General features: G+C 40.1%; 4 protein-coding genes across 8 annotated transcripts in view; all 4 read right to left on the bottom strand.

The window, feature by feature from the left end:
* The window catches only part of cttnbp2 (cortactin binding protein 2), a 129,505-nt gene extending 101,007 nt beyond the window's left edge, over positions 1–28,498 (bottom strand). The window contains exon 1 of one of the 4 annotated variants that reach the window (XR_009825400.1): positions 28,210–28,497. Coding sequence is in view for 3 of the 4 variants with exons in the window: in XM_062043008.1 (XP_061898992.1) it covers positions 28,210–28,275 (66 nt within the window). In the remaining variant the exon portion in view is untranslated. Of the gene's footprint in view, positions 1–28,209 lie in introns of all 4 variants that reach the window. The other 3 variants (XM_062043008.1, XM_062043007.1, XM_062043006.1) reach the window with 3 other exon arrangements.
* A 5,360-nt stretch (positions 28,499–33,858) lies between these two features.
* On the bottom strand, positions 33,859–50,955 carry LOC133645827 (high choriolytic enzyme 1-like). 2 transcript variants are annotated; one of them, XM_062040721.1, is made up of 8 exons: positions 50,887–50,955; positions 44,904–44,949; positions 44,663–44,818; positions 43,404–43,521; positions 41,755–41,933; positions 34,661–34,742; positions 34,232–34,358; positions 33,859–34,103 (listed from the first exon to the last, which is right to left on the bottom strand). In XM_062040721.1, the coding sequence occupies exons 1-7, from the start codon at positions 50,953–50,955 to the stop codon at positions 34,232–34,234; spliced, it is 777 nt and encodes a 258-aa protein (XP_061896705.1). In that variant the 3' UTR covers positions 33,859–34,103. The 2 variants fall into 2 exon arrangements, with proteins under 2 accessions (XP_061896705.1, XP_061896706.1); XM_062040722.1 differs by having other exon boundaries at positions 34,088–34,106; positions 34,227–34,358.
* Positions 50,956–53,805: 2,850 nt separating this feature from the next.
* Positions 53,806–60,799, bottom strand: LOC133645826 (uncharacterized). The gene is made up of 4 exons (XM_062040720.1): positions 60,518–60,799; positions 56,990–57,143; positions 54,406–54,552; positions 53,806–54,185 (listed from the first exon to the last, which is right to left on the bottom strand). The coding sequence occupies exons 1-4, from the start codon at positions 60,649–60,651 to the stop codon at positions 53,916–53,918; spliced, it is 705 nt and encodes a 234-aa protein (XP_061896704.1). The 5' UTR covers positions 60,652–60,799; the 3' UTR covers positions 53,806–53,915.
* Positions 60,800–63,154: 2,355 nt separating this feature from the next.
* Positions 63,155–72,089, bottom strand: part of gtse1 (G-2 and S-phase expressed 1) — a 10,597-nt gene continuing 1,662 nt past the window's right edge. Inside the window, exons 4-12 of the mRNA XM_062040719.1 lie at positions 69,401–69,956; positions 69,176–69,337; positions 66,378–66,501; positions 65,965–66,306; positions 65,839–65,884; positions 65,589–65,768; positions 65,334–65,514; positions 65,149–65,265; positions 63,155–63,418 (exon numbers count right to left, since the gene is read on the bottom strand). Of these exons, the coding sequence (XP_061896703.1) occupies positions 63,332–63,418; positions 65,149–65,265; positions 65,334–65,514; positions 65,589–65,768; positions 65,839–65,884; positions 65,965–66,306; positions 66,378–66,501; positions 69,176–69,337; positions 69,401–69,956 (1,795 nt within the window). The 3' untranslated portion in view covers positions 63,155–63,331. The remainder of the gene's footprint in view (positions 63,419–65,148; positions 65,266–65,333; positions 65,515–65,588; positions 65,769–65,838; positions 65,885–65,964; positions 66,307–66,377; positions 66,502–69,175; positions 69,338–69,400; positions 69,957–72,089) is intronic.

The raw sequence follows: 72,089 nt of genomic DNA, 5'->3' as shown, positions 1-72,089 counted from the left end.
AGGAAGGTCAGTTTTGTAGCTTCTGTAACGAGCTAAACTGTTGTCAGATGTGTGAACATGATTGCACAAGGGTTTTCTTATCATCAAATAGCCTTCTGAGCCAATGAGCAAACACATTGTACCATTAGAACACTGGAGTGATAGTTGCTGGAAATGGGCCTCTATTCACCTATGTAGATATTGCACCAAAAACCAGACATTTGCAGCTAGAATAGTCATTTACCACATTAGCAATGTATAGAGTGTATTTCTTTAAAGTTAAGACTAGTTTAAAGTTATCTTCATTGAAAAGTACAGTGCTTTTCCTTCAAAAATAAGGACATTTCAATGTGACCCCAAACTTTTGAACGGTGGTGTAGTTGTTTTGCTGAAATAAGCAGGGGCGTCCATGATAACGTTGCTTGGATGGCAACATATGTTGCTCCAAAACCTGTATGTACCTTCACAGATGTGTAAGTTACCCATGTCTTGGGCACAAACACACCCCCATACCATCACAGATGCTGACTTTTGAACTTTGCGCCTAGAACAATCCGGATGTTTTTTTTCCTCTTTGTTCTGGAGGACACGACGTCCAGTTTCCAAAAACAATTTAAAATGTCCACTCGTCAAACCACAGAACACTTTTCCACATTGCATCAGTCCATCTTAGACGAGCTCGGGCCCAGCGAAGCCGGCGGCGTTTCTGGGTGTTGTTGATAAATGGCTTTCGCTTTGCATAGTAAAGAGTTTTAACTTGCACTTACAGATGTAGCGACGAACTGGAGTTACTGACAGTGGTTTTCTGAAGTGTTCCTGAGCACATGTGGTGATATCCTTTACACACTGATGTCGCTTTTTTATGCAGTACAGCCTGAAAGATCCAAGGTCAAGACCATCCTTGTTTGTGAATGAATGAGGATTTATACCCAATCATGGCATTCACCTGTTCCCAATTAGCCTGTTCACCTGTGGGATGTTCCAAAGTGTTTGATGAGCATTCCTCAACTTTCTCAGTCTTTTGTGCCACTCGTGGCAGCTTTTTTGAAACGTGTGGCAGGCATCAAATTCCAAATGAGCTAATATTTGCAAAAAAAATAACAACGTTTTCCAGTTCGAACGCTAAGTATCTTGTCTTTGCAGTCTATTCAATTGAATATAGGTTGAAAAGGATTTGCAAAATATTGTATTTTGTTTTTATTTACCATTTACACAACGTGCCAACTTCACTGGTTTTGGGGTTTGTATTACATCAATGTGCACAATTCTAAATGAATGTAAAGGCAAATAATTGTTCACATCCTGTGTACGACTCCACATGTAGTTGCGCCCCCTAGGCTCCAACGGACTGAGAATCATTCTGATCAGGTCCAATTAGCTTTCCAAGCAAACACTGCAGCTGAAGGCAAGAATACTGCCTGACCTACAATCACAAGATAGCAGTACAAGTGTTACATAAGCAACTCGCCATCCATAAATCATCACATTTCCACTTTTATTACCATCCTCACTTTTTTTGTTGTTATTTTCCCTTTCCACTCTTCCACTCCAGCGTGGCACACAAGTGACGACTCTGTCAACACGCGTTAAGCTCGACCCTTCATTTGGCTTGCCGTACTAACAAGAATGCGGAGAAGTCGGAACGGTGCCGGTCTAAGACACTTTCCAATGAAATCTCCTAAAATGGCGAACCGAACTGTGCCATTCATCTTGCTGTAAACAAGTATTTAGAGAAAGACATTCCACTGCGGAACTATTTCAGCTAGCAAAGCACTAACCTGCAGCTTCATTTTTTACTCTTAAAGGGGAACTGCATTTTTTTTATTTTGCCTATCATTCACAATCCTTACATAAGACAAGAGCTCTTTCTCTTTTTAATGCATTCTAATTAGTAAAATATGGCAAGTACGAGGTGGCCAACAATAGGACTACACTATAAAGCAGGGGTCCCAAAACTACGGCCCGCCAGCGTCCAAAATAAGGCCCGAGGGAAGTCCCAAGTATAAAAAAAATAAATAAATAAAAATAAATTTTAAAAAAATATTTTTTTTTCCTGTCTTTTCTTATCCACTTTGTACCGCTTGCTACTCACGGTGTCTCCTAGCCGCTCAGGCAAATCATATTGTCTAAAAATGCATTTTGTCATCGATAACGTGACATCATCGCGCATGCGGAAAGTGCGCTATATATTATATATATATATATATATAATATATATCTTACTGACAGGATGCAGTGCGTCTCCCATAACAATGTGACCTCGGACTATGTCAAGGTAACGTGCGGAGTTCCCCAGGGTTCGGTTCTTGGCCCTGCACTCTTTAGTATTTACATGCTGCCGCTGGGTGACATCATACGCAAGTACGGTGTTAGCTTTCACTGTTATGCTGATGACACTCAACTCTACATGCCCCTAAAGCTGACCAACACGCCGGACTGTAGTCAGCTGGAGGCGTGTCTTAATTAAATTAAACAATGGATGTCCGCTAACTTTTTGCAACTCAACGCTAAGAAAACGGAAATGCTGATTATCGGTCCTGCTAGACACCAACATCTATTTAATAATACCACCTTAACATTTGACAACCAAACAATTAAACAAGGAGACTCGGTAAAGAATCTGGGTATTATCTTCGACCCAACTCTCTCGTTTGAGTCACACATTAAGAGTGTTACTAAAACGGCCTTCTTTCATCTCCGTAATATCGCTAAAATTCGTTCCATCTTGTCCACTAGCGACGCTGAGATCATTATTCATGCGTTCGTTACGTCTCGTCTCGATTACTGTAACGTATTATTTTCGGGCCTCCCTATGTCTAGCATTAAAAGATTACAGTTGGTACAAAATGCGGCTGCAAGGCTTTTGACAAAAACAAGAAAGTTTGATCATATTACGCCTATACTGGCTCACTTGCACTGGCTTCCTGTGCACTTAAAGGGAAACTTCGGTTTTTTTCAACCTGGGCCCTGTTTTCATAATTTTTTCTGTATATGTGAGTGCTGGATAAAACATTTTTTGAGGTCGCGCCAGTATTGAGCAGGGCAGGCAGCCTCCAGCCCAGCTAACGCTCGTACACAGGGCAACTGGCTCTCGTCAAAATTCGGCCTATAAACATGCATTTTTTTCACACTGACAGGCTCAGATAGTTACAATGAGTGTCCGACAACATACTAGAAAGGAGAAATTAACGTATGTCTCTACCTTTAGCTGGAGATCGCTGTTTGTTGTGAGCTGTGTCCAAATCTCACCACGCTACAAATCTCGTTCCGAAATCTCGCGATAACTCGCGACAAAACACCGGTGGAAAAACAGTTACCTGACTGAGGTGAAGAGAGATGACTGAAGTGATTTTGTATTGGACTAAGTTACCGAAGACTGTTAGTTTAGTTTTATAGAAAAGGATAAAAGTAAAACAATGGTTCGTGAGTGCGCATTTCCAAACTGTTTTTCCACCGGTGTTTTGTCGCGAGTTATCGCGAGATTTCGGAACGAGATTTGTAGCGTGGTGAGATTTGGACACAGCTCACAACAAACAGCGATCTCCAGCTAAAGGTAGAGACATACGTTAATTTCTCCTTTCTAGTATGTTGTCGGACACTCATTGTAACTATCTGAGCCTGTCAGTGTGAAAAAAATGCATGTTTATAGGCCGAATTTTGACGAGAGCCAGTTGCCCTGTGTACGAGCGTTAGCTGGGCTGGAGGCTGCCTGCCCTGCTCAATACTGGCGCGACCTCAAAAAATGTTTTATCCAGCACTCACATATACAGAAAAAATTATGAAAACAGGGCCCAGGTTGAAAAAAACCGAAGTTTCCCTTTAAGATGCGACTTTAAGGTTTTACTACTTACGTATAAAATATTACACGGTTTAGCTCCAGCCTATCTCGCCGATTGTATTGTACCATATGTCCCGACAAGAAATCTGCGTTCAAAGAACTCCGGCTTATTAGTGATTCCCAGAGCCAAAAAAAAGTCTGCGGGCTATAGAGCGTTTTCTATTCGGGCTCCAGTACTCTGGAATGCCCTCCCGGTAACAGTTAGAGATGCTACCTCAGTAGAAGCATTTAAGTCTCATCTTAAAACTCATTTGTATAATCTAGCCTTTAAATAGACCCCCCCTTTTTTAGACCAGTTGATCTGCCGTTTCTTTTCTTCTCTCCTCTTCTCCCCTGTCCCTTGCGAGGGGGAGTTGCATAGGTCCGGTGGCCATGGATGAAGTGCTGGCTGTCCAGAGCCGGGACCCCGGGTGGACCACTAGCCTGTGCATCGGTTGGGGACATCTCTGCGCTGCTGACCCGTCTCCGCTCGGGATGGTTTCCTGTTGGCCCCGCTGTGGACTGGACTCCCGCTGATGTGTTGGATCCACTGTGGACTGGACTTTCACAATGTTATGTCAGACCCACTCGACATCCGTTGCTTTCGGTCTCCCCTAGAGGGGGGGGGTTACCCACATATGCGGTCCTCTCCAAGGTTTCTCATAGTCATTCACCGACGTCCCACTGGGGTGAGTTTTTCCTTGCCCGTATGTGGGCTCTGTACCGAGGATGTCGTTGTGGCTTGTACAGCCCTTTGAGACACTTGTGATTTAGGGCTATATAAATAAACATTGATTGATTGATATATATATATATATAATACATATATATATATATATATATATATATATATATATATATATATATATATATATATATATATATATATATATATGTATATTAGGGCTGCAACTAACGATTAATTTGATAATCGATTAATCTGTCGATTGTTACTTCAATTAATCGATTAATAATCGGATAAAAGAGACAAACTACATTTCTATCCTTTCTGAGTATTTTATTGAAAAAACCCAGCATAATGGCACCATGTTGTGGACATTGGGGGTGCAGCATACACCAACAATAACACAGAAATGTAACTCATCAGAACTGAATCAGATATTGTACACGTTTCTGTTGTGAATAATAAAGGATTCATTTCAGGCTGCCTCTGAATAATAGCATGAAATATTCCAGCACTTTCATAACGTTTAGTTATACTAAAGCGTCACTCAAATCTAAATATATTTATATAGCTTTATCGGCCCGGCTATATTGATCCATTATGAAACCAACCTGAGATATTTCTGTCCGTTACGTTTATTTCGAAATTGGTAACCGTGCGTTTTCTCTCTCAAAACGGAGTCAAATGTGCCGGAGACACATTATCAGCCCCGCGTTGCAACAAAGGCATAACTTTAAAGTTACTCACAAAAAAGCTGAACTCATGAATGCTTGTTGCCACTATGGACTTAAAAAGTTACGTACTGTGAGTTCCTCCCTTCATCCATGGCTCCAACATGTTTCTTCTTCAGGCGCTCCTGAAGCAATGTTGTACTTCCGTGCCATTTTGCAGGAAACGGTCTTCTTTGAAGTCTTTAAAGTGAAGTGTTCCCACACTTTTGACGACTTAGGTCGTACACTTTTCTCCATTGAAGCAATAACCTCAAGATGTTTCTCCGCTAAACTATCGGTAGTGTTTTCCTGCGCCATTTTTCGAATTTTTCCAGCAAAGGAGACGCCGTCGTCACGTGAGCTGTACATGACACATCATTGGCTAGTTTACACCACCTCATGAGACGTAGCCTGTTTTGTACTGTTTTTGATTATTGTTTCTCAGCTGTTTGTAAATGTTGCAGTTTATAAATAAAGGTTTTTAAAACAAAAAAAAACAACAACAAAAAAATAACCAAAAAAAAAAAAAAAAAAGCCTCCGCGCATGCGCATAGCATTGTTCCAACGAATCGATGACTAAATTAATCGCCAACTATTTTGGTAATCGATTTTAATCGATTTAATCGATTAGTTGTTGCAGCCCTAATGTATATATATATATACATATATATATATATATATATATATATATATATATATATATATATATATATATATATATATATATATATATATATATATATATTAGGGCTGCAACTAACGATTAATTTGATAATCGATTAATCTGTCGATTATTACTTCGATTAATCGATTAATAATCGGGTGAAAGAGACAAACTACATTTCTATCCTTTCCAGTATTTTATTGAAAAAAAAACAGCATACTTGCACCATACTTATTTTGATTATTGTTTCTCAGCTGTTTGTACATGTTGCAGTTTATAAATAAAGGTTTATTTAAATAAAAATAAAAAAATTAAAAAGCCTCTGCGCATGCGCATAGCATAGATCCAACGAATCGATGACTAAATTAATCGGCAACTATTTTTATAATCGATTTTAATCGATTAGTTGTTGCAGCCCTAATATATATATATATATATATATATATATATATATATATATATATATATATATATATATATATATATATATATATATATATATATATATATATATATATGCATATATATATATAAAAGCTCCAACAATACTCCATTTACATGTCGTGACCTGAATAATAACATTATTGTTATTTTAAGTGCTAATGCCGAGGAACTACTTTTAGCAGCGCCGTGATCACAGCAGCTTATGCTGCTATATTGACATATTGAGCTGCTGCATCGCTTCTGAGGTGGTGAAAGTTAATTCAAGATTATAAATCATGCCTCTCACCTGGATAGTAGAAGGTTGTGGACATAAACCCACAAGTTGGTCAACAAGTGGCCTTGTGGTTGGAGTGTTCGCCCTAAGATTGGTAGGTCGTGAGTTCAAACCCCGGCCCAGTCATACCAAAGACTATAAAAAAGGGGGCCTGTTACCTCCCTGCTTGGCATTCAGCATCAAGGGTTGGAATTGGGGGTCGAATCACCAAAAATGATTACCGAGCGCGGCCACCGCTGCTGCTCACTGCTCCCCTCACCTCCCAGGGGGTGAACAAGGGGATGGGTCGAATGCAGAGGACGAGTTTCACCACTCCTAGTGTGTGTGTGACAATCATTGGTACTTTAACTTTTAACTTTGACATCCGACTTCGACCCGGAGATGGCGGAAAAGACACGAAAAGACGCTCGTTTGTGCCCACCTTTTTTTTTTTTTTTTAAACCTGCGTGAGGATGATGATTAATTCTTCATCTCAACAGGAAGATATAAACATCCCATCAGTCAGCATACTAGTGAGGGCAGACATTGTACAGTAAGTGATTGTTTTATTACTTCTTGTTTGCTGGATCTGCTTATCAGTCAGATTCTAAAACTTGTAGATCATCCTCGGTATATTCAGGCTCAAAAATAGAAGTTTCTGGATTATCATTTGGCCCAAAGTAGTCTCTCATCATGTCTGCCATGATTAGTAGTGTTGTTGTTGTTGTTAAAGGGAAAGGGAACGCTGTGATGCGTCTGTGAAATTAATATGCAGCTGTATGCTTAAAATGATTAAAAAATTTAAATATTACATGTTATTATGAATGTTACTACATTATATTAGGGCTGCAACAACTAATCGATTAAATCGATTAAAAAAATAGTTGCCGATTAATTTAGTCATCGATTCGTTGGATCTATGCTACGCGCATGCGCAGAGGCTTTTTTTTATTTTTTAAATAAACCTTTATTTATAAACTGCAACATTTACAAACAGCTGAGAAACAATATGTAAAATAAGTATGGTGCCAGTATGCTGTTTTTTTTCAATAAAATACTGGAAGAGATACAAATGTAGTTTGTCTCTTTTATCCGATTATTAATCGATTAATCGAAGTAATAATCGACAGATTAATCAATTATCAAATAAATCGTTAGTTGCAGCCCTACATTATATATTTATACTTACAGTGTGTATATAAACAGTAGTTAGAGGTTTTTTCATGTTAGGAGCACTTTACCCGACCTGGGGTGATAGAGCCTTCTCCATTGCTGCTCCCACCCTCTGGAACACTTCCCAAACCCATCCGTGACTGCTCAGACCTTCCCACCTTCAAAAGCCTTCTCAAAACACACCTATTCAGATCTGCTTTTAACCAGTGATTAGTGTTCTGTGTCCTGTAATGTGCCGTCTTGTAATTGTCCTGTAGTATTATGTATTTTACAATGTACTGCTTTTATATTTCCTGTATTTTATATTACTACTTTGAACTGTTTTATAATTTAATTTTTTTATCCTGTAAAGCGTCTTTGACTACTCTGAAAAACGCTATACCAAATAAAATGCATTATTATTATTATTATTACTTTATAGGCGCAATACAGCAAACCCTATTACCTCCATTGTTAGCTGACTTTTGCTAGCATTTCTGTACGAGTTAGTACGATTGATTGATTGATTGAAACTTTTATTAGTAGATTGCACAGTTCAGTACATATTCCGTACAATTGACCACTAAATGGTAACACCCGAATAAGTTTTTCAACTCGGGGTCCACATAAATCAATTCATGGTAAGTGAAGGTAGTGAGGGTAGTGCCACAATAAGATTGTGAATTATTGGGGGAAAAAATGTGCAGATTCCCTTTAAAGGCCTACTGAAATGAAATGTTCTTATTTAAACGGGGATAGCAGATCCATTCTATGTGTCATACTTGATAATTTCGCGATATTGCCATATTTTTGCTGATAGGATTTAGTAGAGAACATCGACGATAAAGTTCACAACTTTTGGTTGCTGATAAAAAAAAGCCTTGCCTGTACTGGAAGTAGCGTGACGTCGCAGGTTGAAGGGCTCCTCACATTTCCCCATTGTTTACACCAGCAGCGAGAGCGATTCGGACCGAGAAAGCGACGATTACCCCATTAATTTGAGCGAGGATGAAAGATTTGTGGATGAGGAACGTGAGAGTGAAGGACTAGCGTGCAGTGCAGGACGTATCTTTTTTCGCTCTGACCGTAACTTAGTGTGGAATCTAATGAGCCCTTGTACCTTTCTCCTTTTTCTATTGTGGATCACGGATTTGTATTTTAAACCACCTCGGATACTATATCCTCTTGAAAATAAGAGTCGAGAACGTGAAATGGACATTCACATTTACTTTTATCTCCACGACAATACTTCGGTGAAGCACTTTAGCTACGGAGCTAACGTGATAGCATCGTGCTTAAATGCAGATAGAAACAAAACAAATAAGCCCCTGACTGGAAGGATAGACAGAAGTTTAACAATACTACTATCAGGAGACACCGAACCAAACACTGGACCTGTAACTACACGGTTAATGCTGTGCCGCCTGTCGAAGACTAGCAATGCTGTTGCTAACGACGCCATTGAAGCTAACTTAGCCACGGGACCTCGTCAGAGCTATGCTAAAAACATTAGCTATCCACCTACGCCAGCTCTCATCTGCTCATCAACACCCGTGCTCACCTGCGTTCCAGTGATCGACGGCGCGACGAAGGACTTCACCCGATCATCGATGCGGTCGGCGGCTAGCGTCGGATAGCGCGTCTGCTATCCGACTCAAAGTCCTCCTGGTTGTGTTGCTGCAGCCGGCCGCTAATACACCGATCCCACCTACAGCTTTCTTCTTTGCAGTCTCCATTGTTCATTAAACAAATTGCAAAAGATTCACCAACACAGATGTCCAGAATACTGTGGAATTTTGCGATGAAAACAGAGCTGTTTGTATTGGGATACAATGTGTCCGAATACTTCCGCTTCAACCATTGACGTCACGCGCAAACGTCATCATATCTAGACGTTTTCAACCGGAAGTTTCCCGGGAAATTTAAAATTGCACTTTATAAGTTAACCCGGCCGTATTGGCATGTGTTGCAATGTTAAGATTTCATCATTGATATATAAACTATCAGACTGCGTGGTCGGTAGTAGTGGCTTTCAGTAGGCCTTTAAAGGGACTACCCTTTGTAAAAGTAACATGGCGACACCATAAACTCATTAGGATGTTGTTTACCAAGACCGTCAAGTCACAAAAGTACAAAGACCATTTTCTGCCAGAAAATGTCGCGTTAGCTTGTTGAATGTAGCGAGTGGAAACCAAACACTAAACAGTCCTTTTTTTTGCAAAGAAATGATGTCATGTTGAGACAGGGACTAAAACCATCCCTGGCAATGTTGCACGTGACACAACTTGGAATGAGCCGACGACAATCGGCACAACCTTTTCCCCGCACTACGTCCTCATTAAACGCAGCCTTCTAATTAGGCAAGCGATCCCGTCCTACCTCACAGCTAATTACATTTAGCCAGGTCATTAAGCACCGAGTGGGTCAGCGGCCGCGGGGCAGCGGGTGAAGATGATCGTAATCCGGGCTGACCACTCCGCTCCTTGCGACAATTAAAAGCTTTTTCCGGTCCACTTACAAAAGGCCAATAGTCGGCGTTGTTTCTGACACGCCGGTCCGCAGGACGTCTGCTCGGTTTGTAGAAACGCAGTGGTCTGACTTGGCCGCCGACAAGGGAATTCCTAATTGCGACTTGTTTCCATTCCCCGGGACTATGAGTGTCGTTGAGCAGCGCTCGACAAAAACCAAAGAAGGCAAGGGAGGGCGACTGAGTCTCAGGTCCTGCTGCATATCAAGCAAAGTGCAAGCTAAACACTGTGCTGACGTCCTGATGTCAGGCAGCCATTTAGCCAGGATTTACACGTCTACTGTACGGGGGGCCGCCTCAGCGAAGGTAATTCCATTTCATCAAGGCTGGCGTCTCACTGGCTCTCTCATGGGGTTTGTGCTTTTTAACTATTTGACAAAAGATTGCTTAGAAAGCCAAGTTTCATCACGATTAGAAGTTGGAAGTCGGGAGACAAATATATTGTACATACAAATACACATACAGTATATACTATATATTATTCATACATATATACATACATACGCGCACACATACATACACAAATACAGTACATACCTACACACTCAAAGACCGCACGCACATTCCCTGTACAAACATACAGTATATATACACGTACTGTACATACACATTCACTGTACAAACATACATACATAATGTACATACACATTCACTGTACAAACATACATCTACACATACTGTACATACACACTCACTGTACAAACATACATATACACATACTGTACATATACATTCACTGTACAAACATACATCTACACACACTGTACATATACATTCCCTGTACAAATATACATATACACTTACTGCACATACACATTCACTGTACAAACATACAGTACATATACACGTACTGTACATACACATTCACTGTACAAACATACATACATAATGTACATACACATTCACTGTAGAAACATACATCTACACATACTGTACATACACATTCACTGTACAAACATACATCTACACACACTGTACATATACATTCCCTGTACAAATATACATATACACTTACTGCACATACACATTCACTGTACAAACATACATACATAATGTACATACGCATTCACTGTACAAACATACATCTACACATACTGTACATACACATTCACTGTACAAACATACATATACACATACTGTACATATACATTCACTGTACAAACATACATCTACACACACTGTACATATACATTCCCTGTACAAATATACATATACACTTACTGCACATACACATTCACTGTACAAACATACATACATAATGTACATACGCATTCACTGTACAAACATACATATACACATACTGTACATACACATTCACTGTACAAACATACATATACCGACATATACATTCACTGTACAAACATACATATACACATACTGTACATACACATTCACTGTACAAACATACATATACACATACTGTACATATACATTCTCTGTACAAACATACATATACACATACTGTACATATACAGTCCCTGTACACATATACATATACACATCCTGTACATTCACATTCACTGTAAAAAAATACATCTACACATACTGTACATATACATTCCCTGTACAAACATACATACATAATGTACATACCCATTCACTGTACAAACATACATATACACATACTGTACATATACATTCCCTGTACAAACATACATATACACATACTGCACATATACATTCCCTGTACAAATATACATATACACATACTGTACATACACATTCACTGTACAAACATACATATACACATTCTGTACATATACAGTCCCTGTACAAACATACATATACTGTACATACACATTCACTGTACAAACATACATATACACATACTGTACTTATACATTCCCTGTACAAATATACATATACACATTCTGTACATACACATTCACTGTACAAACATACATATACACATTCTGTACATATACAGTCCCTGTACAAACATACATATACACATACTGTACATACACATTCACTGTACAAACATACATATACACATACTGTACATATACATTCCCTGTACAAATATACATATACACATTCACTGTACAAACATACATATAGACATACTGTACATATACATTCCCTGTACAAATATACATATACACATTCACTGTACAAACATACATATACACATACTGTACATATACATTCCCTGTACAAATATACATATACCCATACTGTACATTAACTGTACAAACATACATACATAATGTACATACACATTCACTGTACAAATATACATGCATACTGTACATATACATTCCCTGTGCAAACATACATATACACATACTGTACATACACATTCACTGTACAAACATACATATACACATACTGTACATATACATGTTACTACTTCAACATTTCTCGGCCGATTTGAAAAATTTCAACACAAACCATTTCAACTCATTCAGACCATTCAAGTTTTTTACCGGTTTCCAAAAAATTCCCGCTTTTCCCGAAATTCCCAATTTTTTCTGAAATTCCCATTGAAATCAATGGGACATTCTTCAAAATTCCACAATTCCCACATTTTTCATCTGATTCAAACCGTTCCAACTTCAAAATATTCAGCCTGTTCAGGAATTGTGTGCTCTACTTCAACAATTTAAAAAAAAATCCCAGATTTCCCATAATTCCTTTTTTTTGGTGCATTTTCTCCATTCAAAATGAATTGGCCATTTTTCATCCATCCATCCATAAATTTTCTACCGCTTGTCCCTTTCGGGGTCGCGGGGGGTGCTGGAGCCCATCTCAGCTGCATTCGGGCGGAAGGCTGGGTGTACATTCCACCTTCAACACATTCAATTCATTCTGGACATTCAAACTACCATTTTCCGACGTGCAACAAATTTCCAGGAACATTTTTCATCCCATTTCAACTGTTCCACCATCAAAACATTCCTCTTAGTCAGGACAAGAAAACAAGTTAGTTAGGAACTGGGAACCCGTTTTAACAAAATTCCAGGAATTCCATCATACCATTTCGCAAATTAAAAAAACGTTACTACTTCAACATTTCTTGACCGATTTAAACAATTACAATACCAACCAATTCAGCTCATTCTGTGACGACCGGGTCGCATGGTGATGCGGGGTTTGTTCTCCCAGGATGCAGACGGACTTCGGACACAGCGTGCAGGTAGGAAATTATTTATTTAAGAAATAAATCAGACGGGAACAAACAAAAACGTGTTTAAAGCACGGAAGGCAAAAACCAAAGGGGCTAGCATGGAAGCTAGCAACAAACAGAGCCTAGCGTGGAAGCTAGTATACAGGTAGCAGGAATCAAAAGTCCTCAACTGTTGCGTGTAGCAAATTAGGAAGCCAGACTGACTGACCGGAAAAGGAAGTATTAAATAGTGCTACTGATTAGTGCTGGGGAAACAGGTGAGCTTCCTGAAAACACCAATCAGAGACAGGTGGAAACAATAAGCACCCATGGAAACAGAAAACAAACCCAGGGGTGCACAAAAACGGGAACTGAGGGAGTCCAAAAAACAAACTGAACATGATCCCAGCAGCGGATCATAACACATTTTAAGACATTCATGCTCCTAATCATTTTTTAAAAAATCACGCTTTTCCCAAAATTCCAGGAAGTTCCAATTGAAATGTATGGGACATTTTTCCAAGTTGCACAATTCCCACATTTTTTGAGCCATTTAAACCATACCAACATCCACACTAGGGCTGCAACAACTAATCGATTAAATCGATTAAAATCGATTATAAAAAATAGTTGGCGATTAATTTAGTCATCGATTCGTTGGATACATGCTATGCGCATGCGCAGAGGCAAATTTTTTTTTTTTAATTTACATTTTTTTTTTTATTTTTTTTTTTTATAAACCTTTATTCATAAACTGCAACATGTACAAACAGCTGAGAAACAATAATAAAAATAAGTATTGTGCCAGTATGCTTGTTTTTTTCCCAATAAAATACTGGAAAGGATAGAAATGTAGTTTGTCTCTTTTATCCGATTATTACTCGATTAATCGAAGTATTAATCGACAGATTAATCGATTATCAAATGAATCGTTAGTTGCAGCCCTAATCCACACATTCCACTCATCCTGGACATTCAAACTAACACGTTCCCAAGTTCCAAACCAAATTCCAATTTTCCTGAAAATTCAAACTCTTCATCAATCAAACCATTCCAACATTCAAACCATTCCAGCGTTTAAACGATTTCAACATTCAAACCATTCCAACATACAAACTATTCTTACATTCATACTACATTCTGTCAGCATTTCACTTCAACTTCAGCATTGGAGCATTCACACGCAATTCCTCCAGGATTTGCTTCATCTAGTTAAGTTTATTATTGTAGCTGTATGGTTGTTGAAGTTACGGGTGTTGTTATTTTGTATGTGAGAGGACACCATAGTGACTTCAGTGTGCGCACATGTTGGCAGCAGCTGGTTGTTGTTGTTTTGTCTTGTTAATTAATAGAAAGTTGATCCGTCATCCCCTTGTTATGTTTGTTTGATATATAGTAAACGGTCCCACCCCAAACGTTGCCTTGTTCCCAGTCCCTCCATGTGTAGTATTAATCTAAAGATCATGTTGTTGCAGATCTCATAGCGCTCAAATAGTCAATTATATATAAGTATTTGCTGTATATAAAGAACCTGACAAAAACTAATCCCGTAAATTTCAAGATTTCGTCGACAAAATCCCACAGATTTGATAGTCTCTGGGAGTATTTCATTATTTTGTCCTTCGGAAACCTTTTCACCGGCTGCAGAATTATGGCACTGCTGCCCTGTCACGAGGCCCGAGGCCAAGGGAGAAGGAGAGGAGATCATTTTCCCTCCTCTGGCATTTCTGCACATTGAGCAGGTGAAGAAGGCAAACTGTAATTTGTCCGGGCGAGCGCGGCTGGCCTTCGGTGCGGCGCTTTAATGAGGCCAACGTGGTATCACTGAAGATACCAAGAACAATTTGAAGCGCTTCCTTTCTGCTGTGTTAAGGGAAGCCAGCTGGCTTCTCGGCGACATGAAAATGCCAGCACTCCCATTGTTTGACGGGACAACCTGTGAAGACGATTAACAAGAAACATGCTGCAAAAACAACAGAACCATTCATTTTCCTGTTCTGGTCAAGTCCTGGAGTCTAGCCAGGCTGACCTGAGACAAAATGTGAACTGGCATCCTGGTACTTAGCATCCTTGGTACCTAACCTAGACTGCGATCGCTCCTCACGCCACTTATGCAGAGCTCAATAGAAATATAACTCAAAGTACTTTAGACCAGACACTTGGCTCTCCAGGTACCACCGTCATAATACAGTAGCGCAGTAGGCCCAAGTATTCATTCAAAGCAAGGCAGAGGTTTCATTTAACAAGTACATATTTAACAGTATCACTGTGTTTGAATACAGGAAAATGTGTGTACTTAAATAATCAATCAAATAAAATTAGCTTCACATAAAACTTTAATTAAATATAAAGTAAATTCCAAACTATAAGCTGCTACTTTTTCCTACACTTCGAACCCTGCGGCTTATAAAAAAAAACAAGCAAATACACTGCAGGTTCTGCAGTATCCTTCCATTTACCGGTAGCGCTTTCAACAGGAAGTAGAGTGATGTTCAGTCTTCCAGCCGTCCATAGCGGTTCAGTGTTTCCCATAAACTGCCAAGATACCTGTGGCGGTGGGGGCGTGGCTATGGGCGTGGTCACCATGACATAATCGAGTAATTTGCATAATTTACTACAATGATATGATTTTCTCTAAAAAGGCTAAAAAAATGTATACTTACTAATTAATAATAACAGTTTTGTTTTAAACGTCCATCCATCCATCCATTTTACAATATAATTACAACACTTTATGTACATATTTATATACAGATTTGAACAATAAGTTATTCACTGAAATATATTTATTAATTGTGGTTCTTACAAAAAATATATCTTATAAAATATAAAAGCTAAAATGTCTCTTAAAGCTCTGACCTTTAATTAGTGCATACTAAATAATTTAACTTTAGCCTACTACTACAACCATATTATTTACCAGCAACATAAAGTGAAACAGAGGGAGAGGTGTCCTGCCACAGTCAGTAACAAATAAACAGAAAACAGTAGTGGTCAAATACAAATAAGGCAACAAGAGAAGTATCCTACACTTCTCTTTTGTAAAGTAAATCTGAACAGCCTATATGGGCATCTACATCAACTATATGATTTGCCTGAGAAGCTGGACAGGACAAAAAAAAAAAAAAAAAAAAAAAAAAAAAGCCGAAAAATCTATTTGTGGAGGACGTAATTCTTTCGTGGCGGGCCGCCACAAATAAATGAATGTGTGGGAAACACTGCGGTTCTACTAGTAAGGATTCTTCATTCATCACTCCAAGAAACATTTGTAAGTTTTACAATAGAACTAAAACAATTCTTACTTTCTAAAACCGTCCCATGTGTGATGTCTGTAGGAGTGTTTTCATGCATATTTGTACGTGCTACCGTAATGTAATGAAGCTGGCGTCGTTAGCATTAGCTGATATGCTAACACATTTACGAGTGTCTGTGTTAGTATTATCAACTTACAATGGCATTGTTTTTGTATTGTTTCAGTTTCACAAATTCCTCAGCAAATTCGCCAAAACGTCACCGTGGAGTTATTGAGTCGGTTTAGCTGATTGGAGAGCTAGCTTGCGCAGCTAGTGGGTCCATGATGATGACTTCTGTTTTGTTTGATCCGCCGTTTTACTGCCGTGTTAGACACTGTTTGGAAACAATGTAGGCATGTAAATAGACTTTCAGTGTAAATAGCTCATTTCACAACGTATAGATCTGCGGCTCATGGTCCGGTGCGGCTAATATATAGATTTATAATTTTTTTCTCAAATGTAATGGGTGCGGCTTATATAACGGTGCGCTCTATAGTCCAGAAAATACAGTAATGACTTTTAATGCTTTTCCACGACCAGAGGAAACTCTGGTGTAAGTAATTTAACACAGCCAACATTACCGCTAATATTGATAACTGTGATCATTTCGGTCACCGTAAAATGAAATGTTCCCATCGTTACATCCTAAGGCTGTATGCTAGTAAAATAAGAGGAGCGGACCAGCGTTGACCCCTAACCCTCTGTGGACCCACCTTCAGCCAGTCTAACGGGGCTGTGTTTAACCACAGCAAGCGGGGTCGCTTGCACAGGGGGATGGGTTCACTCGGGCGAGCGGAAACCCCCTTGTTGTCGGGTCGGAGGAGCGGAGGAGGAATAGACCGGCACGTCGCGGTGCACCTGTTCGCCTGGCCGCCAAACGAAAGTGGCCCGGAGCGCGCTCAGGAGGAGTGAGGGGCGGGGGGGTTGTTGGCTGACATGGTACTCCCAGCTATGCCAGCTGAGTCACTGAAATTAAGACCAATTTAGAAAGGTGTCTGGTGAACACCATCACCCGCCTTCCTCCTCCAGGCGCTACTTAACACTTTCAAATCTAGTCCGCCTCCTCGCTGCATTTTTACATGTGTACGCTCTGGCGGCGTAGTGGAGGAAGTCCTGGCCCTCCCTGAAGACCAGGACGGATCTCACGTAGGTGCGTGTAAACGCAGGCCGCGACAGAAGCTTGTCACGCCAAACTGAAGAAATAGCTTATCTGGTGGAAGGAACCCCAGCTTCAACACTAAACTATCACGTGCATTTTGGCAAAATCTAAGTCAAATCAAATAATAATCAAGTCTAACAGATTACTCTTCATTCACAATTGAAGTTAAAAAGTGGCTATGGAGCAATCAAAGCTGCTCACACGGTCACTAAGGTGGACACTATGTTTGACACATCAACTTAATGTGAATTATATTTATCCATGAGAGCATTTTTGTTGTATATTGTGAGGTGTCTGTGTTAAAATCATGGTTGTTTTTACAAATGATGACAGATGTAAACAAGAGCATGTATTGTCTTTGTGTGATGATGTAAATGAAGTGTGGTTGTATTGTATATTAAAGGCCTACTGAAATGAAATGTTTTTATTTAATCGGGGATAGCAGATCCATTCTATGTGTCATACTTGATCATTTCGCGATATTGCCATATTTTTGCTGAAAGGATTTAGTAGAGAACATCGACAATAAAGTTGCAACTTTTGGTCGCTGATAAAAAAAGCCTTGCCTGTACCGGAAGTAGCAAGACGTCAACAGTTGAAAGGCTCCTCACATTTTCCTATTGTTTTCAATGCAGCTAGAGCGATTCGGACCGAGAAAGCGACGATTACCCCATTAATTTGAGCTAGGATGAAAGATTCGTGGATGAGGAAACGTTAGAGTGAAGGACTGGAATGCAGTGCAAGACATATCTTTTTTCGCTCTGACCGTAACTTAGGTACAAGCTGGCTCATTGGATTCCACACTCTCTCCTTTTTCTATTGTGGATCACGGATTTGTATTTTAAACCACCTCGGATACTATATCCTCTTGAAAATGAGTCGAGAACGCGAAACGGACATTCACAGTGACTTTTATCTCAACGACAATACATCGGCGAAGCTCTTTAGCTACTGAGCTAACGTGATAGCATCGGGCTCAAATGCAGATAGAAACAAAATAAATAAACCCCTGACTGGAAGGATAGACAGAAGATCAACAATACTATTAAACCATGGACATGTAAATACACGGTTAATGCTTTCCAGCCTGGCGAAGGTTAACAATGCTGTTGCTAACGACGCCATTGAAGCTAACTTAGCAACCGGACCTCACAGAGCTATGCTAAAAACATTAGCTATCCACCTACGCCAGCCAGCACTCATCTGCTCATCAACACCCGTGCTCACCTGCGTTCCAGCGATCGACGGTGCGACGAAGGACTTCACCCGATCACAGATGCGGCCGGCGAGACGGAGGAAGTTAAGGTGAGTTCGGCGGCTAGCGCGTCTGCTATCCATCTCTGTCCTCCTGGTTGTGTTGCTGTAGTCTGCCGCTAATACACCGATCCCACCTACAACTTTCTTCTTTGCAGTCTCCATTGTTCATTAAACAAATTGCAAAAGATTCACCAACACAGATGTCCAGAATACTGTGGAATTTCGAGATGAAAACAGAGTTTTTTGTATAGGATTCAATGTGTCCGCATACTTCCCGTTTCAACGGTTGACGTCACGCGCATACGTCATCATACATAGACATTTTCAACCGGAAGTTTAGCAGGAAATTTAAAATTGCCCTTTATAAGTTAACCCGGCCGTATTGGCATGTGTTGCAATGTTAAGATTTCATCATTGATATATAAACTATCAGACTGCGTGGTCGGTAGCAGTGGGTTTCAGTATGCCTTTAAGTATGTGTCAATGAAAGGGCATTTTATGACTTTTCTTAATTTGATTACATGCTATAGTATGATTTTATTGTCATAATTTTATTGCATGATTTTTGTATCCCTTTAATTTAGGTAGCCAGGGACTGCAGATGGAAATTAGCTATTTAGCTATAATCTGGTACAGAACATATCTGTCTTTGAGTTGAATATTTCTGTGCATTGTCCCTTCAAATAAAGACTAAACTACTAAAATACCGTATTTTACGGACCATAGGGCGCACCGGATTATAAAGCGCACTGCCGATTAATCTTTCTTCGTATATAAGGCGCACCGGATTATAGGCCGCTTTAATTAGTCATAGTTGTATTTTTTTTTCCCAAATGTAAAATACTTCCTTGTGGTCTACATAACATGTAATTGTGGTTCTTTGGTCAAAATGTTGCATAGATGATGTTTTACAGATCATCGTCAAGCCGCTTTCTGACATTCGCTTCCGGATGCGCCGTTTTGTGGGCGGTCTTATTTACGTGGCTCACCTTCGACTGCGTCTTCTCCCCGTCATCTTTGTTGTACCGGTGTAGCGTGCAAGGACGGGAGTGGAAGAAGTGTCAAAAGATGGCGCTAACTGTTTTAATGACATTCAGACTTTACTTCAATCAATAACGGAGCAGCATCTCCTCATCCGGAAACAACAACACCGGAAATGTGTCCCGTGAAAAACCGTCAGACCAGAAGAACTCTCTAATAACTGAAGTTCCTTGGGTGAATAATGTAAACTCACTACACCGGTATGTTTTAGCGATTTCATGGTAAGTTTACTGACAGATATAAGCAAGAACTTTACACTACTTTATATTAGAAATAACAACAGCTGAGGATGACTCCCATAACAAGAAGATAGAAAACAAGAAAAAGCTTATCAACTACGGCGGACACGCGCAATTTTTCAGGATTTATGCAGATCCCAAATACAGATCAGCAGGTACCAGAAGGTAAGAAAAGTTGCTTTTGCATAATATTGCAAAACAAAACGCCAGATAATATGTCTTACCTTATACACACAACATAATAATAGACGGCTAAGTGTGTTGGTTTTCTGACATAAACTTGTTTCTTCAGCATTGTCCACACGTTTAAGTCAGGACTTTGGGAAGGCCATTCTAAAACCTTCATTCTAGTCTGATTTAGCCATTCCTTTACCACTTTTGACGTGTGTTTGGGGTCATTGTCTTGTTGGAACACCCAACTGCTGTCATAACGGAGGCAAAACATAATGTAAGTGTCTATATTAGCTATAATAACCTACTATCAAAATGACTACAGTCGTGGTCAAAAGTAAAGAACATAATGTTATGGCTGTCTTGAGTTTCCAATAATTTCTACAACTCTTTATTGTTTTGTGATAGAGTGATTGGAGCACATACTTGTTGGTCACAAAAAAACATTCATGAAGTTTGGTTCTTTTTATGATATTATTATGGGTCTACTGAAAATGTGACCAAATCTGCTGGGTCAAAAGTATACATACAGCAATGTTAATATTTGCTTACATGTCCCTTGGCAAGTTTCACTGCAATAAGGCGCTTTTGGTAGCCATCCACAAGCTTCTGGTTGCATTTTTGACCAATTTTCTTGACAAAATTGGTGCAGTTCAGCTAAGTTTGTTGGTTTTCTGACATGGACTTGTTTCTTCAGCATTGTCCACACGTTTAAGGCAGGACTTTGGGAAGGCCATTCTAAAACCCTAATTCTAGCCTGAAACCTTCATTCTAGTCTGATTTAGCCATTCCCTTACCACTTTTGACGTGTGTTTGGGGTCATTGTCCTGTTGGAACACCCAACTGCTGTCATAACGGAGGCAACACATGATGTAAATGTCTATATTAGCGATAATAACCTACTATCAAAATGACTAGTCATGGTCAAAAGTTTACATACACTTGTAAAGAACATAATGTCATGGGTGTCTTGAGTTTTCAATAAGCCATTTTAAAACCTTAATTCTAGTGTGATTTAGCCATTCCTTTACCACTTTTGACGTGTGTTTGGGGTCATTGTCCTGTTGGAACACCCAACTGCGCCCAAGACCCAACCTCCGGGCTGATGATTTTAGCTTGTCCTGAAGAATTTGGAGGTAATCCTCCTTTTTCATTGTCCCATTTACTCTCTGTAAAGCACCAGTTCCATTGGCAGTAAAACAGGCCCAGAGCAATAATACTACCACCACAATGCTTGACGGTAGGTGTTGTGTTCCTGGGATTAAAGGCCTCACCTTTTCTCCTCTAAACATATTGCTGGGTATTGTGGCCAAACAGCTCAAGTTTTGTTTCATCTGACATCACATGGACAAAGATAAGACCTTCTGGAGGAAAGTTCTGTGGTCTTTTTTAACGGTGTTGATCGGTACTCTTATCTGCTAATTATATTTGGATTATTAAAATCCCAACACTGTTAGTTCCCAACCAGTTGTGGTTGTAGATTATTCATCAGTAGCCAGCCAGAAGGTATATTTTTGATGTAAACACAGATCACAACACAGGAAGTATGTTACCTGAGGGGGCGTGGCTACAGGTTGGAGTTGTCAAATGGGAAACATTTTTACAGTCAGTCATACAGGGATCGTATTCTGTGCTCAGTCAGGTCAGCCCACAGCAGTGGGTGGAAGAGTGGTCTTAACTCACACACTCGGGTTAGCTTGCACCTCATCCAGACCGGTACCTCTCCAGGGGCATTTTTTCCCACTTGTTTATGGCTAAATACATCATAAGTTCCACATTTACAGCATCAAAGTCACGCCGACCTCACTCTCTCGGCTTCCGTCTGCTCCAGCGTGTCACTCTTCCTACGGGCTGGCTTCTAGAAGCAACAGTTCATCCTTCGTATATTCAGCTTCAAAAACTTAAAGTCGTGAATCCTCATTTGTCCAAAAATAGTCGTCTTTGTTGTTTGTTACTAAGTCTGACATGATTAGAAAACACACTTGCGTTTGATTCTGGAAGTAGGAACACACATTTGTTGCTAGAAGTCGGAAGTGAGTTACTATGAAAATGGAAATAAATGCGCAGAGGAAATAAGTTCCGGTAATGCATAAAATGATCAAAATACAGTAAATATTGAAGGTGTCTTCCGCCCGATTGTAGCTGAGATAGGCTCCAGCGCCCCCCGCGACCCCGAAGAGAATAAGCGGTAAAAAATGGATGGATGAATGGACTTTTGACCCAGCAGATTTGATCACATTTTCAGTAGACCCATAATAATATCATAAAAAGAACCAAACTTCATGAATGTGTTTTTGTGACCAACAAGTATGTGCTCCAATCACTCTATCACAAAACAATAAAGAGTTGTAGAAATTATTGGAAACTCAAGACAGCCATGACATTATGTTCTTTACTTTTGACCACGACTGTAGTCATTTTGATAGTAGGTTATCATAGCTAATATAGACACTTACATTATGTGTTGCCTCCATTATAACAGCAGTTGGGTGTTCCAACAGGACAATGACCCCAAATACACGTCAAAAGTGGTAAAGGAATGGCTAAATCAGACTAGAATGAAGGTTTTAGAATGGCCTTCCCAAAGTCCTGACTTAAACGTGTGGACAATGCTGAAGAAACAAGTTTATGTCAGAAAATCAACACATTTAGCTGAACTGCACCGATTTTGTGGTCAAAAATTCAACCAGAAGCTTGTGCGTGGCTACCAAAAGCGCCTTATTGCAATGAAACTTGCCAATGAAACTTGCCAAGGGACATGTACCGTATTTTCCGCACTATAAGGCGCACCGGATTATAAGGCGCACCTTCAACGAATGGCATATTTCAAAACTTTGTTCATATGTAAGGCGCACCGGATTATAAGGCACACCTATGCATCCATTAGATGGAGCTGCGCTAAAGGGAATGTCAACAAAACAGTCAGATAGGTCAGTCAAACTTTATTAATAGATTACAAACCAGCGTTCTGACAACTCGGTTCACTCCCAAAATGAATAAACAGCTGTTTTATTATTTTCCCCGAGGTAAAGTCAGTGACGTGGTGTTTTGTTTATCTTTTAACAACAGCAAGGTATAACATGTAGTGCAACATTTATATCACATAGTGGAGGGGAACTTTTCCCTGATTCAATAAACACGTAAAAAACAGTGATACTGTTACGGTAAATCAAACGTTAGTGCAATCACAATATAGTAACACTCCAAATAGTGCAGAGCAATAACAATATCAATAACTCAACGTTGCTCAAACGTTAACGTCACACAACACAACACACAAAATAAACATGTAAAGCTCACTTTATTACGTTATTCCTCATCCACGAATCCCTCGAATTCTTCTTCTTCAGTGTCCGAATTAAACACCATTGATTTGTTTATGTTAAATTCTCTCGCTGCTGCTCTATTCCCGTATTCTACTGCGTGACCGATCGCCTTGAGTTTAAACTCTGCGTCGTAAGGGTGTCTCTTAATAGGAGCCATTTTTGGGTTAGAAGCGCTTCTTCTTCTACGGGGGAAAATGAACTCGGCGGCTGCTTACCGTAGAAGAAGAAGCGCTTCTTTTTCTACGGGGGGAAAAGAAGTTGGCGGCTGTTTACCATAGTTGCGTCCTTGGGCAAGACACTTCACCCTTGCTCCTGATGGCTGCTGGTTAGCGCCTTGCATGGCAGCTCCCGCCATCAGTGTGTGAATGTGTGTGTGAATGGATGAATGTGGAAATACTGTCAAAGCGCTTTGAGTACCTTGAAGGTAGAAAAGCGCTATACAAGTATAACCCATTTATCATTTGTTGTGGCTCAATATTGGTCCATATATAAGGCGCACCGGATTACAAGGCGCACTGTCGGGTTTTCAGAAAATTGGAAGTTTTTAGGTGCGCCTTATAGTGCAGAAAATACGGTAACCAAATATTAACATTGCTGTATGTACAGTTAGGTCCATAAATATTTGGACATTGACACAATCTTCAGTATTCCAGCTCTGTACAACACCACAATGGATTTGAAATGAAACAATCAAGATGTGCTTTAAGTGCAGACTTTGAGCTTTAATTTGAGGGTATTTACATCCAAATCAGGTGAACGGTGTAGGAATTACAACACTTTTTATATGTGCCTTCCACTTTTTAAGGGACCAAAAAGTAATTGGACAAACTAACATAATCATAAATCAAATTGTAATACTTTGTTGCAAATCCTTTGCAGTCAATGACAGCCTGAAGTGTGGAACCCATAGACATCACCAGACGCTGGGTTTGGTCCCTGGTGATGCTCTGCCGGGCCTCTGTTGCAGCTGTCTTCAATTCCTGCTTGTTTTTTGGGCATTTTCCGTTCAGTTTTGTCTTCAGCAGGTGAAATTCATGCTCAATGGGATTCAGGTCAGGTGATTGACTTGGCCATTGCAGAACATTCCACTTCTTTGCCTTAAAAAACTATTTCGTTGCTTTCGCAGTATGCTTCGGGTCAGTGTCCATCTGCACTGTGAAGCACCGTCCAATGAGTTTTGAAGCATTTGGCTGAATATGAGCAGATAATATTGCCCCAAACACTTCAGAATTCATTCTGCTGCTTTTGTCAGCTGTCACATCATCAATAAATATAAGAGATCCAGTTCCACTACCACTACCACCTTCACTGATGAGGTGGTATGCTTTGGATCTTGAGCAGTTCCTTCCCTCCTCCATACTCTTCTCTTTCCATCATTCTGCTACAAGTTGATCTTTGTCTCATCTGTCCATAAGATGTTGTTCCAGAACTGCACAGGTACTTTTACATGTTTCTTGGCTAACTCTAATCTGGCCTTCCTGTTTTTGAGGCTCACCAATGGTTTACACCTTGTGATGAAACCTCTGTATTTTCTCTGGTGAAGTCTTCTCTTAATTGTTGACTGGGACACAGATACACCTACCTCCTGGAGACTTTTCTTCATCTGGCCAACTGTTGTGAAGGGGTTTTTCTTGACAAGGGAAGGGATTTGTCTGTCATCCACCTCACTTGTTTTCCGTGGTCTTCCAGGTCTTTTGGTGTTGCTGAGCTCAGCAGTGCGTTCTCTCTTTTTAAGAATGTACCAAACAGGTGATTTGGCCACACCTCATGTTTTTGCTATCTCTCTGGTGGCTTTGTTTTGATTTGTCAGCCTAATGATGGCTTGCTTCACTGATAGTGACAGCTCTTTGGACTTCATATTGAGAGATGACCTCCCCAGATTCCAAATGAATATACCGCACTTGAAATGACATCTAGGCCTTTTATCTGCTCTTTGTAAATGGAATAAATGAAAACAAAACAAGGGAATAACACACACCTGGCCATGGAACAGCTGAGTAGCCAATTGTCCAATTACTTTTGGTCCCTTAAAGGCCTACTGAAACCCACTACTACCGACCACGCAGTCTGATAGTTTATATATCAATGATGAAATCTTAACATTATAACACATGCCAATACGGCCGGGTTAACTTATAAAGTGACATTTTAAATTTGTCGCTAAACTTCCGGTTCGAAACGCCTCTGAGGATGACGTATGCGCGTGACGTAAACCGGCGAACACGGGTATGCCTTCCACATTGAAGCCAATACGAAAAAGCTCTGTTTTCATTTCATAATTCCACAGTATTCTGGACATCTGTGTTCGTGAATCTGTTGCAATCATGTTCATTGCATTATGGAGAAGGAAGCCGAGCAAGCAAAGAAGAAAGTTGTCGGTGCGAAATGGACGTATTTTTCGAACGTAGTCAGCCACAACAGTACACAGCCGGCGCTTCTTTGTTTACATTCCCGAAAGATGCAGTCAAGATGGAAGAACTCGGATAACAGAGACTCTAACCAGGAGGACTTTTGACTTGGATACACAGACGCCTGTAGAGAACTGGGACAACACAGACTCTTACCAGGATTACTTTGATTTGGATGACAAAGACGCAGACGTGCTACTGTGAGTATGCAGCTTTGGCTTTTTTTTGCGTATGTACATAACTTTTTTAAAATATATAAGCTTTATGAACCTTGGGTTAGGTGAACGGTCTTTTGGGCTGAGTGATTGTGTGTGTTGATCATGTGTTTGAATTGTATTGGCGTGTTCTATGGAGCTAGGAGCTAGCAGAGGAGCTAGGAGCTAGCATAACACGTACCGTACCGTACGTGCGCGTCACGTACGTAACTTTTTAAAAATATATAAGCTTTATGAACCTTGGGTTAGGTGAACGGTCTTTTGGGCTGAGTGATTGTGTGTGTTGATCAGGTGTTTGAATTGTATTGGCGTGTTCTATGGAGCTAGGAGCTAGCAGAGGAGCTAGGAGCTAGCATAACAAACACGCAGGTGTTATTATGCAGGATTAATTTGTGGCATATTAAATATAAGCCTGGTTGTGTTGTGGCTAATAGAGTATATATATGTCTTGTGTTTATTTACTGTTGTAGTCATTCCCAGCTGAATATCAGGTCATCCCCGGCTCTCACAGCATCTTCCCTATCTGAATAGCTTCAACTCCCCACTAGTCCTTCACTTGCACTTTACTCATCCACAAATCTTTCACCCTCGCTCAAATTAATGGGGAAATTGTCGCTTTCTCGGTCCGAATCTCTCTCACTTCATGCGGCCATCATTGTAAACAATAGGGAACTTTGCGTATATGTTCAACTGACTACGTCACGCTACTTCCGGTAGGGGCAAGCCTTTTTTTTATCAGATACCAAAAGTTGCAATCTTTATCGTTGTTGTTCTATACTAAATCCTTTCAGCAAAAATATGGCAATATCGCGAAATGATCAAGTATGACACATAGAATAGATCTGCTATCCCCGTTTAAATTAAAAAAAATTCATTTCAGTAGGCCTTTAACGCATATCTTGATTGTTTCATTTCAAATCCATTGAGGTGGAATGCCGAAAATTGTGTCAATGTCCAAATATTTATGGACCTAACTGTATACTTTTGACCCAGCAGATTTGGTCACATTTTCAGTAGACCCATAATAAATTCATAAAAAGAACCAAACTTTATGAATGTTTTTTTGTGACCAACAAGTATGTGCTCCAATCACTCTATTACAAAAAAATAAGAGTTGTAGAAATTATTGGAAACTCAAGACCGCCATGACATTATGTTCTTTACAAGTGTATGTACACTTTTGATCATGATTGTAGTCATTTTGATAGTAGGCTATTATAGCTAATATAGACACTTACATCATGTGTTGCCTTCATTATAACACTTATATAAGGCTTTTAATTTTGTGTGGCTCCAGACAGATTGTCATTTTTTGGTCCAATATGGCTCTTTCAATTTTTGGGGTTGCCAAACCCCTGGACTAAACCCACCCAACCAGGTCAAAATCGACACACTAGTCCTGCGTGGGTGCCGTTCACACAGAACAGTGACACACTACAAAAAGGGGTTTTAAGTGCAATGTGTGTGTGTGTGTGTGTGTGTGTGTGTGTGTGTGTGTGTGTGTGTGTGTGCTTCCATCACGGGACAAGGTTGTCAGAAGCCTTGAGGCGAACAAAAGAAATGTCCATCACGAAGCACAGCACACGAAAAAGCTCGTCATTATGTCAGGGGGGAAGGGGGGGTGCGTGGAGGGGGTTCCGGTTCGGTTCCGGTGGCCGTGCTAACACCGAGCTCGGGTATTATTGTGTCGAGGACCACCGCTGCTCTTAACAAGAAGCAGACAAAAGGCGCGGAGCTCCGCGACCGTCGCCGTGTCTTACCGTGTCCACCGTGGTGAGGGCTTGCACCGGAGGAGGCTGCTGGCCGCTGGCTCCCTCCGCCGCCATCTTCGCACTGTGCGCGGAGCTCCTCCGCCTCGTCAACTAGTGCGCCGCCGCCGGACGCCAGGAAGTCACGTCGAGAGCGGCCATCGAAACGCTCGCTATACCACACGCGTGTCGCTGCCCCGAGTGTCCTGTCCGCCGGACGGGAAGACGCTGGCTCGGCGGGGGGAGAGAGGACGCCCGCTCGGCGCCGTGAGGAAGAATGACGATGGCGGCCCGCGGAGGAGGGGGCTAATGGAGGTGGGGGCTCGGGGTGGAGGGGGGGGGGGGGGGGGATTGGGGGCGTGTCTAAGCAGGAAGACAAGTCCTGATGTGAAATGTCCTCCGTGATGGACATCGTCACTAATCTAGTGTTACTAGTTGTACTAGCGCAGGGGTCACCAACCTTTTTGAAAGCAAGAGCTACTTCTTGGGTACTGATTAATGCAAAGGGGCTACCAGTTTGATACACACTTCAATAAATTGCCAGAAATAGCCAATTTGCTCAATTTACCTTTAACTCTATGTTATTATTAATAATTAATGATATTTACACTTAATTGAACGGTTTAAAAGAGGAGAAAACACGAAAAAAAATTACAATTAAATTTTGAAACATAGTTTATCTTCAATTTCGACTCTTTAAAATTCAAAATTCAACCGAAAAAAAAGAAGAGAAAAACTAGCTAATTCGAATCTTTTTGAAAAAATTAAAAAAAGAATTTATGGAACATCATTAGTAATTTTTCCTGATTAAGATTAATTTTAGAATTTTGATGACATGTTTTAAACAGGTTAAAATCCAATCTGCAATTTGTTAGAATATATAACAAATTGGACCAAGCTATATTTCTCACAAAGACAAATCATTATTTCTTCTAGATTTTCCAGAACAAAAATTTTAAAAGAAATTCAAAAGACTTTGAAATAAGATTTAAATTTGATTCTACAGATTTTCTAGATTTGCCAGAATATTTTTTTTGAATTTTAATCATAACAAGTTTAAAGAAATATTTCACAAATATTCTTCGTCGAAAAAACAGAAGCTAAAATGAAGAATTAAATTAAAATGTATTTATTATTCTTTACAATAAAAAAAATTAAAAATTACTTGAACATTGATTTAAATTGTCAGGAAAGAAGAGGAAGGAATTTAAAAGGTAAAAAGGTATTTGTGTTTAAAAATCCTAAAATCATATTTAAGGTTGTATTTTTTCTCTAAAATTGTCTTTCTGAAAGTTATAAGAAGCAAAGTAAAAAAAAAAGAATGAATTTATTTAAACAAGTGAAGACCAAGTCTTTAAAATATTTTCTTGGATTTTCAAATTCTATTTGAGTTTTGTCTCTCTTAGAATTAAAAAAGTCAGGGCAAAGCGAGACCAGCTTGCTAGTAAATAAATACAATTTAAAAAATAGAGGCAGCTCACTGGTAAGTGCTGCTATTTGAGCTATTTTTAGAACAGGCCGGCGGGCTACTCATCTGGTCCTTACGGGCTACCTGGTGCCCGCGGGCACCGCGTTGGTGACCCCTGTACTAGCGTATACTCTGCTATGGTGGAGTGTAATAGCATGGTGTAGTATGGCTCAGGCTACTATAGTACAGTCGAGTATAGAAATGTATAATAATAATAGTATAGTCATTGTAGCTCAGTGTGGTATACAGTGTTTTTCAACCACTGTGCCGCGGTGCCGTGAGGTACAGTCTGGTGTGCCGTGGGATATTATCTAATTTCACCTATTTGGGTTAAAAATATTTTTTGCAAACCAGTAATTATAGTCTGCAAATGATGTGTTGTTGTTGAGTGTCGGTGCTATCTAGAGCTAGGCAGAGTAACCGTGTAATACTCTTCCATATCAGTAGGTGGCAGCCCTTAGCTAATTGCTTTGTAGATGTCGGAAACAGCGGGAGGCAGTGTGCAGGTAAAATGGTATCTAATGCTTAAACCAAAAATAAACAAAAGGTGAGTGCCCCTAAGAAAAGGCATCGAAGCTTAGGGATGGCTATGCAGAACAAAACTAAAACTGAACTGGCTACAAAGTAAACAAAAACAGAATGCTGGACGACAGCAAAGACTTACTGCGGAGCAAAGACGGCGTCCACAATGTACATCCGAACATGACATGACAATCAACAATGTCCCCACAAAGAAGGATAAAAACCACTGAAATATTTTTGATTGCTAAAACAAAGTAGATGTGAGAAATATCGCTCGAAGGAAGACAGGAAACTGCAGCAGGAAAATACCAAAAAAAGAGAAAAAGACACCAAAATAGGAGTGCAAGACAAGAAGTAAAACACTACACACAGGAGAACAGCAAAAAAGTCAAAATAAGTCACGGCCTGATGTGACAGGCCGTGATAGTACACCTACTTTGAGACAAGAGCTATATTGATGCATGCTTGGTTATGGTTTAAAGTCATATCCAATAATTGTGACAACGACTTTTTACTGTCAACTGAGTTTCGTTTTTTAATGATTTCTGCTGGTGGTGTGCCTCCAGATTTTTTCAACGCAAAAAATGTGCCTTGGCTCAAAAAAGGTTGAAAAACACTGGTGTAGTAATACTCAGTATGCTATAGTATAGTACAGGTATAGCAATGTATAATGTGTATAATAATAGTAGTATACTCATTGTAGCTCAGTGTGGTATAGTATAGTGTATTATAGCTCTGTATACCAGTGGTTCTCAACCTTTTTTCAGTGATGTACCCCCTGTGAACATTTTTTTAATTCAAGTACCCCCTAATCAGAGCAAAGCATTTTTGGTTGAAAAAAAGAGATAAAGAAGTAAAATACAGCACTATGTCATCAGTTTCTGATTTATTAAATTGTATAACAGTGCAAAATATTGCTCTTTTGTAGTGGTGTTTCTTGAACTATTTGGGGAAAAAAGATATAAAAATAACTAAAAACTTGTTGAAAAATAAACATGTGATTCAGTTATAAATAAAGATTTCTACACATAGAAGTAATCGTCAACTTAAAGTGCCCTCTTTTGGGATTCTATTACAGTAATGTGTTGTAAAAATGAATATTATTACAGTAATGTGTTGTAAAAGTGAATATTATTACAGTAATATGTAGTAAAAGTGAATATTACTACATCAATGTGTTGTAAAAATGAATATCATTACATTAATATGTTGTAAAAGTGAATATTACAGTAATGTGCTGTAAAAGTGAATATTATTACAGTAATATGTAGTAAAAGTGAATATTATTGCATTAATGTGTTGTAAAAATGAATATCATTACAGTAATGTGTTGTAAATGTGAATATTATTACAGTAATGTGTTGTAAAAGTGAATATTATTACAGTAATATGTAGTAAAAGTGAATATTATTACATTAATGTGTTGTAAAAATGAATATTACAGTAATGTGTTGTAAAAATGAATAATATTACAGTAATGTGCTTTAAAAGTGAATATTATTACAGTAATATGTAGTAAAAGTGAATATTATTACAGCAATGTGTTTTAAAAATTAATATTATTACAGTAATGTATTGCAAAAGTGAATATTATTACAGTAATGTGTTGTAAAAGTGAATATTATTACAGTAATATGTTGTAAAAGTGAATATTATTACAGTAATGTGTTGTAAATGTGAATATTATTACAGTAATGTGTTGTAAAAGTGAATATTGTTACAGTAATGTGTTGTAAAAGTGAATATTGTTACAGTAATGTGTTGTAAAAGTGAATATTATTACAGTAATGTGTTGTAAAAGTGAATATTGTTACAGTAATGTGTTGTAAAAGTGAATATTGTTACAGTAATATGTTGTAAAAGTGAACATCACGTTGAATTTATTGACATTGTTTGCCGGTTTTGGAGATTGTGGACATTGAACAGAAAATGAGCATCTACTTCCTTCATAAATGAATTGATCATTTTTTCTAACCCAACTGTGTCGTGACCTGTTACTGCTTGTTTGGGTTGGAGTGTTTTTCCTCTGGTCGCTGTTCCTTTCCTGTTTGGCTCTCTTATTTTCTCTTCTACTTCCTGTGTATGTCATCCTGCAGTGACGTCCTCTCCTCACATGCCCCTGATTAGTGATCAAGGTACTGGCCTTTCCTTTTAACAACACTCAGTAAACATTTGGGAACTGAGGAGACCAATTTTTGAAGATTTCCAGGGTGAATTCTTTCCCATTCTTGCTTGATGTACAGCTTAAGTTGTTCAACAGTCCGGGGGTCTCCGTTGTGGTATTTTAGGCTTCATAATGCGCCACACATTTTCAATGGGAGACAGGTCTGGACTACAGGCAGGCCAGTCTAGTACCCAAACTCTTTTACTACGAAGCCACGCTGTTGTAACACGTGCAGAATGTGGCTTGGCATTGTCTTGCTGAAATAAGCAGGGGCGTCCATGAACAAGACGTTGCTTGGATGGCAACATATGTTGCTCCAAAAACTGTATGTACCTTTCAGCATTAATGGTGCCTTCACAGATGTGTAAGTTAACCATGTCTTGGGCACTAATACTCCCCCATACCATCACAGATGCTGGCTTTTGCACTTTGCACCGAGAACAGTCCGGATGGTTTTATTCCCCTTTGGTCCGGAGGACACAATGTCGAATATTTCCAAAAACAATTTGAAATGTGGACTCGTCAGACCACAGAACACTTTCCCACTTTGCATCAGTCCATCTTAGATGAGCTCGGGCCCAGCGAAACCGGCGGCGTTTCTGGGTGTTGTTGATAAATGCCTTTCGCTTTGCATAGGAGAGTTTTAACTTGCATTTACAGATGTAGCGACCAACTATAGTTACTGACAGTGGTTTTCTGAAGTGTTCTTGAGCCCATGTGGTGATATCCTTTACCTTTACACACTGATGTTGCTTTTTGATGCAGTACCGCCTGAGGGTCAAAGGTCACGGGCATTCAATGTTACATGCAGTGATTTCGCCAGATTGCTGCCAATCACGGTGGGCGATACTTGAATAGGTGTGGCTTATTACTTGCCAGTTTCTTCAAAATTAATCCATTTTTTAAATGTTTGAAATTTGATTTAAAAAATATTTTAATTTTGTAATTTTTCAAAAGGAATCCATGTTTAAAAATGTTTGAAAATGGATTGAAAAATTATATTTTTCAATTATTTTTAAATACATTTTCAAAAATAATCCATTTTTAAAAATGTTTAAAAATTGATTAAAACTTTTTTTTTTTTTTTTTTTTCCAATAAGAATCCATTTTTGAATTACGTTTGAAAATTGATTAAAAAAAATCTTTAATTTAATTTGTTTTTCAATAAAAATCCATTTTTAAAATTACGTTTGACAATTGATTTAAAAAAATATTTATATTTTTCAAAAGGAATCTATGTTTTAAAAATTTGGAAAATCGACTGTTGGCCCTGCGATGAGCTGGCGACTTGTCCAGGGTGTACCCCGCCTTCCGCCCGATTGTAGCTGAGATAGGCTCCAGCACCCCCCGCCACTCCAAAAGGGATAAGCGTTAGAAAATGGATGGATGGATGGATTTAAAAAATATATTTTTTTAATTTTATTTTTTTATTTCTTTCAATAAGAATCAATTTTTTAAAATATTTTTATTTTTATTTTTTCAATAACAATCCATTTTTTAAAATATGTTTGAAACTCAATAAAAAAAATGTTTGTATTTTCAATAAGAAACCATGTTTAAAAATGTTTGAAAATCGATTTAGAATTTTTTGTATTTTTTTTAAATTTATTTCAATAACAATCCATTTTTAAAAATATGTTCTGAAATGGATTAAAACATTTTGATTTTTTTTTTTTTCTCGATAAGAATCCTTTTGTCTGCAAGTGACAAATCCAGCGACTTTTTCTGGTGCCCTGGTTGTGATGTCGCCACCTGCTGGCAGACAGAAAGATGACATGAAAATATTGTAATACAGATAAAAACTTTTTTCTTGATGACATTTTGATGCTTTAAAACGTGAGTGAGAGGATAAAAATAAGGTGTTTGGTGTCGTACTGAACTCAGCACTTGTACAACGTGTTCACCCTGCGGACATCGTTGCTGCTCATCTGGGTGGCGTCGCCGAAGTTGACGTTGGCGTTGGGGATGGGCATCATGGTGGGCTTGTTGTTGCCAGAGAAGGCGTACCTGTGGCGTCACACACACACACACACACACACACACACACACACACACACACACACACACACACGCACACACACACACACACACACACACACACACACACATGCACTTGATGTGAGGTCAGAGGTCACCAGACTCCTCCAAGCGTGTCTTCATGCTCTAAATGTGTGCAAACTATCGTCCAATCAGAAGCAAGATGAAGGGACAACCGTCCTTCATTGGTGGAGAGCCATGTCCCAATACTTTTGTCAGTTGATAGAAAATGATTTTTTTTTTTTAAATAACAAAATGAAAGCAAGACAAACCTGTGGTACTGCATGACAGACTTGTAGTCGTAAGGCGTGTTCATGTTCAGTGTGTTCATCTTGTCGAAGGCGTACTCCCAACCTGAGGGAAACAATATACTATATACTGTATGTACGGTATACACAGAATATACTGTATGCACTGTATTTACTGTAGTATACTCTTTACTGTTGTATACATTATGTACTGTGGTATACTCTATACCCTGTTGTTTACACTGTATATACTATAAGATACTCTGCATTGTATCGACTGTAGTATACTCTATACACTGTTGTATACACTATGTACTGTGGTATACTCCATACACAGTATATACTGTAGTATACTCTGCATTGTATCGACTGTAGTATACTCTACACTGTTGTATACACTACGTACTGTGGTATACTCCAAACACTGTATATACTGTAGTATACTCTGCACCGTATCTATTGTAGTATACTCTATACACTGTCGTATACACTGTGTACTGTGCTATACTCCATACACTGTATATACTGTAGTGTACTTTGCACTGTATCTACTGTAGTATACTCTGCACTGTATCTATTGTAGTGTACTCTCATCATCATCGGCAGCTCAGTCTCGAGAGACCATACTGATGCGCGTCTGGAGTCTTGTCATGTTGTTTGGCATCGTCTGCTATGGCTGCGCAGTCCGATCTGTGAGTGACAGTCTTTATTGCAGTTTGTGCAAATGAATAAGGTGGCCTGGGTTTGAGGGGTTGCTGCAGTGCACTTCCTGCGTCTCCTCTTCTCTGCTGCAAGCCGATCTCTTGCCACCTCAGCTTCTGCACTGCCCTTGTGGACAGTCTGACGCCAAGCATTTCTGTCCATGGCCTGTACCTCCCAGCTGTCAGGAGAGATGTTGCATGCTTTCATGTCTCTTTTGCAGACGTCCTTGAAGCGTAGTAGGGGGCGACCAGCTCGTCTGGTGCCAATGGTCAGTTGTCCATACATGATGTCCTTAGGTAGTCTTCCATCCTCCATCCGTCGGACATGGCCGAGCCAGCGGAGACGGCGTTGACTCAGCAGGGAGTACATGCTGGGGATCTTGGCGCGCTGCAGGATGTTGGTGTATGGGATGTGGTCCTGCCAGCTGATGTTGAGGATGCGCCTGAGGCACCGCATGTGGAAGGTGTTGAGCCGACGTTCTTGCTTCATATAGGTGGTCCAGGATTCACTTCCATAGAGAAGGGTGCTGAGAACGCAGGCCTGATATACACGGATCTTGGTGTGTTCTGACAGCGCTCCGTTCTCCCACACTCTCTTGGTCAGTCTAGCCATGATGGTATTTGCCTTTCCGAGACGCCTGTCCAGTTCGATGTCCAGTGAGAGGTTGTTGCTGATTGTTGATCCCAAGTAGGTGAACTCGTCCACAGTGTCCAGTCTGATGTTATCAACTGTGATGGAGGGGGCAGTACTGATGTCTTGTGCACTGATGTTGGTCTTCTTCAGGCTTATTGTGAGCCCAAACTGCTTACAAGCATCGGCAAAGCGGTCAGCCAAACTCTGAAGGGCATCCTCTGTGTGAGTCATGAGGGCTGCATCATCAGCAAACAACATCTCCCTGATGAGAACTGTCCTGACCTTGGTCTTAGAACGCAGTCGCGCCAGGTTAAACAATCTCCCATCAGACCGGGTGTGCAGGTATACACCATCAGTGGAGGAGTCGAAGGCGTAAGACAGGAGCAGGGAAAAGAAAATCCCGAAAAGGGTTGGTGCAAGTACACAGCCCTGCTTGACACCACTGTTGATACAGAATGGTTCTGAGGATGATCCGTCATACAGGACTGTGCCCTTCATGTTGACATGGAAGGAGGTCACCATGCTGCCGAGCTTTGGGGGGCAGCCAATCTTCTCAAGGAGCTGGAATAGGCCTTCCCTGCTGACCAGATCGAAGGCCTTGGTGAGGTCTATGAACATCATGTAGAGTGGCTGGCCTTGCTCTCTACTCTTTTCCTGGAGCTGTCGAAGGGAAAAGATCATGTCAGTTGTCGACCTGCCTGCTCTGAAGCCACATTGGGATTCTGGATAGACACGATCCGCGAGTCTCTGCAGCCTGTTGAGGAGGATGCGTGCATACACTTTGCCGACAATGCTGAGAAGGGAGATCCCTCTGTAGTTGTTGCAGTCACTGCGGTCACCTTTGTTTTTATACAGTGTCACAATGGTGGCGTCACGCATGTCTTGTGGGACTGCACCCTCCTCCCAGCACATGCAGAGCAACTCATACAGAGGCTGAAGCAGGGCAGGTTTCCCGTGCTTGATGGCTTCAGGTGGGATGTTATCGCTACCTGGTGCTTTGTCGTTTGGGAGGGCATCAATGGCTTTGCTGAGCTCTTCCATAGTGGGCACTTCATCTAGCTCCTCCATGATGGGCAGATCCTTCGTACCACTAAGGGCAGCATTGGAAACTGATGTTTCACGGGAGTACAGTTCTGAGTAGTGTTCCACCCATCTGGTCATCTGTTCCTCCCGGTTAGTGATCTTCTCCCCTGACAGAGATTTCAGGGGGGCAATTCCTTTTACTGCAGGGCCAAGGGCCTTTTTGATGCCGTTGTACATGCCGCGTGTGTTTCCGGACTCGGCACAGCTCTGTATTTCCTTACACAGTTGTTGCCAATATTCATTGGCACACTGTCTAGCAACACGCTGGGTGGTGTTCCGAGCCCTTCTGAGTGCTGTGAGTGTCTGTTCATTTGGGCATTCCTTGTGTGCTAAGAAGGCTGCACGTTTAGCCTCTATTTCTGGTTTCATCCTTGGAAGGTGGGCTTTGAACCAATCCTGGCAGGGATGTTCTTTCTTGCCAAACGAGGACATGGCCGTGTTGTAAATTTTGTCCCTCATGGCATTCCACTTTCCTGTGGCGTCATGATCTGGCAGGTCCTGTAGGGCTTCATCCAGGTTGGTTACATATGCGTCCACCTTAAGGGGATCTGACATGTGTACTGTGTTGATCCGGGGGCGGCCTTTTGGTTTGGAGTGATGTAGCTTGCGTGGCTGGAGACGCACTTTGCTGCACACAAGGGCATGGTCAGTGTCACAGTCTGCACTATGGTAGCTTCTGGTGATGAGGACATTGTTTAAGGCAGAGCGCCTGGTGATGGCAAGGTCGAGTTGGTGCCAGCGTTGGGACCGCGGATGCCTCCACGACACTCTGTGTGATGGTTTACACTCGAAGAAGGTGTTTGTAATGCAGAGGTCATGGTAGGAGCACAGTTCCAGCAGCCTTTGACCATTCTCATTTACCTTCCCTGTGCCATGACGTCCAAGGCAGGAGGGCCATGACTTGTGATCTGCACCTACTCTGGCATTGAAGTCGCCAAGGAGGAATAAGGGCTCATCTTTTGGGAGGCCCTTTATCAGTTCATCAAGCTGCCCATAGAACTGGTCTTTTGTGTCTTCCGATGAGGTGAGAGTGGGAGCGTACACACTGAGGATGTTGACATGACCAGCAGCAGTGGCGAGGCGGATGGACAAAAGGCGCTCGGTGCCACCTGAGGGAGGCTCCACTGCAGCCAGGAGGGTGTTTTTGATGGCAAAGCCAACACCATGCTGGCGGGGCTCTTCGGGTTCTCTGCCCTTCCAGAAGAAGGTGTAGTTCTCCTCTCTGAGGGAGCCGCTGGAAGGGAGCCGGGTTTCTTGGAGGGCAGCTATGCTGACGTTGAGTCTGGTGAGCTCTCTGTCAATGATGGCTGTCTTTCTGGTGTCTTCCACCACTCTGAGGTCATCTGAGATGCCTGTGCGCATAGTGCGCACGTTCCAGCTACCAAATAGAAGAGCTGGAGTCTTCTTTTTAATTTTCTTATTGTTTGGTGCAAAGATTTACCGTCTGCTCATCGTGCCTTTACAGTACACTAAGCTCCAGGCACCCACTGAAGCAGGCAAACGTTGGCGGGCCGACACCCTACTGACCGGGGGCTGCCCGGTTTGAGGCGGGCAGTAGTCGTCCACTGGGACACTATGATCCCTCCCACCGTCGAAGCTGACCCGTGGCGCCCCATACTTACGCCAATCAGATGGGACTTATAACCCGTAAACTGCCAGCTTCCGTGTTGTGTCCTCACTCTTGCGAGCGAGGCTGGAGTGACCTCTCCAGTTTTTGTGACCTCCATGGCGCAAGCCTGGGCATAAGGTATGGGGACTTTGGGTTGCCCAGTCGTCAGAATCCCCCTCTTGGCTTGGCTGACGGGATCCAAAGGAATGCGGAGCATGACGTTTGGCACCAGCTTTGCTGCAGGAGTTGCCGGAAGGGTGTTGTCTTGCGAGCACCTATCCGCCTTCGGGGCTCCACTCCGGATTTGTAAGGTTTACTCCTTTACACTTGGCCGTTGAGTCCTATGTGGTCTTCCTCCGCCCTAGCCGTTGGCTGATTGGTGCAGCTCCTCCGCCTAGTGGTGCAGTGTACACACCACCCCCTCACGTGGTTTGGTCTGCCAGCTGAGGCAGTGTACCGGGGTGTGGCGCTTGGAGCCAGCACGTGAGAGATTTAGGGGATGGATGAGAACCGGTGAAGCGTGGCCTCCCTACGAGTAGGGAGCAGCTGCCAATCAACAAGGGTGCTATCTCTACCCACCCCCCTACACCCCCTACAGTGTACTCTATACACTGCAATATATACTATGTACTGTGGTATACTCCAAACACTGTATATACTGTATTATACTCTGCACCCCTCCACTCCACTCCACTCTTTTCCGGGCAAGAACCATAAACTCGGACTCTCATCCCAGTCGCTTCACACCAATCCAGTGAGAGCTGAAGATCCTGGCCAGATGAAGCCAGCAGGACCACATTATCTGCAAAAAGCAGAGACCTGAATCCTGCAGCCAACAAACCAGATCCCCTTAACGCCCTGACTGCGCCTAGAAATTCTGTCCATAAAAGTTATGAACAGAACCGGTGACAAAGGGAAGCCCTGGTAGAGTCCAATCTACCCTGGAAATGGATCCGACTTACTGCCGGCAATTTGTACCGAGCTCTGACACCAATCATACAGGGAGCGGACCACCATACTCTCCGCAAGACCCCTTCGAGGGACAAGGTCGAATGCCTTCTCCAAGTCCACAAAGCACATGGGCAAACTCCCATGCACCCTCAATGATCCTGCTAAGAGTATAGAGCTGGTCCACGGTTCCAGGACCAGGACGAAAACCACAATGCTCTTCCTGAATCCGAGGTTCAACTATCTGGCCTAGCCTCCACTCCAATACACCTGAATAGACCTTACCAGGAAGGCTGAGGGGTGTGATCCCTCAATTGTTGAAACACACCCTCTGGTTCACCTTCTTAAAAAGAGGAACCACCACCCAGAGGCACCGCCCCTGATGTACAGCATCCAGAGCCTTAAGGAACTCTGGGCGGATGTCATCCAACCCCGAGGCTCTGCCACTGAGGAGCTTTTTAACTACCTCGGCAACCTCAGCCTCAGAAATAGGAGAGTCCACCACAGAATCTCCAGGCAATGCTTCGTCAAAGGAAGACGTGTAGATAGGATTGAGGAGGTCTTCTAAGTATTCCCTTCACCGGCGGTCCACAACATCCCGAGTCGAGGTCAGCAGCACGCCATCCTCACTGTACAAGGTGTAACAGTGCACTGCTTCCACCTCCTGAGGCGGTGGATGGTGACATGTTCAAAGTTCCTCCGAAAGTACGAATTGAAACTCTCTGGCGGGAGACTCTGCTAGACGTTCCTAGCAGACCCTCACAATGTGTTTGGGCCTGCCAGGTCTGACTGGTACACTCCCCCACCATCGGAGCAAACTCACCACCAGGTAGTAATCAGTGGAAAGCCCCGCCCCTCTCTTCACATAAGTGTCTAAAACATGAGGCCGCAAATTCGATGACACAACCACAAAGTCAATCATCAAACTACGGCCTAAAGTTAAAGTTACACACACACTAGGTGTGGTGAAATTACCTTCTGCATTTTGTTCCACCCCCTGGGAGGTGGGGGAAGCAGTGAGCAAGCAGCGGTGGCCACACTCTGGAATCATTTTGGTGATTTAACCCCCAATTCCAACCCTTGATGCTGAGTGCCAAGCAGGGAGGTAATAGGTCCCATTTGTATAGTCTTTGGTATGACTCGGCCGGGGTTTGAACTAACGACCTACAAATCTCAGGGCGGACACTCTAACCACAAGGCCACTGAGCAGGTTTGTCTTAGGTGCCAAGTGCACGTATGGACATGCTTATGTTTGAACATGGTGTTCTGTATTGCTAATCTGTGATGAAGTCAAATAACCAAACCCCACTCAGGTTTAGATCCGGGCGACCATTTCTCCCAATCATGCCTCTCCAGGTTTCACTGTCGTTGCCAATGTGAGCATTGAAGTCCCTCAGTAGAACAAGGGAATCATCTGGGGGGAGCACTCTCCAGTACTCCGTCTAGTGAATCCAAAAAGGGCGGGTACTTTGAACTGCTGTTTGGTGCATAAGCATAAACAACAGTCAGGACCCCCCCCCCCCCCCCGAGGGATGCTACCCTTTCGTCTACTCCAACATAAGTACTGTAAGTCGAGCAACGCAAGAGTGGAAGAGAGTCCAGCCCCTCTGGAGAGGACCGGTTCCAGAGCCCTTGCTGTGCGTCGAAGGGAGTCCGACTAGATCCAGCCAGAACTTCTCCACCTCGCGCACCAGCTCAGGCTCCTTCCCCCCAGCGAGGTCCACGTCTAAAGAGCTAGCTTCCTTCCATAGCCGAGGATCGGACAGCCAAGGGACCCGTCTTTTCTTTCAGTTTAAGAGGTCTTTAGGCCATCTCCATGCTTGATCGCTGCGTGTATACGTCATACAGTACGTGAGCCACCAAAAGGAGCTTTGTAACCTATCTTCAAAAGGTTTTATTCAAATTATTTGACCTAATAATACATTTTTAATCGAAAACAGATTCTGTATCGAATCATCACCTCAAGAATTGAAATCAGTTGGAATCAAAAGGTGCACTAAGATTCCCAGCTGTATAGATCAAGATATAAAATGTATGCTGAACTATCTGAACTAAACATCTTAGTCCTGTTATAGCTAATGAAGCTAATTCTTGTAACATCTAATAACATAGCAATAATTCACTGGTGTGTTCGTGCGCTGACCAGACTGGATGTTCTCCCACAGGATCCGGATGTGTCGGTCCCTGTCGGAGCGACACTGCTCGTGGTTGAAGCCCAGAGCGTGTAGCAGCTCGTGCTGGACGGTGCTGTGGTACAAGCAGCCCTGGCGGTCCAGAGACAAGGTCTGGCTGTTGCCTCGGCGACCCACGTAGGAGTAACAGCTGGGGACAGGCAACGGCACGTTTGACTAGTCTAGTAAATACTGTAAGTACTGTGGGTAGGGAGGTAGATACTAGGTAGGGAAGTAGATAGTAGGTTGGGGGAAAGGTAGGAACTAGGTAGGACAGTCGTTAGGTAAGGAAGGTTCTAGATAGGTACGAAGTAACTTGGTAGGGAAGTATGTAGTACCTAATTCCTTACCTAAGTAGGTAGGGAAGTAGATAGTAGGTTGGGGGAAAGGTAGGAACTAGGTAGGACAGTAGTTAAGTAAGGATGTAGGTTCTAGATAGGTAGGTAGGTACTTGGTAGGGAAGTATGTAGTACCTAACTCCTTACCTATGTAGGTAGGGAAGTAGATAGTAGGTTGGGGGAAAGGTGGGAACTAGATAGGACAGTCGTTAGGTAAGGATGTAGGTTCTAGATAGGTAGGTAGGTACTCGGTAGGGAAAGTAGGTAGTACCTAACTCCTTACCTAAGTAGGTAGGGAAGTAGATAGTAGGTTGGGGGAAAGGTAGGAACTAGATAGGACAGTCGTTAGGTAAGGATGTAGGTTCTAGATAGGTAGGTAGGTACTCGGTAGGGAAAGTAGGTAGTACCTAACTCCTTACCTAAGTAGGTAGGGAAGTAGATAGTAGGTTGGGGGAAAGGTAGGAACTAGGTAGGACAGTAGTTAGGTAAGGATGTAGGTTTTAGATTGGTAAGTAGGTACAGTATGTAGTATCTAACTCCTTACCTAAGTAGGTAGGGAAGTAGATAGTAGCTTGGGGGAAAAGTAGGAACTACGTAGGACAGTCGTTAGGTAAGGATGTAGGTTCTAGTTAGGTAGGTCGGTACTCGGTAGGGAAGTTTGTAGTACCTAACTCCTTACCTAAGTAGGTAGGGAAGTAGATAGTAGGTTGGGGGAAAGGTAGGAACTAGGTAGGACAGTCGTTAGGTAAGGCAAGTTCTAGATAGGTAAGTAGGTACTTGGTAGGAAAGTAGGTAGTACCTAACTCCTTACCTAAGTAGGTAGGGAAGTAGATAGTAGGTTGGGGGAAAGGTAGGAACTAGGCAGGACACTAGTTAGGTAAAGATGTAGGTTCTAGATAGGTAGGTAGGTACTAGGTAAGGAAGTAGGTTGTACATAACTCCTTACCTAAGTAGGTAGGGAAGTAGATAGGGAGGTAGGTAAGGAGATGGATAGGAAGGTAAGTAGGTACAAGGTAGGAAAGTAGATATGTAGCTATTTATGGGTTTTTACTGAAAATTAAATGCACTAATAAAGTTCCATTCCACGTAGGTAAAAAGGCAGAACTAGGTAGGTAAATAAGGAGGTAGGTAGGTACTAGGTAGGGAAGTATATAGATATGTAGGTACTAGGTAGGGAAGTATATAGATATGTAGGTACTAGGTACGGAAGTATATAGATAGATAGGGAAGTAGGTATGTAGGTACTTGGTTGATAGGTACTAAGTAGGTAGGGAGGTGGGTACCCGTTGTTGGACTGGATGGTCAGGTAGTCTCTCTGGTTGGTGCGCGGCACGAAGCGGATGCAGGAGACCGAGTCGAAGGACGTCAGGCCACGCAAGATGATGGAGCGCTCACGAGATGCTGAGGAGGAAAGTTCATAGGTCACCGACCATGCCAGAGTAATCTCATTACTACAGTTGAAGTGTTTACGGTGTGTACTCTACCAATTTGTAATGTATTATTACAATAGCACTCACAGCACTGTAATGTCATCACAAACTGGTAGAGTACTCTGTAACGCCATCACAAACTGGTAGAGTACTCTGTAACGCCATCGCAAACTGGTAGAACACTCACAGTAACGTCTTTACAATCTGGTAGAGCACTCAGACAATTGTGGTTCAAAGATGGTATTCCTTAAGTTGGAAGAGTTCTTCAAGACCAATAAGAGTACAAATAACTACAATATGGTAGAATACTGATAGTACTACAACATGGTACTCACACAATACTCTTTACTAACAGACAGTACACGGTGATGTATTTACAAAGAAAAATAGATTTGCAGTAATATGTACAAAGTAGTGCAGGACTTGGAGTAATGTGGAGTCTCAGTAAACAACTTAACAAACTGGTAGAGTACAGGCAGTAATTTAAATACAAAGTGGCAGAGTATTATCAGTAATAAAAAATACAAAGTGGTAGTAATGTAAATATAAAGTGGTAGAGTATTATCAGAAATAAAAATACAAAGTGGAAGTAATGTAAATACGAAGTGGTAGAGCATTATCAGTAATGTAAATACAAAGTGGTAGAGTATTATCAGTAAAGTAAATACAAAGTGGTAGAGTATTATCAGTCATGTAAATACAAAGTGGTAGAGTAACATCAGTAATGTAAATACAAAGTGGTAGAGCATATCAGTAATGTAAATACAAAATGGTAGAGTATATCAGTAATGTAAATACAAAGTGGTAGAGTATATCAGTAATGTAAATACAAAGTGGTAGAGTACTCTAAGTAATGTAAATACAAAGTGGTAGAGTATATCAGTAATGTAAATATAAAGTGGTAGAGTATACCAGTAATGTAGATACAAAGTGGTAGAGTATATCAGTAATGTAAATATAAAGTGGTAGAGTATATCAGTAATGTAAATACAAAGTGGTAGAGTATATCAGTAATGTAAATATAAGTGGTAGAGTATATCAGTAATGTAAATACAAAGTGGTAGAGTATATCAGTAATGTAAATATAAGTGGTAGAGTAGCATGGTGCTCACAATAATGCGAGGCGATGACATAAGGCACGAAGACTTTCCCGGAGAGTGAATCTTTGGGCCACATGCATCCTCTAGAAGTGCACGGGTCAGCATTCTTCTCCTGGTTTGGCTCGTACGCGATGTCGTCCACCACCAGAGGTTCATCTACCGAGTGAACTGCCAACAACATCAACTTCACTTGTCACCAGTAGGCGGAGCCAGGGAGCATGAACATGTTTCTTACTGTTGCTTTAATTCTTACCCACATCTTTGTTGGCGCGCCACAGAAGCTCAGACACTGACAGATCCTGGATCAGTAAATGTAGCGTTAACATCTCTGCTGGGTTTCAGCTACAATGTAAACAAGGACTGACAGATCCTGGATCAGTAAATGTAGCGTTAGCATCTCTGCTGTGTTTCAGCTACAATGTAAACAAGGACTGACAGATCCTGGATCAGTAAATGTAGCATTAGCATCTCTGCTGTGTTTCAGCTACAATGTAAACAAGTACTGACAGATCCTGGATCAGTAAATGTAGCGTTAGCATCTCTGCTGTGTTTCAGCTACAATGTAAACAAGTACTGACAGATCCTGGATCAGTAAATGTAGCGTTAGCATCTCTGCTGTGTTTCAGCTACAATGTAAACAAGGACTGACAGATCCTGGATCAGTAAATGTAGCGTTAGCATCTCTGCTGTGTTTCAGCTACAATGTAAACAAGGACTGACAGATCCTGGATCAGTAAATGTAGTGTTTGAATCTTTGCTGTTTTTCAGCTACAATGTAAACAAGGACTGACAGATCCTGGATCAGTAAATGTAGCGTTAGAATCTCTGCTGTTTTTCAGCTACAATGTAAACAAGGACTGACAGATCCTGGATCAGTAAATGTAACGTAAGCATCTTTGCTGTGTTTCAGCTACAATGTAAACAAGGACTGACAGATCCTGGATCAGTAAATGTAGCGTTAACATCTCTGTTGTGTTTCAGCTACAATGTAAACAAGAACTGGCAGATCCTGGATCAGTAAATGTGGCGTTAGCATCTCTGTTGTGTTTCAGCTACAATGTAAACAAGGACTGACAGATCCTGGATCAGTAAATGTAGCGTTAGCATCTTTGCTGTGTTTCAGCTACAATGTAAACAAGGACTGACAGATCCTGGATCAGTAAATGTAGCGTTAGCATCTTTGCTGTGTTTCAGCTACAATGTAAACAAGTACTGACAGATCCTGGATCAGTAAATGAAGCGTTAGAATCTCTGCTGTTTTTCAGCTACAATGTAAACAAGTACTGACAGATCCTGGATCAGTAAATGTAGAGTTCGAATCTTTGCTGTGTTTCAGCTACAATGTTAACAAAGACTGACAGATCCTGGATCAGTAGATGTAGTGTTAGCATCTATGCTGTGTTTCAGCTACAATGTAAACAAGGACTGACAGATCCTGGATCAGTAAATGAAGCGTTAGAATCTCTGCTGTTTTTCAGCTACAATGTAAACAAGGACTGACAGATCCTGGATCAGTAAATGTAGTGTTTGAATCTCTGCTGTGTTTCAGCTACAATGTAAACAAGGACTGACAGATCCTGGATCAGTAAATATAGCGTTGGAATCTCTGTTGTGTTTCAGCTACAATGTAAACAAGGACTGACAGATCCTGGATCAGTAAATGTAGCGTTAGCATCTTTGCTGTGTTTCAGCTACAATGTAAACAAGGACTGACAGATCCTGGATCAGTAAATGTAGCGTTAGCATCTTTGCTGTGTTTCAGCTACAATGTAAACAAGTACTGACAGATCCTGGATCAGTAAATGAAGCGCTAGAATCTCTGCTGTTTTTCAGCTACAATGTAAACAAGTACTGACAGATCCTGGATCAGTAAATGTAGAGTTCGAATCTTTGCTGTGTTTCAGCTACAATGTTAACAAAGACTGACAGATCCTGGATCAGTAGATGTAGTGTTAGCATCTATGCTGTGTTTCAGCTACAATGTAAACAAGGACTGACAGATCCTGGATCAGTAAATGAAGCGTTAGAATCTCTGCTGTTTTTCAGCTACAATGTAAACAAGGACTGACAGATCCTGGATCAGTAAATGTAGTGTTTGAATCTCTGCTGTGTTTCAGCTACAATGTAAACAAGGACTGACAGATCCTGGATCAGTAAATATAGCGTTGGAATCTCCGCTGTGTTTCAGCTACAATGTAAACAAGTACTGACAGATCCTGGATCAGTAAATGAAGCGTTAGAATCTCTGCTGTTTTTCAGCTACAATGTAAACAAGTACTGACAGATCCTGGATCAGTAAATGTAGAGTTCGAATCTTTGCTGTTTTTCAGCTACAATGTAAACAAGGACTGACAGATCATGGATCAGTAAATGTAGTGTTTGAATCTCTGCTGTGTTTCAGCTACAATGTAAACAAGGACTGACAGATCCTGGATCAGTAAATATAGCGTTGGAATGTCTGCTGTGTTTCAGCTACAATGTAAACAAGGACTGACAGATCCTGGATCAGTAAATGTGGGGTTAGCATCTCTGTTGTGTTTCAGCTACAATGTAAACAAGGACTGACAGATCCTGGATCAGTAAATGTGGCGTTAGCATCTCTGTTGTGTTTCAGCTACAATGTAAACAAGGACTGACAGATCCTGGATCAGTAAATGAAGCGTTAGAATCTCTGCTGTTTTTCAGCTACAATGTAAACAAGTACTGACAGATCCCGGATCAGTAAATGTAGAGTTCGAATCTTTGCTGTGTTTCAGCTACAATGTAAACAAGGACTGACAGATCCTGGATCAGTAAATGTAGTGTTTGAATCTTTGCTGTTTTTCAGCTACAATGTAAACAAGGACTGACAGATCCTGGATCAGTAAATGTAGCGTTAGAATCTCTGCTGTTTTTCAGCTACAATGTAAACAAGTACTGACAGATCCTGGATCAGTAAATGAAGCGTTAGAATCTCTGCTGTTTTTCAGCTACAATGTAAACAAGGACTGACAGATCCTGGATCAGTAAATGTAGCGTTAGCATCTCTGCTGTGTTTCAGCTACAATGTAAACAAGGACTGACAGATCCTGGATCAGTAGATGTAGTGTTAGCATCTCTGCTGTGTTTCAGCTACAATGTAAACAAGGACTGACAGATCCTGGATCAGTAAATGTAGCGTTAGAATCTCTGCTGTTTTTCAGCTACAATGTAAACAAGGACTGACAGATCCTGGATCAGTAAATGTAACGTAAGCATCTCTGTTGTGTTTCAGCTACAATGTAAACAAGGACTGACAGATCCTGGATCAGTAAATGTAGCGTTAACATCTCTGTTGTGTTTCAGCTACAATGTAAACAAGGACTGACAGATCCTGGATCAGTAAATGTAGCGTTAGAATCTCTGCTGTTTTTCAGCTACAATGTAAACAAGGACTGACAGATCCTGGATCAGTAAATGTAACGTAAGCATCTTTGCTGTGTTTCAGCTACAATGTAAACAAGGACTGACAGATCCTGGATCAGTAAATGTAGCGTTAACATCTCTGTTGTGTTTCAGCTACAATGTAAACAAGAACTGGCAGATCTTGGATCAGTAAATGTGGCGTTAGCATCTCTGTTGTGTTTCAGCTACAATGTAAACAAGGACTGACAGATCCTGGATCAGTAAATGTAGCGTTAGCATCTTTGCTGTGTTTCAGCTACAATGTAAACAAGGACTGACAGATCCTGGATCAGTAAATGTAGCGTTAGCATCTCTGCTGTGTTTCAGCTACAATGTAAACAAGGACTGACAGATCCTGGATCAGTAAATGTAGTGTTTGAATCTTTTCTGTTTTTCAGCTACAATGTAAACAAGGACTGACAGATCCTGGATCAGTAAATGTAGCGTTAGAATCTCTGCTGTTTTTCAGCTACAATGTAAACAAGGACTGACAGATCCTGGATCAGTAAATGTAACGTAAGCATCTCTGTTGTGTTTCAGCTACAATGTAAACAAGGACTGACAGATCCTGGATCAGTAAATGTAGCGTTAACATCTCTGTTGTGTTTCAGCTACAATGTAAACAAGGACTGACAGATCCTGGATCAGTAGATGTAGCGTTAGCATCTTTGCTGTGTTTCAGCTACAATGTAAACAAGGACTGACAGATCCTGGATCAGTAAATGTAGCGTTAGCATCTCTGTTGTGTTTCAGCTACAATGTAAACAAGGACTGACAGATCCTGGATCAGTAAATGTAGTGTTTGAATCTTTGCTGTTTTTCAGCTACAATGTAAACAAGGACTGACAGATCCTGGATCAGTAAATGTAGCGTTAGAATCTCTGCTGTTTTTCAGCTACAATGTAAACAAGGACTGACAGATCCTGGATCAGTAAATGTAACGTAAGCATCTTTGCTGTGTTTCAGCTACAATGTAAACAAGGACTGACAGATCCTGGATCAGTAAATGTAACGTAAGCATCTTTGCTGTGTTTCAGCTACAATGTAAACAAGGACTGACAGATCCTGGATCAGTAAATGTAGCGTTAACATCTCTGTTGTGTTTCAGCTACAATGTAAACAAGAACTGGCAGATCCTGGATCAGTAAATGTGGCGTTAGCATCTTTGCTGTGTTTCAGCTACAATGTAAACAAGGACTGACAGATCCTGGATCAGTAAATGTAGCGTTAGCATCTTTGCTGTGTTTCAGCTACAATGTAGACAAGTACTGACAGATCCTGGATCAGTAAATGAAGCGTTAGAATCTCTGCTGTTTTTCAGCTACAATGTAAACAAGTACTGACAGATCCTGGATCAGTAAATGTAGAGTTCGAATCTTTGCTGTGTTTCAGCTACAATGTTAACAAAGACTGACAGATCCTGGATCAGTAGATGTAGTGTTAGCATCTATGCTGTGTTTCAGCTACAATGTAAACAAGGACTGACAGATCCTGGATCAGTAAATGAAGCGTTAGAATCTCTGCTGTTTTTCAGCTACAATGTAAACAAGGACTGACAGATCCTGGATCAGTAAATGTAGTGTTTGAATCTCTGCTGTGTTTCAGCTACAATGTAAACAAGGACTGACAGATCCTGGATCAGTAAATATAGCGTTGGAATCTCTGCTGTGTTTCAGCTACAATGTAAACAAGTACTGACAGATCCTGGATCAGTAAATGAAGCGTTAGAATCTCTGCTGTTTTTCAGCTACAATGTAAACAAGTACTGACAGATCCTGGATCAGTAAATGTAGAGTTCGAATCTTTGCTGTGTTTCAGCTACAATGTTAACAAAGACTGACAGATCCTGGATCAGTAGATGTAGTGTTAGCATCTCTGCTGTGTTTCAGCTACAATGTAAACAAGTACTGACAGAGCCTGGATCAGTAAATGAAGCGTTAGAATCTCTGCTGTGTTTCAGCTACAATGTAAACAAGGACTGACAGATCCTGGATCAGTAAATGTAGTGTTAGCATCTCTGCTGTGTTTCAGCTACAATGTAAACAAAGACTGACAGATCCTGGATCAGTAGATGTAGCGTTAGCATCTTTGCTGTGTTTCAGCTACAATGTAAACAAGGACTGACAGATCCTGGATCAGTAGATGTAGCGTTAGCATCTTTGTTGTGTTTCAGCTACAATGTAAACAAGGACTGACAGATCCTGGATCAGTAAATGTAGTGTTAGCATCTCTGCTGTGTTTCAGCTACAACGTAAACAAGGACTGACGGATCCTGGATCAGTAAATGTAGTGTTTGAATCTTTGCTGTGTTTCAGCTACAATGTAAACAAGGACTGACAGATCCTGGATCAGTAAATGTAGCGTTAACATCTCTGCTGGGTTTCAGCTACAATGTAAACAAGGACTGACAGATCCTGGATCAGTAAATGTAGTGTTTGAATCTTTGCTGTTTTTCAGCTACAATGTAAACAAGGACTGCAGATCCTGGATCAGTAAATGTAGTGTTTGAATCTCTGCTGTGTTTCAGCTACAATGTAAACAAGGACTGACAGATCCTGGATCAGTAAATATAGCGTTGGAATCTCTGCTGTGTTTCAGCTACAATGTAAACAAGGACTGCAGATCCTGGATCAGTAAATATAGTGTTTGAATCTTTGCTGTTTTTCAGCTACAATGTAAACAAGGACTGACAGATCCTGGATCAGTAAATGTAGCGTTAACATCTCTGTTGTGTTTCAGCTACAATGTAAACAAGGACTGACAGATCCTGGATCAGTAAATGTAGCGTTAGCATCAATGCGACGTACACTGACCTCCTGCAGGGCAGAGCCGCCGCGCCAGGCCAGCAGCAGCGTGAGCAGCGAGAAGGCGATGAGCGTCATGGCGGCGAGGTGTAAGCGCCGCCGCACGCCGCCGTCTTTAAAGCCGCCATCACATGATCAACTTGGCCTTGAAAACACGCGCAACTTTCCCACGTGGAATATCTTTAGCTGGGGTGGGAAAATGTCCACATGCTAATCAGGCTACGTGATTCTTAGCTTTGCTGCAAAAGTGTCAGCGTTCAATTCCTCATCAGATTTGACCTCATGCTAAATGCCTGCTAGAATGATCAATTATAATAATAAATGTGATGAAGACATCCACCTGCCAGCTATTGATGTGGCTGTAGGCAACCTCCTGGTGGAGGAGTTTTACTCTAAAGATAACAGATACTAGTTTCTATTTACAGTACATTGTTGTCATTTTAATCACATTTACAGTCATTTGTTGTCATTTTAGTCAAATGTACAGTAATTTGTTGTCATTTTAATCACATGTACAGTAATTTTAGTCAAATTTACAGTAATTTGTTGTACTTTTAACCAAATGTACAGTAATTTGTTGTACATATAATTTTATTTACAGTCATTTGTTGTCATTTTAGTCAAATGTACAGTAATTTGTTGTCATTTTAATCACATGTACAGTAATTTTAGTCAAATTTACAGTAATTTGTTGTACTTTTAACCAAATGTACAGTAATTTGTTGTACATATAATTTTATTTACAGTCATTTGTTGTCATTTTAATCACATGTACAGTAATTTTAACCAAATGTAGAGTAATTTGTTGTACCTTTAGCCAAATTTACAGTAATTTGTTGTACATATAATCTTATTTACAGTAATTTGTTATCTTTTTAGTCAAATTTACAGTAATTCGTCATTTTAATCACATATACAGTAATTGTAGTCAAAGTTACAGTAATTTGTTGTACATATAATCTTATTTACAGTAATTTGTTGTACATATAATCACATGTACAGTAATTTTACTCAAATTTACAGTAATTGTCATTTTAATCCCATGTACAGTAATTTTAGTCAAATGTACAGTAATTTGTTGTACTTTTAACCAAATGTACAGTAATTTGTTGTACATATAATCTTATTTACAGTAATTTGTTGTAATTTTAGTCAAATGTACAGTAATTTGTTGTCATTTTAATCACACGTTCAGTAATTTATTCAAATTTACAGTAATTTGTCATTTTTAATCAGATATCAGTAATTTGTTGTACATATAATCTTATTTACAGTAGTTTGTTGTATTTTTTTAGATGGGTAGGTTAGAGAGTAGGTACTATCTACTACCCATCTAAACTCCCTACATAGTACCTACTTTCTTACCTACCCATCTAAACTCCCTACCTATTACCTACTTTCTTACCTACTCATCTTAACTCCCTACATAGTACCTACTTTCTTACCTACTCATCTTAACTCCCTACATAGTACCTACTTTCTTACCTACCCATCTAAACTCCCTACATAGTACCTACTTTCTTACCTACCCATCTAAACTCCCTACCTATTACCTACTTTCTTACCTACTCATCTTAACTCCCTACCTAGTACCTACTTTCTTACCTACCTATGAAGGGAGTTAAGATAGGTAGGTAAGAAAGTAGGTACATAGTAGGGAGTTAAGCTGGGTAGGTAAGAAAGTAGGTACTTGGTAGGGAGTTAAGATGGGTAGGTAAGAAAGTAGGTACTTGGTAGGGAGTTTAGATGGGTAGGTAAGAAAGTAGGTACTATGTATGGCGTTTAGATGGGTGGGTAAGAAAGTAGGTACATAGTATGGAGTTAAGATGGGTAGGTAAGAAAGTAGGTACTTGGTAGGGAGTTAAGATGAGTAGGTAAGAAAGTAGGTACTATGTAGGGAGTTTAGATGGGTAGGTAAGAAAGTAGGTACTTGGTAGGGAGTTTAGATGGGTAGGTAAGGAAGTAGGCACTATGTAGGGAGTTAAGCTGGGTAGGTAAGAAAGTAGATACTATATATGGTACATAGTATGGAGTTAAGATGGGTAGGTAAGAAAGTAGGTACATAGTATGGAGTTAAGATGGGTAGGTAAGAAAGTAGGTACTTGGTAGGGAGTTAAGATGAGTAGGTAAGAAAGTAGGTACTATGTAGGGAGTTTAGATGGGTAGGTAAGAAAGTAGGTACTTGGTAGGGAGTTAAGATGAGTAGGTAAGAAAGTAGGTACTATGTAGGGAGTTTAGATGGGTAGGTAAGGAAGTAGGTACTTGGTAGGGAGGTAAGATGGGTAGGTAAGAAAGTAGGTACTTGGTAGGGAGTTTAGATGGGTAGGTAAGGAAGTAGGTACTTGGTAGGGAGGTAAGATGGGTAGGTAAGAAAGTAGGTACTTGGTAGGGAGCTTAGATGGGTAGGTAAGGAAGTAGGTACTTGGTAGGGAGGTAAGATGGGTAGGTAAGAAAGTAGGTACTTGGTAGGGAGCTTAGATGGGTAGGTAAGGAAGTAGGTACTATGTAGGGAGGTAAGATGAGTAGGTAAGAAAGTAGGTACATAGTAGGGAGTTAAGCTGGGTAGGTAAGGAAGTAGGTACTATGTAGGGAGTTTAGATGGGTAGGTAAGAAAGTAGGTACTTGGTAGGTAAATAAGTACAGTAGGTAAGGAATATAAGATGGATAAGAGATAGGTTGTAGGTAGATAAGGAGGTAGGGGGTTAAGCTAGGGAGGTAAGTAGCTAGATAGTACCTATCTACCTCCTAACATACCTAAGTCAGTAGAGTAAGTAAGGAAGTAGGGAGCTAGATTGGTAAGTAAGGAGGTAGGTAGGGATTTAGGTGCAGCAGGTAAGAAGTTAAGCTAGGTAGAGGTAGGTAGGTACTTGGTAGGTAAAGTTATCAGTTTAGTACTAAAAGGATGATTTCAGTCAAGCGTTAGAAGTAGTATATTTTCACAGTACAGATATTATAGTACACAAATATTATATCTGCATGATGAAGTAGTATATTTTCACAGTACAGATATTATAGTACACAAATATAGTACACAAATATTATATCTGCTTGATGAGTACAGCGTAAGGACGGATGGCCTTGTCTACCAGCTGCTGCTCCTCTGCCGGGGTCAGGCCTTTGGGAACCGGCACCAGCCAGTACTTTCCCTTGTTGTGCTTCTGCCGGTACGCCGGGTTGACCCGGTTCTGCAGAACCACTTGGTACTTCTTGCCGGTCTTCTTGGACGCGAAGGTGGTGCTGTAGTCCACGGCGTCGTCCACGTAGGGCGTGGAGTAGATCCCTCTGCCGTACTTCTGGCCCGGCCCCGCCTACCCACCCAAACAACCAGGTCAGCTCGTCCGTTCCGGGGTCAAACTGCGACCTTTGTCCTAGTTTCAACTGTCTTACATTCTTACCCATCATGCATTGTCAAAGTGACCTCTATTGACACATTTAGAGGTAACACATTGTGTGCTATTGTGTGCTTAGCTGCGGAGTAGCTGCTAGCAACAGTCGCCACTTGCGTAAAGAAAAGGAAAGATGTCTTACCTGGTAGGCGCACAGGATGATGCCCTGAGCGCCCTTCTTGGACGTGCCGTGGTAGGACACGGGCCACTCCCCCGCCACGGAGCAGGTGGTGGTGGAGTAACCTCGCTCGCCCAGCCAGGCGTTACCGTCTGGGTATTTGTTGCCAACCTGCGTTTATACGTCACAGTAACAGAACAGTGACTATAGAAAAGGCTTACTAGCTTACAACCTCCTGATGTAGTTCTTTTTTTACTCCACCAGATGGCAGTGTTGACATTGGAAGTAGGAGTGTTCAGCAGCTTCATCAAAAACTGGGAAAGTCGTATGTTTAGTATTGATGCTGACTCAGCAGTTTTTTGTGGCTGTAGGCAACCTCCGGAAGCATTATAAACTAACTCGAAATATTTTGTTTTCATTAGAAGCATAACGAGCATCCAGCTGCTTAATCGAGCTCTGCATGCGCTATAAAATGTTGTACGGTTTACCATCAGCACTCATTTACGCTGACTCGGCTGCGGCTGTAGGCGACCTCCCGGTGTATTTGAAATGCATCGCTGCATTAGAAGTAGGACGAGCGGTCATCCAGCTGCTCTGCATGCGCTATAAAATTTTCGACAGTTTACCACAGGGGTGTCCTAACTTTTCCCACCGAGGGCCGCACACTGAAAAATCAAAGCAAGCGGGGGCCATTTTGATATTTTTTTTTATTTAAAAAACCAATATATGTATAAAAAAAAGATACATTAAGGCCTCCACTCAAACTTGATCCCCAAAGGGTTTTGGTCAAAAAAAATATAAAAAATGTGTCATTATTCAGTATTATTATTTGTATTATTATTCAAGTTTTAAATCTGTAGATCAACATTAGGTCTATCTGTCAATATAACGTTTTTAAAGATTTAATTCGTATGCTCTTTTTGTCAAAGAAAACCCTGTTTTTTTATGGAAAAAACACAAAATATGCAACATTTTCACCCAATAACATTTTCAAGTGGAATATTTGACATTATATAATAATTGGAGCCTTAAAAAAAGGTCAATAACTCATAACATTGATTTTAATTAGGGATGTCCGATAATGGCTTTTTGCCGATATTGTCCAACTCTTTAATTACCGATACCGATATCAACCGATACCGATATCAACCGATATATACAGTCGTGGAATTAACACATTATTATGCCTAATTTGGACAACCAGGTATGGTGAAGATAAGGTACTTTTTTAAAAAAAATTAGTAAAATAAGATAAATAAATTAAAAATATTTTCTTGAATAAAAAAGAAAGTACAACAATATAAAAACAGTTACATAGAAACTAGTAATGAATGAAAATTAGTCAAATTAACTGTTAAAGGTTAGTACTATTAGTGGACCAGCAGCACGCACAATCATGTGTGCTTACGGACTGTATCCCTTGCAGACTGTATTGATATATATTGATATATAATGTAGGAACCAGAATATTGATAACAGAAAGAAACACTTTTGTGTGAATGAGTGGTTTTTGGGTTGGTGCACTAATTGTAAGTGTATCTTGTGTTTTTTATGTGGATTTAATTAAAAAAAAAAAAAAAAAAAAAATTTAAAACCCCAATACCGATAATAAAAAAACCGATACCGATAATTTCCGATATTACATTTTAACGCATATATCATCTCTAATTTTAATTCTTTTTTTTTTTTTTTTGAGCAATGACTCTTAAAAACAAATCACACTAACATTATTAGGGATCCAAAAGGGTCCTCCTCATTAAAGTGTTAAAAAAATAAATTCTTTTTTTTTTTTTTTACTGTTTACTTTTAACACAATAATCTCAACTTCAGATCTGTCCGCCAATTATACATTTTATTGTTGTTTATGTTTTTTGTTTGTTCGTTTGAGGCCCTTCTTTAAAAAAAAACCTAAAAAAAACAGCTCCGTTTTTTATATGGCAATCACAAAATATGCAACATTTTCCCCCAAAAACATCTCAAAGTGGAATATTTAATGTGACGTAATTGGAGCCTTGAATAGGTCAATAATTCATAATGACATTGATTTGGATTCATTATTATTTTTTAAAGAAAGAAACAGCCTGCATGGCAGCTTTGTGTTATTAGAGTCAACATTGCGACATTTTCTTGTTACATTTCACCTGTTTGCTCTTTTGTACCATTTTTTATATTTTTAATTTTTTTTTTGGCCCCCGGGCCGCACTTTGGACACCCCTGGTTTACCATAAGCACTATTTATGCTGACTCAGCTGCGGCTGTAGGCGACCTCCTGATGTAGTTTTGTTTTACTCCACCAGATGGCAGTGTTGACATTGGAAGTAGGAGTGATCAGCAGCTTCATCCAAACTGGGATGGTCATGTGTTTACTATTGATGCTGACTCAGCAGTTTTTTGTGGCTGTAGGCAACCTCCGGATGCATTATAAATGAACTCGAATGAAATGTTTATTAGAAGTATAACGAGCATCCAGCTGCTTAATCGAGCTCTGCATGCGCTATAAAATTCTGTACGGTTGACCATAGGCACTATTTACGCTGACTGGACACACTGCCTCCTATTGGACAGTCATTAGAACTGCACTTCACAGCCAGTAATAATGCAGCAGTACCTTAAGAGCGATGCGCAGCCATCCACAAGGTCGCTGGTACAATTCCCCTCCCCGGTAGAAAGTCTCCTTGTCAGTGAGGCGAGTGAAGTCGAAGTCGTAGTGACGGTCGAAGAACTCGTCCTCGTCGATCAGAAGTCCCGCTACTCCCGCGTTACTGCGACAAAAACACTTTTAAGTACACCCAAATATTTTAGGTGTGTTACGTTATGTTGCTTTAAAGGATCAAAAAGTACCAAAATTTTGATTTTAAGAGTCGATAAAGAGCTGGTATCCGCGGTATCGACATTTCGGTATCGATCCGATACGATAACAAAAAGATAGGTAAAAGTAGAAAATGGTATAAAATGTTTTTTTATCCACAAAATCAGAGTTATATATTAATTTATAATATTATGTGTTGTCAACGTTGTACTTTTTTATGTCATTGCCTGAAATAAATAAATGAAAAATGAAATGAAAAAATTACCAAATGTAAAAAAATAAATAAAAAATAATTAAAATAAAAATAAAAAAATTGGATAAGATATCAAAAACATAGGAAAAAGTAAAATGTATATAATGTTTTTTTTATCCACAAAATCAGAGTTATATATTAATTTATATTATGCGTTGTCAACTTTGTACTTTTTTATGGCATCGCCTGAAATAAATAAATAAATGAAAAATGAAATGAAAAAATTACCAAATGTAAAAAAATAATAAATAAATAAAATAAAAATAAAAAAATCGGATAAGATAACAAAAACATAGGAAAAAGTCAAATGTATAAAATGTTTTTTTTATCCACAAAATCAGAGTTATATATTAATTTACATTATGCGTTGTCAACTTTATACTTTTTTATGTCATTGCCTGAAATAAATAAATAAATGAAAAATGAAATGAAAAAATTACCAAATGTAAAAAAAACAAAAACAAATAAATAAAATAAAAATAAAAAAATCGGATAAGATAACAAAAACATAGGAAAAAGTAAAATGTATAAAATGTTTTTTTTATCCACAAAATCAGAGTTATATATTAATTTATATTATGCGTTGTCAACTTTATACTTTTTTATGGCATTGCCTGAAATAAATAAATAAAAAATGAAATGAAAAAATTACCAAATGTAAAAAATGTTTTAAATAAAAATAAAAAAATCGGATAAGATAACAAAAACATGAAAAAGTAAAATGTATAAAATGTTTTTTTATCCACAAAATCAGAGTTATATATTAATTTACATTATGCGTTGTCAACTTTATACTTTTTTATGTCATTGCCTGAAATAAATAAATAAATGAAAAATGAAATGAAAAAATTACCAAATGTAAAAAAAATAATAACAAATAAATAAAATAAAAATAAAAAAATCGGATAAGATAACAAAAACATAGGAAAAAGTAAAATGTATAAAATGTTTTTTTTATCCACAAAATCAGAGTTATATATTAATTTATATTATGCGTTGTCAACTTTATACTTTTTTATGGCATTGCCTGAAATAAATAAATAAAAAATGAAATGAAAAAATTACCAAATGTAAAAAATGTTTGAAATAAAAATAAAAAAATCGGATAAGATAACAAAAACATATGAAAAAGTAAAATGTATAAAATGTTTTTTTATCCACAAAAAGATTATACATCATTACTAAATGTAAAAAACATTTTAAAAAATTTAAAAAAATTCTCACGATCTCGCGTGAGAGGAAGAGGGCGGGTTTAGTCATTTCTCAAAGCGGTCTGTTGAAAATGACGGAAAGCGCCATCCTACATAGCAACTGCCACAAAACACATTTTTGGCTAAAGTGGATATTTGTCACGTTTCAGGTGTCGGGTAAACCTGGCCGAACGGGGTCAAATAGATCCCCTTTTCACGATCTTATTGATGTGACACCCTTTCTTCAATCTTTAGGATCAATGAAGTGATCATTAAAGCTGAAATATTTTAACTAATAATCCATTTAAAAAAATCAATATAAACTTAGTCACCAATAATACAAAGAAAGCTTATTTTAAATATAAAATACCAATGTGGCCCCCACATACTTTGACTTTTCACCATGTGGCCCTTGGTGGCAAACGCTTGGACACTCTTGAATTAAAGGATCAAAAAAAGATTTTAAGAGTCGATAAAGAGCTGGTATCCACGTTTCAGGATCGATCCGATACGATAACAAAAAGATAGGTAAAAGTAAAAAAATGGTATAACATTTTTTTTTATCCACAAAATCTGAGTTATATATTAATTTATATTATTATGCGTTTTCAACTTTGTACTTTTTTATGTCATTGCCTGAAATAAATAAATAAATGAACAATGAAATGAAAAAATTACCAAATGTAAAAGAAAAAAAAAATCAAAAAAAAATCGAATAAGATAAAAACATAGGAAAAAGTAAAAAAAATTGTATAAAATGTATAAATTGTTTTTTCATCCACAAAATCAGAGCTATACATTACCAAATGTGTAAAAAAAAAATAAAAAAAAAATATATATATAATATTCTCACAATCTCGCATGAGGGGAAGAGGGCGAGTTTAATCATTTTGCAATGCGGTCTGTTGAAAATGACGGAAAGCGCCATCCTACATAGCAACTGCCACAAAACACATTTTGGCTAAAGTGGATATTTGTCACGCTTCAGGTGTCAGGTAAACCTGGCCGAACGGGGTCATATGAGACGCATAATAGATTTAGCCCTTTAGCTTTTGACTTTTCACCATGTGGCCCTTGGGGGCAAACGCTTGGACACTCTTGAACTAAAGTATCAAAAGTACCAATATTTTGATTTAAGAGTCGATAAAGAGCTGGTATCCGCGGTATCGACGTTTCAGTATCGAACAAAAACATAGGAAAAAGTAAAAAAATGGTACAAAATGTATAAAATGTTTTTTTTAGCCACAAAATCAGACTCATACAAAAATTACAAAAAAAAATTATTCACACGATCTCGCGTGAGAGGAAGAGGGGGGGTTTAATCATTTTGCAACGCGGTCTGTTGAAAATGATGGAAAGCGCCATCCTACATAGCGTCTGCCACAAAACACATTTTGGCTAAAGTGGACATTTGTCACGTTTCAGGTGTTGGGTAAACCTGGCCGAACTGGGGTCATAGTGGAGTGTTTTAAGTCTCGTCTTAAGACCCACTTTTATTCTTTGGCTTTTAACACTACGTGAGTTGTGTGGTCCTTTTTTTTCAAATTTTGATTTCTATTTACTGTTTTAATTGGTTTTACCCTTTAAAATCATTTGTAATCATATTTATTTTTATATTGGTTTTATATCTATTTATTTTTTGTTTTTATTCAGTCATTGGTGGAGCTAAGGATAATATTTGAATATTGTTTTTAATATTATTGTGCAGCAGTTTTGGAAACATTGTTGTTGTTTAAATGTGCTTTAAATAAAGTGGATTGGATTGGATTGATATAGATCCCCTTTTCACGATCTTACCTTTAGGATCAATGAAGTGATCCTTAAAGGTGCATATAAACATGATTGCAGGGGACTTAGGGTCCACACGGGTCTTTTGGTCCTTACCGGCCCAGAGTGGCAGAGATGAACCCCCTTATGGACAGGAGGGGGAGGTCCCCGCAGGCCGGAGCCAGGCAGGAGGTGACGGGGACGTGGCACAGCGCCGAGAGGGCCTCCAGCCTGACCTCGCTGTCCACCATCTTGGTCGTCCACACCTGAGTCAGAAACCCTGAGATGTATCTTCACTTTCTTGTCTGTGTGTGACTATGTGTCACTTTCCTGTTGTCTACATGTGACAATCGTCTATGTGTCACTTCCTGTTGTCGTCCAGCTGCACTTAAGTGCCTTTGTGTGTGTGTGTGAGTGTGTCGTTAGGACAAGCAGGTACACCTGATCCAAGCTGATGAAAGGCGTGTCCATGCTGGAGAACTTGAGGGTGTTTGACCTTCATAAACGTTCAAAAAAAAAGAAGCCTCGGGAGGTCGGAGGTCATGCATGTTGCGTCTGTACGAGTTCTTCCTCGGCGGCTGCGGGTACTCGATTGTCCGAAAATGTTTGGAAGAAATCAAGTCTCGTTCGTTCGAGCAAAGCAACGTGGACTTGGTTTTAAGGGACCGCTCCATCGTCCACTTTGATACCGTGCAGGACCGTTTGTGATACAGGTTTGATACCACCATGACACATCATCTATAACACCACTGTACAAGCCCATATACATATGTATGTATACACCTATATATAGATATGTATATTTATATATATATATATATATATATATATATATATATATATATATAGGTGTATATATATATATATATAGATATGTATATATATAATATAAATATGTATATATATATATATATATATATAGATATGTATATATATATATATAGATATGTATATATATATACCGTATATATATATAGATGTGTAGATATATATATGTATATATATATGTACTTACACCTATATATGTATATATATACACCTATATATGTATATATATATACTACTATATATATACACATATACACACTTATATATATATACTACTATATATATACACATATACACACTTATATATGTATACTGTATATATAGGTGTATATATATACATATATACACACACATATATATATATATACACCTATACATACACACACACATATATATATACACCTATACATACACATATACAACTATATATGTGTATATATATATATAATATAAATATGTATATATATGTATATATATATATATATAGATATGTATATATATACCGTATATATATATAGATGTGTAGATATATATATGTATTTACACCTATATATGTATATATATACACCTATATATGTATATATATATACTACTATATATATACACATATACACACTTATATATGTATACTGTATATAGGTGTATATATATATACATATATACACACACATATATATATATATATATACACCTATACATACATATATACAACTATATATGTATATATATATATATAATATAAATATGTATATATATATATATATAGATATGTATATATATACCGTATATATATATAGATGTGTAGATATATATATGTATATATATATGTATTTACACCTATATATGTATATATATATACTACTATATATACACATATACACACTTATATATGTATACTGTATATATAGGTGTATATATATACATATATACACACATATATATATACACCTATACATACATATATACAACTATATATGTATATATATACATACATATACACTACTATATATATACACCTATATACATATATACACCTATATATACATACACACACACCTATATATGTATATATAGGTGTATATATATATACACATATACACACACACACCTATATATATACATACACCTATATATACACATATATATATATGTGTATATATACACCTATATATATATATAGGTGTATATATATATATATATACACCTATATATATATATAGGTGTATATATATATATATACACCTATATATGTAAATATTTACATGCACCTATATATGTATATATACACACCTATATATATAAACCTATATATATACATATATGGATATATATATATATACATATACACACCTATGTATATACACCTATATATAAACACATATATATATATATATATATATATATATATATATATATATATATATATATATATATATATATATACACACACACACACACAGCAGGCCCATAACAAATGTTTAGTCCAGAAAATGTTTTTAAAAATACATATATATGTATATATATATACACACATATTATACTGTATATATAATTGGATATTAAAAGTATGTGAAAGTTGGACTCCTACATTGTTTACTTGTGACGACCTCCTTAAAGTTTAGTAATCAATCAGAAATATCAAGCAGCTAAAATGTGTCAAACATGGAGAAGTGTGGAGAGTGTTTTGCAATGTTTCCCATCATGCATTGCAGGGGATTTAAATGGGCGCAATTTCTAGTTATGTGTTGTGCTTGGACATGTTTCATAACGTCCGCACAGTTGAGTGAGCAGGTTGCGTTATGTGTCGACTGTTTGCAGCATGAGTGGGAAAGGTTGTTTGGACTGGGTCATACACATAGATGCTGTGCTTCTCACACTTCAATTTGGACCGCCGTCATGAAAAATGATATAAGAGTTCAATTGTGAGAGAAGTGGGAAAACATCTTTGTGTTGGATTCATTATTATTTTTTACTTTGGGGCAAACAGAGAGACTTAAATGTTGAACATTTATTTGGGCAAGAAGGAGTAAAAAGAGCAGCAAGACAACACAAACAACTTCATGTTTTTGACCGTTGACAAAGGGGGCGTGGCCAGAGTGGGGCTCAGAAGGACAAGTTGATGAGCGGAGCGTTGTTCTCCTTCTTGTCTTCTGGACTCCACTTGATGAGCGGAGAAGTCAAGTCGATCAGCTGCGCAGGAACGTCACAAACACATCACACTCCTTTTGAAAACTCTTTCAAAGCTAGTCGTCTGTTCCAGGGTCAAACTGTGGCCAGCCTAAGACCATCATCAACAACAGCGATCGTCATTCAAGTGTAAAAAGAAGTTAACTCTCATTAAACTTGAATAAATGATTCATTAAAGTGTAAAAAAAAAAAAAGTTAGTGTTAACATTTAATAAATAATTGTCATTCAAGTGTAAAAAGAAGTTAATTAGTATTAAACTTGAATAAATGATTGTCATTCAAGTGTAAAAAGAAGTTAATTAGTATTAAACTTGAATAAATGATTGTCGTTCAAGTGTAAAAAGAAGTTAACTCTCATTAAACTTGAATAAATGATTCATTCATGTGTAAAAAGAAGTTAATTAGTATTAAACTTGAACAAATGATTGTCATTCAAGTGTAAAAAGAAGTTAATTAGTGTTAAACTTCAATAAATGATTGTCATTCAAGTGTAAAAAGAAGTTAACTAGTGTTAAATTTGAATAAATGATTGTCATTCAAGTGAAAAATAAGTCAATTTGTATTAAACTTGAATAAATGATTGTCATCTAAGTGTAAAAAGAAGTTAGTCTTAAACGTGAAGAAATGATTGTCATTCAAGTGTAAAAAGAAGTTAACTCTCATTAAACCTGAACAAATGAGTCATTCAAGTGTAAAAAGAAGTTAGTGTTAAACTTGAATAAATGATTGTCATTCAAGTGTAAAAATAAGTTAATTGGTATTAAACTTGAATAAATAAATGATTGTCATCCAAGTGTAAAAATAAGTTAACTCTCATTAAACTTGAATAAATGAGTCATTCGAGTGTAAAAATAAGTTCATTAGTGTTAAACTTGAATAAATGATTGTCATTCAAGTGTAAAAATAAGTTAATTAGCGTTAAACGTAAATGATTGTCATTCAAGTGTAAAAAGAAGTTAGTGTTAAACTTGAATAAATGATCGTCATTCAAGTGTATAAATAAGTTAACTCTCATTAAACTTCAACAAATGAGTCATTCAAGAGTAAAAAGAAGTTAATTAGTTTTAAACTTGAATAAATGATTGTCATTCAAGTGTAAAAATAAGTTAATTAATATTAAACTTGAATAAATGATTGTCATGCAAGTGTAAAATGAAGTCAACTCTCATTAAACTTGAATAAATGATTGTCATTCAAGTGTAAAAATAAGTTAATTAATATTAAACTTAAAAAAATGATTGTCATGCAAGTGTAAAATGAAGTTAACTCTCATTAAACTTGAATTAATGATTGTCATTTAAGTGTAAAAATAAATTAGTGTTAAACTTGAATAAATAATGGTCATTCAAGTGTAAAAAGAAGTTAGTGTTACACTTGAATAAATAAATGATTGTCATTTAAGTGTAAAAAGAAATTAATTAGTATTAAACTTGAATAAATAAATGATTGTCATTTAAGTGTAAAAAGAAGTTAATTAATATTAAACTTGAATAAATGATTGTCATTCAAGTGTAAAAATAAGTTAATTAGTGTTAAACTTCAATAAATGAGTCAATCAAGTGTAAAAATAAGTTAGTGTTAAAACTTGAATAAATACTTGTCATTCAAGTGTAAAAAGAAGTTAACTAGTATTAATGTCATGTCATATTGTATTGCCCTAATTTGGGCATGCGTGTAACCCAGCAGGACAAGTGGCACTTCCTGGGGGTGTGGCCAAAAGCAGGAAGTAGTACCTGCGCGGAGGCCCCGCCCTTGCTGCTGGTCCTGATGAGGTCAGGTGTGTTCCTCAGGTCGATGAGCAGTTTCTCGTGAGGCTGCGGAGTCGGGGCGGGGAGGTCGAGGAGGAGGACCTGAGGGAGGGGGCGGAGTCACAAGAAAAGGTCAGGTGGGGGCTTTCGGGTGTCATGTGACCTCTGACCTCTGGTATCAGCTTGTGGGTCCCCAGGTCGATGAGGTCTTTCCCGGGCTCTGATTGGCTTGGAGTCTCTGGGCTCTCGGATTGGTCGGGGCTTGGTTCAGCAGGGGGCGGGACATAAATAGGCTCCGCCTCCTCCAGAGAGAATACAGGCCATGTCCTGATAGGGTCAGCGGGGGCGGGGCTACAGACAAAAGAAGCACATATCTTAATTGACAACCCCGCCTCCAAGACAATGCAGCATTCCTATTGGCTCACCTGCGGGTGCTCCTGGGGGGGCAGTCCGCGTCGGCCGGCCGTCTGGCGGCCCTGGCTTGGTTGGTGGGCGTGGCCGTAGGGATGGCGGACATCCTGCGCTTGAGCGGGGTGGGCAGGCCGGAGGGACGCGGCAGCGACCTGGGGGGGGTGAAGGGGCCCGCCGGCGCCTTTTGAGGCAGACTAGAAGTGGGCGTGGCCAAGACAAAGACGTTGAGGATACGCTAACATGTAGCCACCTAGCGTGACTCACCTGTCCAAGGACACCAGCCGCTTTGGTTTCAGCACCTGCGACACACCTGGAGACCAAACAAGCACAGGTGGATCAGCACTTCCTGATTCCACGCAGGAAGTCACTCTGATTGGACCATTCCCTCACCGGCCACACTCGCCACTCGGCTGGGAGTGGGCGGGACCAAAGCCGGAAGTTTGGCTCTGGCGCCACTCTGAACTTGAGCTGGGGTGGCGGGCGTGGCCTTCTCCGAGGTCCTGTGGGAAGACGGCGGCTGTAGGGGCGTGGCCTCAGCCCTCTTCTGCGGCGTGGACCTGGCGGCCTTGGAAGACGCCCCCGTCTGACCGGACAGCGTGCGGCGGCTGCGGGCGCAAGACGGAGGGTCCACCGGGACGGCGAGGCCCGAGCGGCGAGCGCTTCGACTGGCGGGCCGGCCGACGTTGGCGGTGGAGGCGCTGAGGCTGCGGCCCAGCGAGGGGTTGGGCTTACCTGGGAGGGGCAGAAGGGGCGGGGTTAGCCGTTAGCATCTTCCTGCTAACAACAGGTGGACGTCAGCGCACCTTTGCCCGGCGACAAGGACATACTGGAGTTGACGCTGGACACGGAGGACGAGGACGAGGACGTCTTCCTTCTCTCCGTCAGCCTCCTGCTGGGAGGGGGCGGAGCTTGCTGCTTCCTCACCACCTTCAGAACACACCAACACTTCAACCTTCACTTTTAATTCCATCTTGATAATCCAATTAGAGTGCCCGCCCTGAGATGGGTAGGTCGTGAGTTCAAACCCCGGCAGAGTCATACCAAAGACTATAAAAATGGGAGCCATTACCTCCCTGCTTGGCACTCAGCATCAAGGCTTGGAATTGGGGGTTGAATCACCAAAAAATGATTCCCGGGCGCGGCCACCGCTGCTGCTCACTGCTCCCCTCACCTCACAGGGGGTGATCAAGGGTGATGGGTCAAATGCAGAGAATAATTTCGCCACACCTAGTGTGTGTGTGACAATCATTGGTACTTTAACTTACAAACCCCGTTTCCATATGAGTTGGGAAATTGTGTTAGATGTAAATATAAACGGAATACAATGATTTGCAAATCCTTTTCAACCCATATTCAGTTGAATATGCTACAAAGACAACATATTTGATGTTCAAACTGATAAACAGTCCATGAAATGCTCAGTCATTCACAAACAAGGATGGGGCGAGGGTCACCACTTTGTCAACAAATGCGTGAGCAAATTGTTGAACAGTTTAAGAAAAACCTTCCTCAACCAGCTATTGCAAGGAATTTAGGGATTTCACCATCTACGCTCCGTAATATCATCAAAGGGTTCAGAGAATCTGGAGAAATCACTGCACGTAAGCAGCTAAGCCCGTGACCTTGGATCCCTCAGGCTGTACTGCATCAACAAGCGACATCAGTGTGTAAAGGATATCACCACATGGGCTCAGGAACACTTCAGAAACCCACTGTCAGTAACTACAGTTGGTCGCTACATCTGTAAGTGCAAGTTAAAACTCTCCAATGCAAGGCGAAAACAGTTTATCAACAACACCCAGAAATGCCGTCGGCTTTGCTGGGCCTGAGCTCATCTAAGATGGACTGATACAAAGTGGAAAAGTGTTCTGTGGTCAGACGAGTCCACATTTCAAATTGTTTCTGGAAACTGTGGACGCCGTGTCCTCCGGACCAAAGAGGAAAAGAACCATCCGGATTGTTATAGGCGCAAAGTGTAAAAGCCAGCATGTGTGATGGTATGGGGGTGTATTAGTGCCCAAGACATGGGTAACTTACACATCTGTGAAGGCACCATTAATGCTGAAAGGTACATACAGGTTTTGGAGCAACATATGTTGCCATCCAAGCAACGTTACCATGGACGCCCCTGCTTATTTCAGCGAGACAATGCCAAGCCACGTGTTACAACAACGTGGCTTCATAGTGAAAGAGTGCGGGTACTAGACTGGCCTGCCTGTAGTCCAGACCTGTCTCCCATTGAAAATGTGTGGCGCATTATGAAGCCTAAAATAGCACAACGGAGACCCCCGGACTGTTGAACAACTTAAGCTGTACATCAAGCAAGAATGGGAAAGAATTCCACCTGAGAAGCTTCAAAAATGTGTCTCCTCAGTTCCCAAACGTTTACCGAGTGTTGTTAAAAGGAAAGGCCATGTAACACAGTGGTGAACATGCCCTTTCCCAACTACTTTGGCACGTGTTGCAGCCATGAAATTCTAAGTTAATTATTATTTGCAAAAAAAAAATAGTTTATGAGTTTGAACATCAAATATCTTGTCTTTGTAGTGCATTCAACTGAATATGGGTTGAAAAGGATTTGCAAATCATTGTATTCCGTTTATATTTACATCTAACACAATTTCCCAACTCATATGGAAACGGGGTTTGTAACTTTAACTACCACACAATCTTCCGTTTGGCCCGGCGCACTTCAATAAGTTAAAAAAGGAATGGCAAAATGGCCGCCATCAGTAAATCAGGTCAATGGCCACAAATTGAAGTGTACACACAGCACAGTATATACCTACATGACCCTATCCAAACAGCCTCCCCCAACACACACGGTCGCACATAACCTGAACTTTGTGGATATTCTCTAAAAAATGTCCACGCACAACACATAATTCAAAATTACACCCATTCCAAATCCACAACAATGCATGATGGGAAAAATGCAAATAATGCAATTTTACTGAAGAGATATGAACACGTCGTTTAGCGAGCCTCTGGATCGGTGGACTGGGGATCTGTTATAAAATATGGCCGCGCTAATCTTGCGAGACTTCTGCGACCGACGTGTAAAGTCACGAGAGTAACATTCCCGTTTGCGGCTGTCGACATCAACGGAGCAACATGGCACTGAAAGACTTGAAAAACCATTCTAGGGACATTGTGAAAATGAAAAAAATACAAAAAAGAACGCCGCCGTAAGTTAATAATACTAATTGAGACACTCGTAAACATGTTAGCATATTAGCTACGTTACGACAGCATGTGCAAATATGCATGAAAACGCTCTTACAGACATCACACACGGGACAGTGGAGTAAGTAAGAATTGTTTGTTATATTGACGGCTAGAAGACTGAACGGCACTTGTACTTCCGGTCGAAACCGAAGGACACTGCAGCACTCGTTCAAAAGATGGCGCCATAGCACAAACAATAAAACACCTTTTTTAGTGTATTTGTTATTTTCTAACTATAAATTAGCCTCACCATTTTTTAAGCCGCAGGGTGCAAAGCGTAGGAAAAAAGGAGCCAGAATTTACAGCAGACTACGTATTTTGTTACTTTACATGCAGCCAGATGGAAAAAAAGCGTGTACGGTTAGTGCGGCACCTTTGTGGGCGGGGCCAGTGTTCGCTTCCCCGCCATGCTGGAGTTGAGCGAGGAGTCGCTGACATCCGAGGCCACGCTCGCCCAGTCCGACAACAGATCCTCGCAGGACTGCGCCCGGCTGGCAAGACCAGGACTCGGACTCACCTTCCGAGGCGCTGCCACCTGTACGTGAAGGAAGGTGACATCATCGCTTGAGTGGTTGGGAGAAATAAAGAAAGTACAAACCTTGCTGGAGGGATGCAGTCGACTTCGCTCCGCCGCACAGGAAGTCTTGGGCGCCGACGGCTTGCTGGGAAGAACCGCGCCCAGCACGGCTTTGCCACGGAGCGCCATCTTGGTGTTGGCGGCGCCGACAGGGCTGGAGGATCCGAGTCTGCTGGACGAGGACGCCAGGCGGGAGGAGCGAGCGGCGCCGCTTCCTCTCTGCAGGCGGTGCTGGATGGCGGGGGGCAGGTCCTTCATGGGACTGTCCTGCACCAGGAAGGTGTGCCGCTTCACCGGCGTACACACGCCGGGGTGCTGAGCGAGCGCGCCTAGTTTGGCCGCGACGTCCTGGACGAAGTGTTCGCCGTCCGGGGCACCGGAACCTTTCTGAAGGCGGTCGGCCAGTCTTTGAGCTTCAAGGCACACGGCGTCCAGCTGGTCCCCGGAGAGCGGGCTCCAGCTCGTCCGCACATCAGCAGCGATCTCCTCGAGGCGGGGGACCGGTTTCACAGGCGCACACGTGACGCCTTTGACGCACGGTTCCAGGAACACGTCATCCACGTCTTCACCCTTGGAGCTGCGCGGACACACAACAATGACGACAACTTGTGACTAGGACAAGGGAGCCAAGAGAGTGTAATGTGCACACCATGCCAGTAGGGGGCGAAACTAGATCACCGTCTGTAGCATAACAGTGTACAGTGGAACCTCTATTTACAAACCATGTTTCGGTTCATTCATATTGTGTGCCGCTGGAAGTTTTAGGGCACTGCCATTTTGGAGACATCACTTCCTGTGCGGCGCAGTGCACACGGTGCATGGCCATTTTGGAGAGAAGGAACATCCTGTTTATATGGCCCAACATAATAATAATAATAATAATACCTGGGATTTATATAGCGCTTTTCTAAGTACCCAAAGTCGCTTTACATGTAGAACCAACATGCCACACTACACACCATAGGAGGATACAAGAAGCTCTGCTAATCGCTAAGCTAGAGATCCACGATATAAACAGTGGTCGATACAAATATCGACATTAACAATACCCATTATGGTATCAGTATTGATACTACATTGATTTGATCGGTATTTTTTACCATCACAATTTTGTTTTAAATTGTGTTTTTTTGTTATTGTTGACAAACTAAACAAGGTCCCTGTACATAGGAGAATTTTAAGTGAAAATGTTATGTATAATTTAAATTGATTTGATTGATATTTTTTTATTACAACAAAAATTTGATATATAATTTAAATTGATTGGTATTTTTTTATTATAACATTTTTTTTTGTTATTGTCTACAAACTAAACAAGGTCCCTGTACATAGGTAAGTGGAAATTTGATGTATAATTTAAATTGATTTGATTGATATTTTTTATTACAACAAACATTTTATGAATAATTTAAATTGATTGGTATTTTTTTATTATACCACATTTTTTACTTATTGTGTTTTTTGTTATTGTTTACAAACTAAACAAAGTCCCCGTACATAGGACAATTTTAAGTGAAAATTTGCTGCTGGCCCCACTATGGACTGGACTCTCACACTATTAACTAGATCCACTATGGACTGGACTCTCACTATTATGATAGATCCACTATGGACTGGACTCTCACACTATTAACTAGATCCACTATGGACTGGACTCTCACACTATTATGTTAGATCCACTATGGACTGGACTCTCACACTATTATGTTAGATCCACTATGGACTGGACTCTCACACTATTTTGTTAGATCCACTATGGACTGGACTCTCACACTATTAACTAGATCCACTATGGACTGGACTCTCACACTATTAACTAGATCCACTATGGACTGGACTCTCACACTATTGACTAGATCCACTATGGACTGGACTCTCACTATTATGATAGATCCACTATGGACTGGACTCTCACACTATTAACTAGATCCACTATGGACTGGACTCTCACACTATTATGTTAGATCCACTATGGACTGGACTCACACACTATTTTGTTAGATCCACTATGGACTGGACTCTCACACTATTAACTAGATCCACTATGGACTGGACTCTCACACTATTAACTAGATCCACTATGGACTGGACTCTCACTATTATGATAGACCCACTATGGACTGGACTCTCACACTATTAACTAGATCCACTATGGACTGGACTCTCACACTATTATGTTGGATCCACTATGGACTGGACTCTCACACTATTTTGTTAGATCCACTATGGACTGGACTCTCACACTATTTTGTTAGATCCACTATGGACTGGACTCTCACACTATTTTGTTAGATCCACTATGTACTGGACTCTCAAACTATTAACTAGATCCACTATGGACTGGACTCTCACACTATTTTGTTAGATCCACTATGGACTGGACTCTCACACTATTTTGTTAGATCCACTATGTACTGGACTCTCAAACTATTAACTAGATCCACTATGGACTGGACTCTCACACTATTAACTAGATCCACTATGGACTGGACTCTCACACTATTAACTAGATCCACTATGGACAGGACTCTCACACAATTTTGTTAGATCCACTATGGACTGGACTCTCACACTATTAACTAGATCCACTATGGACAGGACTCTCACACTATTAACTAGATCCACTATGGACTGGACTCTCACACAATTTTGTTAGATCCACTATGGACTGGACTCTCACACTATTAACTAGATCCACTATGGACAGGAC

The sequence above is a fragment of the Entelurus aequoreus genome, linkage group LG03 (assembly GCF_033978785.1).
Source record: "Entelurus aequoreus isolate RoL-2023_Sb linkage group LG03, RoL_Eaeq_v1.1, whole genome shotgun sequence".
NCBI lineage: Eukaryota > Metazoa > Chordata > Actinopteri > Syngnathiformes > Syngnathidae > Entelurus > Entelurus aequoreus.
Note: the sequence above shows the minus strand (reverse complement) of the source record. Positions and strands in the feature narration are given on the sequence as shown.

What these genes read in the sequence shown, in the direction of transcription:
- LOC133645827 (XM_062040721.1), bottom strand. Translation starts at nt 50,955, where the DNA reads ATGACGCTCATCGCCTTCTCGCTGCTCACGCTGCTGCTGGCCTGGCGC. An exon ending in TGTCATCGCCTCGCATTATT is followed by an intron (nt 43,522 to 44,662) that starts GTGAGCACCATG and finishes TTTCCTCCTCAG; the next exon opens with CATCTCGTGAGCGCTCCATC. An exon ending in ACCATCCAGTCCAACAACGG is followed by an intron (nt 41,934 to 43,403) that starts GTACCCACCTCC and finishes GCCTGTCCCCAG; the next exon opens with CTGTTACTCCTACGTGGGTC.
- LOC133645826 (XM_062040720.1), bottom strand. Translation starts at nt 60,651, where the DNA reads ATGGTGGACAGCGAGGTCAGGCTGGAGGCCCTCTCGGCGCTGTGCCAC. An exon ending in ATCTCTGCCACTCTGGGCCG is followed by an intron (nt 57,144 to 60,517) that starts GTAAGGACCAAA and finishes TTTTTGTCGCAG; the next exon opens with TAACGCGGGAGTAGCGGGAC. An exon ending in GGCTGCGCATCGCTCTTAAG is followed by an intron (nt 54,553 to 56,989) that starts GTACTGCTGCAT and finishes GTATAAACGCAG; the next exon opens with GTTGGCAACAAATACCCAGA.